The sequence below is a fragment of the Dunckerocampus dactyliophorus genome, chromosome 20 (genome assembly GCF_027744805.1).
Source record: "Dunckerocampus dactyliophorus isolate RoL2022-P2 chromosome 20, RoL_Ddac_1.1, whole genome shotgun sequence".
In the NCBI taxonomy this organism is placed as follows: Eukaryota; Metazoa; Chordata; class Actinopteri; order Syngnathiformes; family Syngnathidae; genus Dunckerocampus; species Dunckerocampus dactyliophorus.
In genome coordinates this window covers 31,727-103,815 of record NC_072838.1, presented here as the reverse complement: position 1 = coordinate 103,815, position 72,089 = coordinate 31,727, and the positions used below count along the sequence as shown (strand labels likewise).

The 72,089-nt window shown below is 46.1% G+C and overlaps 1 protein-coding gene across 4 annotated transcripts; it reads right to left on the bottom strand.

Annotated features, from left to right (window-relative positions):
- Positions 1–20,495: 20,495 nt before the first annotated feature.
- LOC129173460 (fibrocystin-L-like) lies at positions 20,496–67,111 on the bottom strand. Of its 4 annotated transcripts, none has more exons than XM_054764411.1 (75): positions 66,964–67,111; positions 66,808–66,885; positions 66,594–66,738; positions 66,418–66,526; positions 66,286–66,343; positions 66,122–66,215; positions 61,351–61,404; positions 61,202–61,275; positions 61,071–61,113; positions 60,934–61,004; positions 60,751–60,861; positions 59,117–59,224; positions 58,565–58,830; positions 58,389–58,480; positions 57,823–57,982; positions 57,616–57,751; positions 57,386–57,529; positions 57,149–57,303; positions 56,955–57,065; positions 56,735–56,881; positions 56,529–56,656; positions 56,289–56,452; positions 56,052–56,206; positions 54,081–54,213; positions 53,680–53,957; positions 53,319–53,424; positions 53,027–53,134; positions 52,805–52,969; positions 52,592–52,713; positions 52,370–52,517; positions 48,699–48,903; positions 48,447–48,589; positions 48,173–48,277; positions 47,792–47,980; positions 47,493–47,663; positions 46,682–46,887; positions 45,638–46,610; positions 45,311–45,559; positions 45,080–45,229; positions 44,367–44,541; positions 39,389–39,545; positions 39,166–39,322; positions 38,883–39,092; positions 38,589–38,718; positions 38,270–38,511; positions 38,048–38,184; positions 36,937–37,966; positions 36,667–36,858; positions 34,105–34,256; positions 33,870–34,029; positions 33,624–33,795; positions 33,459–33,547; positions 29,188–29,351; positions 28,937–29,066; positions 28,746–28,864; positions 28,547–28,676; positions 28,303–28,476; positions 26,934–27,037; positions 26,736–26,856; positions 26,549–26,670; positions 26,399–26,489; positions 26,179–26,327; positions 25,991–26,113; positions 25,807–25,918; positions 23,536–23,652; positions 23,293–23,458; positions 22,989–23,221; positions 22,756–22,920; positions 22,531–22,688; positions 22,323–22,458; positions 21,921–22,259; positions 21,698–21,849; positions 21,480–21,626; positions 20,944–21,097; positions 20,496–20,882 (listed from the first exon to the last, which is right to left on the bottom strand). In XM_054764411.1, exons 1-75 carry the CDS (start codon positions 67,016–67,018, stop codon positions 20,662–20,664), a joined length of 12,639 nt encoding a protein of 4,212 aa, XP_054620386.1. In that variant the 5' UTR covers positions 67,019–67,111; the 3' UTR covers positions 20,496–20,661. The 4 variants fall into 4 exon arrangements, with proteins under 4 accessions (XP_054620386.1, XP_054620387.1, XP_054620388.1 ...); XM_054764412.1 differs by having other exon boundaries at positions 52,370–52,502; XM_054764413.1 differs by lacking the exons at positions 53,680–53,957; positions 54,081–54,213.
- Positions 67,112–72,089: the final 4,978 nt, after the last annotated feature.

Sequence of the window (72,089 nt, the reverse complement as noted above, 5' to 3'; positions counted from 1 at the left end):
ACAAGGGCGGGGGGATTTATCCTTTTTCTCAACGAAAAAAAATCCGGCTGCTAACGGAGACGTGGAGGGGCAAATGAGGCTGGCAGTGAGGGAAGTGGATATGTATTGTTCAAGCACCTCCCTCTCGGGCTTGAAGACATTGTATAACCGGGAAGACGGGAACGGAGCACCGGGAAGAAGGTCGATGGTGCAATCATATGGACAGTGAGGTGGGAGTGACTGGGCTTTCTCAGTACTGAACACCTCCCGGAGGTCGTGGTAGACAGAAAGTACGGAGGAGAGGTCAATTTTTTCCGGGGGAACTATCTGAGTAGACGGAGTCCGTGGAGAAGCGGATTTAAGGCAGTGGGTATGACAAAAAACACTCCAGTTAACAATAGCGGATCTAGTCCAATCAATGTGAGGATTGTGTTTTAGCAGCCAGGTAAGCCCAAGCACAATGGGTGCAGCACGGGAAGGAATGACCAGGAAATGCATAGACTCACAGTGGTTACCAGACAGACGGAGCAAAAGCGGAATAGTTTGGTGTGTGACGGTTGCTAGGTGACACCCATCAAGAGAACGCACAGCCTTAGATTCAGGAAGCTTAACCACAGGAATGTGAAATTGTTTGACAAAAACTGCATCAACAAAACTATCGTCTGCCCCGGAGTCAATTAAAGTCTTAATATCTACTTGTTTAGACAACCAGGAGAGTGTACCTGGGAGTTGTAGTCTTCCCGCCGGGTCAAATGATGACGTCATTACGGAGGGCGTGCCCGTGGAAGCGCGTGGAGGGCTGGAGCGTGAGTCTTGAGAGCGTGGGCTGTCGGGGCGGACGGGAAAGCGGGAGATGGGATGACCTGCCTGGCCGCAGTAGATGCATAGATGCAGTTGCTTGCGTCGGTTCCTCTCTGCAGGAGTGAGTCGGCGCCCTCCCAGCTGCATTGGTTGGTCTAGTTTCAGCGCCGGGGGAAACTCCGTGTAAGCTGGCGGCCGTGACGGAGTGGGCGGCGCCCTGAGATTGCCTTAGCTGCCGCTGGGAATGGCGTGCTCCTTGTCCACTTTCTCAATGCGAATGGCTAAGGTGATGAGGTCGTCAAGGTGTGTAGGAGACTCCAGCGGGACCATTTGGTCCTTGATGGGGTCGGAGAGACCCATGAAGAAGGCGTCCAGCAGGGCCGAGGCGTTCCAGTCGCTCTGTGCCGCCAGCGCGCGGAACTCTATGGAGTAGTCAGCAGCGTTGCGGCGTCCCTGACACAGCCGCAGAAGAGAACGCGCCGCGTCACGACCCGGAGGAGAACGCTGAAACACTTGCTCCATGGCCTTGGCGAAGGCGGAATAGGAGGAACAGAGAGGTGATTGGCGGCTCCATTCCACCGTGGCCCACGCTCCGGCACTTCCAGTCAAGTGGGACATGACAAAAGCAACTCGTGCCCGCTCGGAGCGGAAGGCGGCTGCCTGGAGTTCAAAATGAAGCTCACATTGGGTGAGGAAGGGTCGTATCTCACCGGAGTCGCCGGAGAACCTTTCGGGCTTGGATATGATTGGACCCAAGGCAGGTAAGTCCGACGTGGGTAGTGAGTACGCGGGAGTCTCATGACTTGCTGGAAGCGTGGTGGTGGTGGTGTGGTGCTGCAAAGCCGATACCAGCGCGCCAAGCTGTGCTTCCAGTCCCTGCATACTTGCGTCCTGAGGGTCGGCAAGGCTCTTGACGCACGCACCCAAAGTGCTCAATTGCTCCGCCTGTTTACCCAGGCGTTGCGCCTGGTGGCGTAATGTCAATTTAATGGGCTCAGGCTCCGCGGGGTCCATAGCTTGGCTGGTTCTTTCTGTTACGTTCCAGAGATGGTTTGGACCCCAGATGCAGAGACAGAGAGCTTGGACTACAATTAGAGTCTTTTAATGGCACAGCGAAAAAATCCAAGAACAAAAAGCGATGGTGTAGAGCACAAAGTAGAACTGAGAGAGACACCATGAAAAAACTTAACCTAACAGGGACGAGCTGGAGAACAGGGAAAAGGCTGGGCTGAAACTAAGACAAAATAACTAGAGTAGAAAAAGGCAGTCCAAAGGTTGAGTACAAGTCCACATGCGTGTAGCGAGTAGGAGCTTGGACAAAGAACCAGCGTCCTCCAGCTGTAGGCAGTCAACTAAAGTAGAGGAAGTAATTAGCCACAGGTGTGCCCAGCCGTCCCGTCTCCAGCCTGCTCCTGGGTAACTGCAAAAACATAGAGAAAACAGGCCAGGAGAAGGCAGGGGGGCAGCAAACAACATGTGTAGGCCAAGAAGGCCAGGCACGAAACGTGACAACTCTCATGATACGGTTTATTAACAATCACACAACAATCACTGTGTTTATTAACAATTTATTTAACAATCATGCTAGCTGTCACTTGTTCTACTGTAACTTTCCAGTTCAAATCAACAATGCACAGCAATTAATTTCTTAAAACAGCAGAGGGAGCAGTTGACTCATTTTCCATATTATCATAGACAATTTGGGCCCTGTTTTTCACATGCTTCACATACATGTTTAAACTTACTCACCATTTAATACCACGAGAAATATACACTACATAAATAGTACAATTACCAGACCATAGGGGAGATATACTTTCAGAATACATGATTAAACTTACTCACAATTTAATACCACAGGAAATATACACTACATAAATAGTACAATTACCAGACCACACGGGAGTTATAATTTCAGAATACATGTTTAAACTTACTCACAATTTAATGCCACGAGAAATATACACTACATAAATAGTACAAATACCAGACCATCAGTTCACCACACCCTCCAAAATGACATCACCTTATATGAGCAAAGCGGCCCCCTATGTATATATATATATATATATATATATATATATATATATATACTGCTCAAAAAAATTCGAGGAACACTTCAAAAACACATCAGATCTAAACTGGGGGAAAAATGATTTTGAATATCTTTCCTGATAATAAGTGGGTGATGTATTAGTAACAAAATGATGCCACAGAATTTGATAGAAATGAAAATGATCACCCTATAAAGGGGGGAAATCGAAGACACCCCAAAAATGAAAGTCAAAAAATGATGCAGCACACTGGTCCATTTGGCTAAATTGTCGTTGTAGCAACTCAAAATGATTGTCAGTAGTTTGTGTGGCCCCCACGTGCTTGTACGCATGCCTGACAACTACGGATGGTGTCCTGGGGGATCTCCTCCCAGATCTGGATCAGGGCATCAATGAGCTCCTGGACAGTCTGAGGAGCAACCTGGCAGCACCGGATGGACCTAAATATAATGTCCCAGAGGTGTTCTATTGGGTTTAGGTCAGGTGAACGTGGGGGCCAGTCAATGGTATCAATTCCTTCATCCTCCAGGAACTACCTGCATACACTAGCCACATGAGGTCGGGCATTGTCATGGACCAGGTGGAACCCAGGTCCCACTGCACCAGCATAGGTTCTGACAATGGGTCCAAGGATTTCATCCCGATACCTAATAGCAGTCAGGGTGCCATTATCTAACCTGTAGAGGTCTGTGCGTCCTTCCAGGGATATGCCTCCCCAGACCATCACTGACCCACCACCAAACCGGTCATGCTGAATGATGTTGCAGGCAGCATAACGTTCTCCACGGCATCTCCAGACCCTTTCACGTCTGTCGCATGTGCTCAGGTTGAACTTGCTCTCATCAGTGAAGAGCACAGGGCACCAGTGGTGTAGTTGCCAATTCTGGTGGTCTAAGGCAAATGCCAATCGAGCTCTACGGTGCTGGGCAGTGAGCATAGGGCCCACTACAGGACGTCGGGCCCTCAGGCCACCCTCATGGAGCCTGTTTCTGATTGTTTGGTCAGAAACATTCACACCAGTGGCCTGCTGGAGGTCATTTTGTAGGGCTCTAGCAGTACTCATACTGTTCCTCCTTGCACAAAGGAGCAGATACCTATCCTGTTGAGGGTTGAAGGACCTTCTACGGCCCTGTCCAGCTCTCCTGGAGTAACTACCTGTCTCCTGGAATCTCCTCCATGCGACCAGGTACCTCAGTGATGCCCTGGTCCAGATCTGGGAGGAGATCCCCAAGACACCATCCGTAGTCTCATTAGGAGCATGCCCCGGCGTTGTCAGGCATGCGTACAAGCATGTGGGGGCCACACAAACTACTGAGAATCATTTTGAGTTGCTACAATGACATTTTGGCAAAATGGACCAGTCTGCTGCATCATTTTTTCACTTTCATTTTTGGGGTTTCTTTGATTTCCCCCCTCTATAGGGTGATCATTTTCATTTCTATCAAATTCTGTGGCATCATTTTGTTACTAATACATCACCCACTTATTATCAGGAAAGATATTCAAGATCATTTTTCCCCCAGTTTAGATCTGATGTGTTTTCGAAGTGTTCCTTTAATTTTTTTGAGCAGTGTATATACACATCATCAATCAATTTTTGACAGTTAGTTTTCATCTATTATTTTTACCGATTAAATTTATATGACGTAATCACATTTTGACTAAAGGTGGGTACTCCATTCTCTCTGATCAGAGCTGAGAAAAGCCACTCTCATCACTGAGGATGCCACACACCCCCTGCACCACTCCTTCACTCTGCTGCCGTCAGGCAGACGATACAGAACCCCACTGGCCCGCAAAAACATCTACAAGAAATCCTTTATTCCAGTTGCAGTAACTATCTTAAACAGCGCCCGGTAGCACTGTTATTCTTGTATCGTAGTATTTTTTTGTTTGCGACTGATGTTTTTGTTGTGTGTTTTATATTGTACTTCATTGTGAGTGAATTTTTATAAGCCGTGTTGGAAGACAAATTTCTGTTCTGTAGAACAGACAATAAAGTTCTATTCTATTCTATTCTATTCTATTCTATTCTATTCTAAAGCGTCAAGTCCGTGCAAGCAACAGAGAGACTAACAGAGTACACTTGGTGACGCCTTCTGGCTTCACGCTCTCATTAGCTGATTATCGGGGCACTGGCTACACTGAAAAAAATGATTATGAGCTGTCATAGGCATTATAAGATTATTTGTGGTGTGCTGTGTACTGCGATACTGCCCTCTCCTGTGCTCCTTGTTGCAGTACACCCCTCACACCATCATGAGGAGCTGATTGGCAACACCTGGAGCTGATTGCCTGTTCTGCTCTTAAGATGCAAGCTCCCCAGCCAGTGTTGCTAGATCGTTGACTCTTATTCCTCGACCCAGGCACCTTTGCTACTTGTTACACTTGCCTAGCCTTTTGCTACCTTTTTCCTGCTTGGACACTCCAGCAGCGTAAGCATCCTGCTAGTCTTTTCCTGCTGGATTACTCAGCAGTGTTTTCTGTTACAAGCTCTACTCTTTTGGTAGCTGTTTTGTTACATTTGCCTTTTCCCGTGTGCCATCCGGGTCTCCCTTAGTTTTTACATTCTTGTTTGTACTTTTTGCCTGTGTTGTACCTTATTCCAAACCCAAAAAATAGAAAAAACTGTTTTTCCAATCTCACGTCGTCTCACGCATCTTGGGTTCCAACCTGCAGCTCACTCCGTTCCTGACATTATTATTACTACTTTTTTACCTAATTACAGATATTTACAATTTCTATTGATCAAAATTAATAAAATCAGCGAGAATCTTTATAGAAGGAGATGAATTTGATTAAAACATTAAACCAATGAGACTGGGTTTCATAAAGGTTCAGGCAGTATACTGAAAAAAAGATTATGTGCCGTCATCGGCATTATAAATCATTATTAATAATCTTTACCAACTACAGATATTTACACATTTTAATTATAAAAATGAATAAAATCAGCATGTTTCATTCTAGTATGAGATAAATTTGATTAAACCACATAAAACCAATGAGACTGGGTTTTACAAAGGTTCGGACAGTAGGTGGCAGCATTCAGCTTGAGCGTTATATTGTTCTACTCAAGTAAAACCAAAGAAGAAGAGGCTGAGCGGGAATCTTTTCACCACAAGGCGCTGATGCAGTGAATTGGTCCACCATACTGCTGGAGTTTGGTAAGAGTTTTCTTCTTCACATGTCATTCTGTTATTTTTTCACAATATTCAACAATGAGTGATGATATTTCGTGCAAGGTTGGTCTTCACTGTTCAGTGTTCAGCTTTGCTGCGTTCTAGTTTTAATTGACCGCCATTTTTATTTCCGTGTTTACTGAACCTAAGCTACGATAAGTAAACTACTTTCTGTGTAGAGAGACGCAGTTTACGTTTCGTTTGTCATTTGTCATTCATTATTTTTGACAATACAGAACGGTAAGTGCCTGCTGCTTATAATAATAATCCGGCGACTTGTCTATGATTTGATTCAGAACATTTAGTTCTGAATCTCGCATCTGTCTAAAGCAGGAAAATGTAGATAATTAGTGGCTTGCTGGAGGTTTCCACAGGCTGTGCAGATTTCTGCCTAAATACATCAAATATCGGCGCTTTATTGAATATATATTAGTATTATTTACTAAAACACATAATAATGAATTGCAGCACTTCCTGTGTTTCAAATCAAGAGCTCAGACGGGAGGATATTGTTTTGAAGAGACCTTGTTTTCACATAATACTTTTATTTTGAAGTTGTGTCCGAGGAAGTTGTTCGATAAGTAGGGTCACGTACAAAGCGCTTATTCAAATCTCCACCAAACGTTTATTGAATAAAAGTTGTCCATAACTACGTTGGCTGCAGGTGAGCAGTGTATGCTATAAGCTTGTTTTAGCTCTTTCCTTCCTCTCCATTCAGCTGTCGGCTCCTATCTCTGCTCAGGGGGTGTTTGTGTACGTAGTTAGCACACCTCTAATGATGTAAACAAGATCTTTTGCTGAAAGAAAAAAAACCCAGACACTATTACATCAATCAAAAATGTCGCTAATAACTAATACTATAACATTCAAGATTCAAGAGAGTTTTATTGTCATGTGCATGGTAAAACAGCAGTAATACCACGAGCTAACTACGTACGAAAGCTGCCAAATAAGTTTTTAATTTGTTTTGTCATTTTTTGTAAACGTACAGCCCAAAAGTACTCAAGTACACTAGGTCCCCAACTTTCGAACACCCGACTAGCGAACACAAGCCGACTGGTTTATATTTAATTTTATTTTACCTTGTAGTGCGTAGGAATCAATATACAAGTATATACTGCTACTGTACATGCTTGACCAGTAGAGGGCACTGTGACACTGCTAATGGGACCAAGAGGCAGCCTTAGCACTAGAACTACCAAGAAGGGGCCAATTTGGCCCCTGCCCTAGAAATACCAGAGAGGGGCCAAAATGGTCCAGATTTCACATGTAAATGCAGTCGTTACCTGTGGAGTGTGGCGGAATGTGGGTCAAACTGAGGGGGAAAACGGGTCTCCTCGCTGGCCTTCTGGGCTCCAACATGGGAGTGTGCCAGCTCACTTGCTAGCTCCACCAGGAAGTCGACCCGTCTCTCCTTCACGCCAGTGCATGCCTCGTATAGGATGTGAGCATTCAGCGCTGCAATGTCCAGCATGTTGTAAAACACGGCGACAGGCCAGCGCCGTGTTCCTGTGCGCACACTGTATTCCTGCACCATCTGGTCCATCACATCGACTACACATTTTATGGCATTGTAGTCTGTCACTGTATTTGGCTTCTTCTTGCCAGTATCGCCAGTCTCCACAATGCTATGCATGCTGCTGAGGATCCACACAATCTTCTTTCGCTTTGGGGCATACACTCCTCAGTGCTGCACCAGATGTAGAAAACACCTCAGTGCTGTATTGCTGACGGTCCAAAGCCTGCTTGGCTGATCCAGGCATCTCCCGGCGAACCTTATTTATTGTGCCGAGGAGGGTGGTCTTCCGTCGGAGGAGTTGTTTGGCGAGTGCCAGAGACGTGAAGAAATGATCTGTTGTTACCGTTCTCCCTTTGTCCAAAAACGGCTTCATCACCTTCATCACCATCATTCTTCTCCCAATCTCACTTAAAAATCTCATGCAGGAAGGAGGTGGTTTGGAAGTGCCATGACTGTGCAGTATAGCGGACAGAGGCTGTATTTGCAGTATATGGTGCATTTGCGTGTTTTCTATATTTCATATTTCATTCAGTTTTCCTTCGTCTTGAACTGAAACACAAGTCTTTGAAAGCGTCTGTGTAGGCTCTCAGTCGTACAGGAGTTGTCCAACAAGGGAAAGGCTTCTTGAGACGTCATCTGTACTTCTGTGAAGAAGGTGTCGGACGTTTCGCTCCTCATTCGAAGAGCTTCGTCAGCGAACTAGAACTAGTGCTAGACTAGAACTAGACGTCTCAAGAAGCCTTTCCCTCGTAAGTCTTTGAAAGCATTCCACAGTTGCCACACCTTCCCTCTCAGTTTGAGCCACATTCCGCCTATTGTTTTGATGCACGGGTAACGACTGCATTTACATATGAAAACTGACTGGTGAGGAGAAGGTGTGGCAACTGTGGAATGCTTTCAAAGACTTGTGTTTCAGTTCAAGACGAAGTAAAACTCAATGAAATATGAAAAATAGAAAACATGCAAATGCACCATAAATGACAGGAAGAAATGAAAAACATGTGTCAACCTCTTACGTCAGTTTTACATTTGATACTGATTCAGTGTTATATTTTCTACAAGCAGCACATACGTAACAAACAACTCCTCCGACGGAAGACCACCCTCCTCGGCACAATAAATAAGGTTTGCCGGGAGATGCCTGGATCAGCCAAGCAGACTTTGGACCGTCAGCAATACAACACTGAGGTGTTTACTACATCTGGTGCAGCACTGACAGTGTATGCCCCAAAGCGGAAGAAGATTGTGTGCATCCCCAGCAGCATGCATATCATGCCAGTATGCGCTGCGCTGACTGTTACAAATACACTTGTGGCAGGTGCAGGAAGTAGGTGGTTTGGAAGTGCCATGACTGTGCAGTATGGAGGACAGAGGCTGTATTTGCAGTATATGGTGCATTTGCGTGTTTTCTATATTTCATAGTTGTGACTTCAAAGCTGAGAACCCTTGTTTGAATCCTGTGCATCATAAATAAATGACAGGAAGAAATGAAAAACATGTGTCAACCTCTTACTTCAGTTTTACATTTTATACTGATTCAGTGTTATATTTTCTACAAGCAGCACATACGTACATACTATGTTATAACAAATATTGTTTGCATACACACACACTGTAAATCGTAATTTTGTCCTTTATTTGTGTTAATATATAATTGTCAGTCAAATTAGCAGCAGTTTTTCCAAAGTATTGATATAACACATTTTATTAATTGAAAATCTCAAAATTACTCAAAATAGAAGTAATCAAATCTACAATTTTAATGATATCTGAAATATCAATTGATTTGACTAAGTGTGTAATTCTGGGTGTGGACAAATTTACGAAACAAAGTAAAAAAAATTTTTTACAAAAAGCTACAATTACAGCAAAATCTACAAAATACAAAAAAGAAATACAACAAATACAAAGGGCTAAAATAATGACAATTTTACACAAAGAAATTACAAAAAAACTTTGAAATATTTTATTTTTCATACAGTTAAATGGTAAAACAACACGCACTAATAAAATGTGCAAACCCTCCCAACTCTCATGCAAAAAGATACTTTACATTCCAACAAAGCTTTCTCTTCTGAAAATTTTACTTCGTCTTGAACTGAAACACAAGTCTTTGAAAGCATTCCACAGTTGCCACACCTTCCGCTTCAGTTTGAGCCACACTCCACAGGTAACGACAGCATTTACATATGAAAACTGACTGGTGAGGACTATCAACTTGTTAATCCAAATGCACAGGGCCATTTTGGCCCTCTCTGGTATTTCTAGGGTGGGAAGGTTGAGGCCGGTAGTTCTAATGTTAGAGCTAATGAGACTAACAGACACTGGGCAGAGAAAGCTTCCGGTAAAGCTAGGAAAGCTACCTCTTTTAGAAGAGTCTAACCACCACCACCGTTTGTCCTTTTTTCAATATCTCCTCCTCTACCACCTCTACCACAATGACGTATCCTCGACCACACCTCTTCAAAGGTAAATAACATTTACCATTACGTATTATATCATTTTTATTATTGTTTTTTTCATTAATTATCCTGGTTTAATATTACTCCTACATCCAAAATCATATTTACATACATACACATATACTGTATATGTATACACGTACATGTAGTACCTATATCATTGGTAATATTAATTTTGATTCGACTTAAGAATGATTTGACTTAAGAACGGTCGTCTGGAACCAATTGTGTTCGTTAGTTGGGGACGTAGTGTATAGGTTAGGCAATGTGTATATCTTATTTGCCTGTATTGACTAGTTAGGGTTAGGGTTAGGGTTAGGGTTAGGGGATAACTATTGAGAACCACTGATTTACTAAAAAAAAAAAAAAAGCACACAAATACTATATACAAATTTGTCTTTTCATTGTATCCATTAGGTTAATGCAGAGTTTATGCAGATAAATGTAATGCCTCTTGAATCATGGTTCATCTCCCAGTTGGACAAGCACACAGATAACCTGATGAAGGTATTCCGCAACAAGGGGGGAGTTGCAGGAAAGAAGATCTGTCAGATAATGTCATTGACAACTAAGGTTTGTACTCTGGAGGTTTTTCAGTTAAAAGGTAGAAGTGTCACTTATACTTAATTTATGAACTAAATCTGTTTTTCACTGCAGACAGATGACATACACGTTAAGCGAGAGTGCATCTTGAAATGCCTGTGTCTCCACCTGAATGAGGACATCAAGCCACTTGTCAAGAAATACTCGGTGAGTAAATATATGAGCATATAGAAACATAACTTATTTGAGAAAATATGTCTGCTGTCGTTTGAAATTAATGCAGTATCTTGGAAATACTCAGAAAATAATTGGGGAAAAAAACAATTCAGCCCATTTCTTCTTCTGAATGACATAGTGCTATGATGGAGTTAGTTATGGGATTGATATTACTGTGGTGTGCTGTGTACTGCGATACTGCACTCTCCTGTGCTCTTGTTGCAGTACACCCTTCACACCATCACGAGGAGCTGATTGGCAACACCTGGAGGCAATTACCTGAACTGCTTTTAAGATGCAAGCTCTCCAGCCAGTGTTGCCAGATTGTTGACTCACACTCCTCGACCCAGGCTTCTCTGCTACCATTCACTACTGCTTGCTACTAGTACTTCTAGTCCTGCTTGTTGCTATGTTTCCCTGCTTGGACACTCCAGCAGCGTAAGCATTTTGCTAATTATTTCCTGCTTGACTATTGAGCAGTGTTTTCTGTTCTAGCTCTGCTCTTTTGGTAGCTCCTTTTGTTACACCTGCCTTTTTTCCTGTGTACCATCCGGGTCTCTCTCTTGTTAGATTCCTTTGTTGTACTTTTCTTCTGTGTTGTACTTTTTGCCTTTTTGAGTTTTGGAATAAACTGTTTTCCAATCTCACGTTGTCTCACGCACATTGGGATCCAACCTGCGGCTCACTCCGTTCCTGACAGAACGATCTGGCCAATGATATGGATCCCGCGGAGTTCGACCGTTTCCGCTCAGCTCTCTCGCACCAGGGTGCGCTCGTAGGTGAACACTCACGCTCCCTGCGAGAGATTATGGAAGCGCTCGCTTCTATGTCCACCAACCTTCAATCCTTGCACCTACGTATGGAGCAAGTACTTGCCGCCAGCGGTGCCAGAAGCACCAGCCCCTCCTCCGACGTTGCCGCTACCAGCGAGTCCCAGTCCTCACGCTCTCCCCCTGCTTCACGTAGAGAGCCGAACATTCCACCACCACCTCGCTTCTCAGGTAACGAGGCCTTGTGCGAACAATTTATTCATCGGTGCACTCTGGTGTTTGACCAGCAACCCCATACATACGGCTCAGACTCAGCCAAAGTGGCATTTATTATGAGCTTACTGGTCGATAAAACAGCAGCATGGGCTATCGCCCTAAGTAGATCCAACTCAGCAATACGCACCTCCCTAGCTCTTTTTTTGGTCGAGTTACGCAAAGTTTTTGAGCATCCCGTGGGGGACCCTGAGGCTGGCAGCCGTCTCCTGGACCTCAGACAAGGCAACCAGTCTGTCGCTACTTTCTCTGTAAAATTCCACGTACTAGCGGCAGAGAGCGGTTATAACGATGCTGCCCTCCGTGGCATATTCCGCAAGGGGCTTCAGAGCCGTGTCATGGACGAGATTACTGTTCGGACCAGGACCCCCCTTTTTGAGGGACACCCCCACAGCAACACGGACTCAGGCTGGGAATCCTCATCCACCGACGAACCCGTGCAGCTTGGGGGACGATGTCTTTCGTCGGCTGAACTTTCCCGCCGGCGGCGCCTGCCCCTCTGCCTGTACTGTGCCGGAAATAATCACCAACTGTTGAGATGCCCAGACAGGCCTAGACACCGTCCCGGATCACCCACGGGCTCAGAAAGCTCCGACATGCCAGTATCACCGCAGGATCGACCTCTCGGCGGGGATCGATTCAGACCGTCTACCTGTGAGTATGCGGCGAGGGAGCCGTCCAATAAGACAGCTCCCTCAGGCCAACGACGACTCCAATTGGCTGGGACCATAACGGGGCAGGGAATACACATTCTGCTAATTATTTCCTGCTTGACTATTCAACAGTGTTTTCTGTTCTAGCTCTGCTCTTTTGGTAGCTCCTTTTGTTACACCTGCCTTTTTTCCCGTGTACCATCCGGGTCTCTCTTAGTTGTTAGATTCCTTTGTTGTACTTTTCTTCTGTGTTGTACTTTTTGCCTTTTTGAGTTTTGGAATAAACTGTTTTCCAATCTCACGTCGTCTTACGCACATTGGGATCCAATCTGCGGCTCACTCCATTCCTGACAATCACACTGACATTACACATGGATACAGCAATGTCTTCTTGCTCTGTTCACTCTGATGCTGATGTTTCAGCTCCAAGCCCTTGTTCTTTGTGGGGGTGGGTGAGTGACAGTAAACTACCAGCTGTTTGGTGAGCAAGTGAGTGGTCAAAAGGAATGATTCAGATTAATTTTGAGATAATTATCTCATTAATTCAGTTTTTTTTTCAAATTAAAGGGATAGCTGGGATTTTTTGACACCCCCATCAGCAGTGTAAGTGCATCAACAGCAACTTACCCCCCACTTTGTCCCGTGAGCGGATTTCTGTTCGGACTTCAGTGATGAGGAACGTAGTTCTGGTTAGTTGGTGGGGTCACTTAAAGAGTTTGGCTTCTCAAAACAATATGCGTTCAAAAGAGTAATACATTTGCATCACAAAAATGCTTCCTCCAAAAAATCAGATCTCGCAATCCCTCGGCATTACTCTCCCATCGTATCTCTAGCACCCAGACGCTTTATTCATTATATCTGGCGATTTCAACCACTGTAACCTCAGGACTGTCCTCCCCAAATATTACCAGCATGTGAACTTTCCCACAAGGGAAAATAACATCCTGGACCAAGTCTACAGCAACAAGAAAGGTGCTTTGAAGGCTGTTCCAAGACCCCACTTTGGAAAGGCTGACCACATCTCTATATTCCTTTATCCAACATACAGACAACTTCTCAAAAAAGCTCCCCCTGTAAGTATAGCAGTTAAAGTGTGGAATGAAGAAACTGATCAAGTACTTCAGGACTGCTTTGGCTGCACAAACTGGGATGTGTTTAAAACTGCAGCGGGGAGGGAAGATTGTACTGTTGATTTGGATGAATATGCTTCTGCTGTTACTGGCTACATTAGCACATGCATAGAGACTGTTACCACCACCAAGTATTACAGAAAATACCCTAACCAAAAACAGTGCATGAACTGTGATGTAAGGGCTAAGCTACGTGCTCGTTCGACTGCATTTGTCATGGGCACCGCTGATGACTACAAAAAGGCCAGATATGACCTGAGGAGGTCCATACGGGAGGCCAAAAGACAGTACAGACAGAAGCTGGAGGGCTACTATTCCACCTCAGACCCTCGGCGCATGTGGGCGGGGCTCCAGCACATCACAGACTATCGACAGCGGAGTAGCGTAGCCATGTCCAGCCAAACCACACTTCCAGATGAGCTGAACGAGTTCTATGCCCGCTTTGACTCCCAAACTCCTGATGAGCAGAGAGGGTGGCTGGACTTGGGGAGCACACAGGACTCACCTCTCATGGTGACATCAGCTGATGTGCGCAGGGTTCTAAACAAAACAAACCCACGAAAAGCAGCAGGCCCAGACAACATCTCAGGACGTGCACTTTGGGTTTGCTCATCAGAGCTAGCTGATGTGCTTGCTGACATATTTAACCTGTCGCTTGCACAAGCATCTGTACCGACCTGCTTTAAGTCCACGACCATAGTGCCCGTACCCAAGAAGAGCAACGTGACCTGCTTGAATGACTATCGCCCTATAGCACTCACTCCTATTGTTATGAAGTGCTTTGAAAGAATAGTCATGACCCACATCAAAAAGAGCATCCCGGCGGCAACTGTGGACCCTCTACAGTTTGCATATCGCCAGAACCGGTCCACGGATGATGCAGTCAACACTGCCATCCACACAGCCCACACCTACAGGGCCAGGACACATACGTCAGAATGCTATTTATAGACTATAGCTCTGCTTTTAATACAGTCAGCCCCCACAAACTCACAAATAAGCTCCTCACACTTGGCCTGTAACTGGGTGTTTAACTTTCTCACAGGCAGACCCCAGTCAGAGTCCACAATCGCACATCCAGCTCAAGAATTGTGAGCACTGGGACCCCACAGGGGTGTGTGCTGAGTCCGCTCCTCTACACGCTCTTCACCTACGATTGCGTGGCCTCCCAGAACAACACGAGCATCATTAAATTTGCGGATGACACTACAGTCATCGGACTGATCACTGGTGGTGTTGAAACATCATACAGAAGAGAGGTGGCGGACCTCATAGCTTGGTGTCGTAATAACAATCTCCTTCTCAATACAGATAAGACTAAAGAGATGATCATTGACCCAAGAACAAGGGAAAAGGAGTCGCATAGACCCCTGTTTATTGATGAGACTGAGGTGGAGAGGGTGAAAACCTTCAAGTTCCTTGGCACACACATCAGCGAGGACCTCACCTGGTCTCACAACACCCAACAAATTATGAAGAAGTCCCAAAGGAGACTGTACTTCCTGAGAAGACTGAGGAAATTTGGCATGTCCACCACAATCCTGAGTTGCTTCTACAGATGCACTATGGAAAGTGTCCTTACCGCCTCCATCACTGTTTGGTACGGTAACTGTACAACACGTGATAGGAAGGCACTCCAGCGGGTGATCAAGACCTCACAGAACATTGTTGGGGCAGCCCTCCCCTCACTGCAAGACATTTATAAAACCAGAGTCCTACGAAGAACACACAACCTCATCAAGGACAGCACACATCCACAACACTCATTATTCACACTCCTACCGTCAGGCAGACGCTACAGGAGTTTGAAGTCCAGGACCACAAGGCTGGCAAACAGCTTTTACCCACAGGCCATCAGGCTTCTCAACGAAGCACTCACACACACCGCACGCAACACACGCACACACTCATAGCACTTTATTTATTTATTTATTTATTTATTTATTTATTTGTTTGTTTGTTTGTTTGTTTGTTTGTATTATTTATTTGTATTATTTACTTGTATTAATGTCTCTTCTGTTGTTGTTGCTTAATTTATTGGTATACATGTTTATGTGTTTATGTTTCTTATGTTCTTATTCTTTCTTGTGTTTTCTTTCTTTTCGTGGGAGAATGAACAGAATAAGATTTTCATTGCATGGTATAACTGCTGTTTTACCATGCACATGACAATAAAACTCTCTTGAATCTTGAATCTCTGCGAGTCCGTTGTTGTGTATGTGTTCCACAGCGGTTGAGGACCGCTACGTCACATCCCTGCATGTCAAAACTGTGGAACACATACATCACCGAAATCTGACCAGAACTGGGCTCATGGGACGAAGTGGGCGTAAGTCGCTGTTGATGCACTGCACTGCTGGTGGGGATGTCATAAAACTTCATGGCAAAGAATCCCAACAATCCCTTTAATGCAATATTCTATGATATTACGATCAGTATATATTACTGAAAACATGCCAAGAAAAAAATGATTCTCATGTGTTTTGATTTTGAAGTCAATCTGAATAAGTTTCCCTGGAGGCATCTTGACTCTTAATATGACCAAATACTGTTTAACTTGTTTTTTTCTGTGCTGGTCTCCCTTAGAGCATCAACATAGATGACATGGAGAGGGATCTTCCTCTGACAATCATGGAGGTCTACGTGGTCAGAAAAGAAAATGCAGAACCTGAAGAAGATCCAGAGGGTGTGGGAGTGCTGATTGAAGGGGTGGAGGTCCTTGCTGGCCTACCAAGTATCACTTGTGGATGTGCCATGCTGTTTGGATTGATCTAGACTTCAAAAGACTTTAGGATGGTTATATTCTTGGTGTGTTTTCAGTCATAAAAAAGTTATTGTAATACAGAGAATGTTGCATTATTTGAAGGGAAAACAATCTTCTTGTCACGACTGGTGGTAGCTGTCGGAGACTTGACCCCCGGTATGCAGAGAGGAGGCGCGAAGTGCAAAAATAAAAGTAATTTTATTGCACAGGTGCAGGGAATCACAAAAGGACAAAACCAAAAGCGACAGAGGAGAAGCTCTGTGGTAAAAATATAAAAGTAATATAAACAGGTAAGTTTAGGTGACAGCGCCGGTAAGGCAACGAGGTCCAATGACAATGAACTGAATCTTTTAACTGCCGCTAATGAACATTGACCGCAGCTGTGCGGCCACCAGGCGTGGAGCGGCTGTCCCATCCACCACGCCGGAAGCACCGCTCTCCAGAATAAGGGCGCAGGACAGGAAGTACTCGCTCCTGTCCTGCGTAACATGACACTTCTGAATGAATGAGAGAATTTTCTCAAAATTGAGATGAATCCCATTTTGACCACTCACTTGCTCACTACAGCTGGTAGTTTACTGTCCCTCACACATCCCTGCAAAGAACAAGGGATCTGAGCTGAAGCATCAGCATCCAGTGAAGTCATAACAATTTGTGGGGAAATTGTAAACAAAATGTATTTTTCACACTCCAGTCACCTTTCTTAGTTCATGTTTTCAGAAGGGATGGTTTTTATTGAAGATTTATCTGCATCGGGAATATCATTCTTGGCATGTTGGATATTCACATCATATTTGATGCATTTTAAAATAGGTTTTCCCAAGATGTCCTCATGTTACCTGAAGGAAAATTGTCTTGGCTATGAACAGTTAAACATGTTTTTTTCATTTATTCAAACACTGTCAATTTCTTTAAACTGTTTGTTAAAACCAACAAATTGGTTTTAATTGAAAATGTGTACCTTTCTCTGATATAATACATGTGACCAAATAGATGAAAGGTAAATAATTGTAATGTGTACATCAGCATTTTTAAACTATTCATCATTTGTCTTAAATGTAGTTTTAAGTGTTACATAAACCTACATTAACAGCATTACATAAACTTTATTAACAATGTTACATTAACCTTATTGACAACATTACATGCAGCGTCTGTGTAGGCTCTCAGTCGTACAGGAGCTGTCCAACGAGGGAAAGGCTTTTTGAGACGTCATCTGTACTTCTGTGAAGAAAGTGTCGGACGTTTCGCTCCTCATCCAAAGAGCTTCGTCAGCGAACTAACAAGTGCTGGTAGCCTCGGCCTTAAATACAGTAAGAGTGGGCGAAATTGGTGTGCCAACACCCTCCTCCTATTGGTTCCTTACACTAAGACTGGGCGGAGTTGTGGTCTAATCCTCTCCTGCTATTAGCACCACCGATCAAAGGGGAGTGTACGTGGCTCCCTTTAGTTGGGTATGAACGACTCTGATACTGGCTCTTTAGCATCGATTGTTCTGGCTCGGCCCTGGCTCCACCTCATTTGCAAGACTAAGAGCTGTGGGTTTTGGACTCAGTAACCTGCTAAACACCAGGTCCAAATTAAACCTCAAACCATCATTCTGATTCAATGATGGGTTCTGTTGTTTGACAAAAATAGCTTCCTTTACTCCTCTTTCAAACCATCTGTTTTCTTTGGCCAAAATCTTTACCTCGCTGTCCTCAAAAGAGTGATTGGTAGCTTTAAGGTGTAGATGTACTGCTGATTGAGGCCCACTAGAATTGTCCCTGCGATGTTGATAAAGCCTTTTTTGGAGCATTTGCTTAGTTTCCCCAATGTAGTGCTCTTTGCATTCCTCATCTTTACAGTGGATGGAATAGACCACATTGCTCTGTTTTTGGTTTGGAGCCTTGTCTTTAGGATGCACTAGTTTTTTTTTGCTTTACATTCGGAAAACTTAATTCAATTGGATGGAAATTTGTCATGTAACTGAAATACGTAAATCTGAGTAAATAGGCCAAATTTTTTTTCAGCGTACGCTGTCATCTCATTGGCTGATTTTCGGGGCACCGCCTATGCTCTTATCTCATTGGCTGATTTATCCAGCGCGTGTGTGAGCTCCCTTCCTCATCGAAGTCGCCCTTAAACTAGTTCGCACGCATTGAAATCTCTTGTTAATTTGTTTACTTTTCTTTGTGTTAAAATTATTGTAGTCATGGGCCCTAAACCAAGTGTAAGTGATAAGAAAAAGGGGAAAAGTTGTCGATCGAAAGAAAGCAGGAAGTTATCCACAAATTCTGACACTTCATGCTCTCATTGGCTGATTATCGGGGCACCGCCTACGCTCTCATCTCATTGGCTGATTATTGAAGCACCGCCTACGCTCTCATCTCATTGGCTGACTAATCTAGTGCGTCGGTGTGTTTATGAGAGACATGCTGCTCCCTTTCTCATCGTAGTTGCCCTTAAACTGGTTCGCACGCATTGAAATCTCTTTTTAATTTGTTTACTTTTCTTTGTGTTAAAATTACCGGAGTCATGGGCCCTAAACCAAGTGTAAGTGAGAAGAAACAAAGGGAAAAGTTGTTGATCGAAACAAAGCAGGAAATGATTCAGAAGCATGAAGGTGGTATGAAATTAAGTGATGTTGCTAGACTATGCGGCCGTTCCCCATCGACCATTGTACCTTATTTACCTTATTTTATATTGGAATGTTACTCTACTGTGTTCATGCTGTTTTCTTATATTTTTCCACCATATTTGGTGGACTTTGAATATTTTGAAGGCCCAAAGGTGTGATTTTGGGAAGATCTTGGAAGGGATTAGGTTATTTACATGTATTTTACGCTTCGTATAACATAAAATCCCTATAACATAAAGGTTCTTGGAACGGATTATTTACGTTGTGGGGCGTCTACTGTATTCTCCATCTGTGAATGGCTTCCCATATCACGTGCAGCCCAGTGGTGATCTTCTGGCTAAATCAGGCGACTTTCCAGACCCTCTTGGTGACTTATTTTCTCAAAAATAAGCGACAAATGCAAAGACTTCTCCTGACGTCGCTGGGAGATTCTTCTGGTGTTTGGAGATGTGAAAGCGAAAGCACATATTGCGGTGACTGCACAGTCAGCAGCAGCAGCACACTATCTCTCTCCTGGAGTCACCACCTCGGCGATTAGCGTGTCACGGGCTCCCAACACGTGGCTACAGCATGCTTCTAGTTATAAAACATATTTCTATGCTCTTGTTAAATTGATTTATTTTACTACGCCATAACTTGCTTCAGGCTCAACTCAAAACTCCCTCACCTTTTTTCTCTCCCTCGCAGTGACTCAGACTCACCACATCCACTAGCCTGGGTCCCCCTCTCTTGCAGTCTAGATGCGTTCACGTCAGATGCATCGGATATTTTACATTCTTTTCGAAAATGTACATGACCTTACTTCGGTGTTGAAAAAAATCACTGCGAAGGGAGCCGCATCAAGGAGGCTGAAGAGCCGCATGCGGCTACGGAGCCCCGGGTTGCTGACCCCTGGTCTAGCAGAACACTCTCCATTTCAAAACAAAGCACATTATTGATGGCGTTCATGTTGCACGATTGCGCACTAGATTATGTAGGGTGGCCACAGGGTGGCGCCACTGAGTGCCAAACAAAAATGGATGCTGAGAATAAATAAAAATCCATCCATACATTTTCTATACCGCTTCTCCTCTTTAGGGTCGCGGGGGCATGCTGGAGCCTATCCCAGCTGACTTGGGACGACAGGCGGGGTACACGCTGGACTGGTGTCCAGCCAATGGCAGGGCACATATAGACAACCACTCACATTCATACCTATGGACAATTTAGAGTCTCCAATGAAGCTAACATGCATGTTTTTGGAATGTGGGAGGAAACCGGAATACCCAGAAAACCCCCACACACACACGGGGAGAACATGCAAACTCCACACAAAAATGCCCACGGGAGAATTGAACCCCTAAATAAAAATCATTAACGAATTTATTTGAAAGCACAAATAGAAAAAATACAAGACATCATAAGAAATGGCCAAGAAATAGATTAAAATCGTAAAAAATGACTTAAAAGTGACATAAGTGCAAAAAAAATTACCAGGAGAAAAGCACAACACTGGATTAAAATCATAAATTAATTTATTTAAAGCAGAAAAAAGCAAACAAAAACCTTCATAAAAAGAAAAGCAAGGAACTGGAAACTGAATGGATAAAAAAAAATCATTCAAATCATTTATTTAAAAGAGAAAAAAGCCACCCCCCCCACCCCCATAATAGGAAGAAAAGCACATTTTCTATAGAATATCTGATCTCATTGTTTCTAGCAGATGGGGATGTCTTCAGAGCAGCAGGCCACAGCCAAGATGACGCTGACCATGCAAAGGCTGCCGGGTGTCACCGGGATGCCGGACCCAAAGATGCTGTCATCCGGAACGGTCGGCAGGGTGGCGTTGGTGGGGGAGGGCGGTGTATCCCTGATGGAGAAAGACTGCGACATAGCGCGCCACTCATTCAGCGTGAAGACCATCGTCAGGTTCTCGCCTGTAGGAGAGAAGGGGTGTGGGTTACTGGGGGTCACTTTTGGCGAGGGGGGGTGACCTACCACTGCGGAGGATGGACAGGTCGGTGAAGTTGGCCCAGCAGCCGCTAAACAAGATGGTGGTGTTTCCCTCCAGGCCGTCCATGTCGTTGTCGTCGGAGTCCTTCAGGCCGGCCCTGACCGAGAGGGTGGTCACGCCCACCGAGACGCAGTCGCCCTAGAGACAGCAGCAGAGGTCAGCTAAGGTCACGCCTGATAGGCTGGCTCGGGTCATGAAGACGGCAAAACATAGGACATTTTTCAGTTTTTGTGGTTAATGTGATTTTATTGTTTATTTTTATTATTTTATTTCTGTGTTTATTTCTATCAATGTATTCATTCATTTTCATGTATTTTCAGTAGAATTTTATCTTTACATATTTTTTTAACCTGACATTCAAGTGTTGTGTTGTACCGTGCCTTTTCCAGAAACAACTTTCTTCAGACGACTGATTGGCTAAAATGTGCAATAAGGCGCCAGAGTGCCACCTGTTGCTCTGGCATGCAAATACAATACATTTTTCTTATTCCATGTTTTCTCGTGGACATGAGGTCTTCACCTGCTCATTCACCGCCATGAGACTGGGCTGCTGGTGCAGTAGACCCACATACTGGCCCGCTACAGGCTCCTTCATCAGCAACAGGTTCTCCACACTGGACACGTAGCTCACCTCAGGCTCCTCTCTCGTCACCTCAGCGGTTGCCACCTGGAATTCCATCAAGAAAAGTTGTGGGACATTGAAGCACCCAAGCAGAAGCTGCCGTGATCCAGCCTTACTTCATTCCATCCAGGGTCCGAGGAAGGAGGCGGGGGCGCCACGATGCCCATCGAGGACACGTTGAAGCCGATGGACTGGCCGAGGTGGCCGGAGACCGCTGCCCGACCCAGATCATTTGCGATGTTCCGCAACAACTGGAAGTCCTCCTCGTCTGAGAAGACACGGGAAGGATCGTAAGTGATCCTGCAATCCAGGTCCTAAACAAATTCCGCCCCCGCTCACCGTCGGTGTTGTTGTTGACCTGCTGGACCGGCGGGTTCTTGATCTCCACCTCCACTGTCAAACCCGTGGATCTCTTCCTGCGCCGCGAGTCCTCCCGGACGACTTTGGTGACCCGGATCATGTCCGAGGGCACCTTGAGGAACATGGCCAGGTTCTGGACCAGGTTGTCCCCAAAGAACTCATCATTGGTCATGGCCGGCAGCTCAAATGAGATGAAGAGGACTGGTGCGGTTCGGATCTCAACCGGTGTGGATCCTCTCACCAAGACTTTCAACATCTTGGAGGTCTGGTCGAAGAAGTTGGCGCCCATGATGGCGTTCAGCGCCGGGACGTATTGACCTGGAATCCAAAGATCTACGCTTTCAGCAGTGTCCTTTGGTTTCTTAGTAAGACAGTCTGCACCTTCAAAGGTGGGTTTGCTGAGGGTGTAGTCGCTGTTGTCAGCGTTCCACTTGGCGTTGATGGGTGCGATCAGTTGGTGGTCCACGTACACGTCCAACCTCTGCGGCATGGAGTAGAAAACAGACACCAGGACGCTCTGCGGGAAAAGCAAAGAGACTGAGATGAATCCACCTGGGAAGGAAGGAAGGAAGTGTGGACGACTTCTGACCTCAGATGGCTCAGCGTTGAGCATCATGAGGCGGAGCTTCTGAGGACTGACGCCAGTGAAGAAGATGTCAAAGGCGTGGTTGGTGGCCACGATGCTGTGGAAGAGGGACACCCTCCTTTGGCAGGTGTAGCCGGAACACCAACCCTGGTCCTGCGGGCCTAGGAACGCCAACATAACAGCATGAGACGCTTACTTTGACTAATTTGGATCGGGACGAGGTTCTACCGTTGATTAGGTCCACATAGCCTTGACCCAGCACAGCCACTGGGGAGAGACGTCTGGTCTCTGTGTCCGCATCCAGACTCTCGATGACTAGCATCCTGTAGTTGAGTCCGAAACATTTGTAGGACTGCCAGGTGCTCACATAAGTGCAATTTTCCCGGATCACACCTGAGGACAAAGTCGGTAAAAGTCAGTCTGGACTGCAACGTAGTCCTCTGGCCTCCTGACTTGTTTACCTTTGTGTGGGGCAATCTGCTCCACTGGGATGCGGCTCCCATTGTGGAACGTCAGCATGACTTTGGGGATGCGGTAGTCGCCCAGCCCCCTGCGAGGATCCCCTCCCCACTCGAATTCGGACTGCGGAATGACGGCCCCCACGGAACCCAGGAAGGAGCCGTCCAAGTCCTTCAGAAAGCTCTTCTTCTTGCCATCGCAGTCCATGTCCACGCAGTCGGCCGGGTTGACTTTGCTAGAGCACAAAGGACATTTGGGCATTAGAAAGAAATAGCGCTATCTGTTCCCAAACGTCGTGTTCTTTACCCCAAGTCAGCCCGGTGGATGAACACTTTGGCCTCCTTGGTGCTGTCGATGATCTTCAGGCCCCAAACCTGCACTGGGTGCTGCAAGTCCTCGTTCAAGGGGTTGGTGAGGAACATCACGTTACTCTCACCCGAGCAGACGTTTCTGAAGCCGACAAATGTGGAATCTGGATAGGGGATTGTGGGGGAGTTTTATCGTGTTCAACTCCTCTCTCTAATGTCCAGCATCAGGTTCTGAACTCACCGACCACTTTCATCAGGCCCTTGATGGCGTTGTAGTTGTTGTTGGTGTGATGCGGTTTTTTGGGAGCCGTGTTGTGCCCAGATCCAAACGTCGGCCAGCAGATCCCAGATCTGCCTCCTGGAGGGAGCAGACAAACACCACAGGCCACGTTCAGAAGCAGAACACATGTCTCCATTCCATTAACCGCATTCACTGCTGTGGCTGTAGGCAACCTCACGATGTATTAGTTTTGGTGAACCCCACAAGGTGGCAGTTTGAAGTCGTCACGAGCGGTCAGCACACAGCAGCTTTGTCTAGCATTGCGTGCGCTTTAAAATACTCAGCTGTTGGTGTGAAAGTTGCATGTGTTACTCGTGTCGTACTGTTGTTCGCGATCAACTTATCAGCACTAATAATGCTGACTTACTGCTGTTACAACACTGGTTCTTTTGCTGCTGTGCTGTAGAATATTTTGAATATGTGTCTCATCAGCATGTTGATATGTGAGGTGGAATGGATGATCTCAGCAAAGGAGAAGTGCTCACTATCACACATTTAGGCACATTTGTCAACAATATTGGACAGAAATGTGATATTTACATCTTTGAGTTCATTTCATAAAAAATGGGAGCATTGCGTTTATATTTTTGTTGAAATGCTCTTAAATTTACATGTTTCGCCAGGAAATAGCAAGCTCAAAAGAAGACAGCTTTTTTATGTGGAACAACTGACAGTTTGTGTGGATCTTGTGAATGATTGTGACTGAGCTAGGACTCAGTAATTAAAGTCTACACACGACTGCTTCATTGATTGAAAAACGAAACTTTTTCGTGCATGAAGCTTCTACTTGAGTTGGTAATTTGGCCGCTATGTGCAGTCAGATATTGACCAAGGGAGACAAAATGGGTGGCCGCTGGCCGCGTTGGACAGGTGACTGCTATACACAGGGTCTATAACATGTAAATTTGCTGCGGGGGATTTTTCAGTGGCTGCTATAGGCAGGTGGCCGTTCTATAAAGGTGGCCGCTAAGACAGGTTTGACTGTATATACGTATACAGTATATATATATGTATATATATATGTATATAAATATATATATATATATATATATATATATATATATATATATATATTTATATACACACACACACACACACACTTGGTTCTCTACTTACAAACATCCGACTTGCGAACATTCGGAGATCCGAACGCAAGCTGACTGGTCTATATTTTCATGTATTTTGTCGAAAATTGCGATATTTTGTCATTTGAATTTGTTAGAAAATGGTGCTCTACAGTGCTACCGTATCATCTACGAGGAGAAGAAAAGGAAGACCATCCAAACTTCCATTGAAAGCTTCTTCAAGCGTAGATCTGCTACTTCTGCACCGTCGTCACCAAGTGACTCGCCACCAATGCCGACACCTTCGTCTGCACCCTCGTCGCCAATTCCTTCCACCTCAGTAGTTTCCCCTGAACTACCTCTTTAGAAGAGTCTAACTATGACGATGATTTGTACTTTTTTCAATAACTCCTCCTCCACCAACGACGTATGCTCGACCACTCCTCTTCAAATGTAAATAACATTTATCATTACGTATTATTATATCATTTTTATTATTGTTTTTTTCATTAATTATCCTGGTTTAATATTACTACTACATCCAAACTCATATCTACATACATACACAAATACTGTATATGTATACACGTACATGTAGTACCTATATCATTGGTAATATTACCTTTTGTTCGACTTAAGAACAAATCGACTTGCAAATGGTCGTCTGGAACCAATTGTGTTCGTTAGGAACCTAGTGTATATATACATCTATATATGTATATATATATATATATATATATATATATATATATATATATATATATATATATATATATATATATATATATATATATAAGTTAAGGAATATATATAAGTTAAGGAAATTAAAAAACACTACTGAATGTACAAAACTACAGTGAAATATATAAAAGCATAAAACAATATTGTGCCTTTTCAGGTTGCTCCTAAGGGCTATTACAGCATTGGTTCTGTTTCTGTTGTGTTGTGAAATATTCTTGTTAAAAAATGACCATGTGGTACTTTACACTTTCTAATGCATTCCAAATTATTATTCAAGTTATAAAATTAGTTCTTATCTTTTAGTATTCACTTCCTCTATTGCCTCCATAAGCTTGTGTCTTACGCCCTTATATGACTCCCTACAAGCACTACATTCTCTTCAGGACTTTCTTGTGGTGATATATTAATGCGTTGAAGATTTGCCTACCATTGACAGGTCGGGGGGCTCGGTGGTCTTGGGTGATGGCGATGTTAAAGTCGCTGGTCGCCAGCGTGTCAGAGCAGTTGAAGTTGGGGCTGCTCCCCACGAGCAAGACATTCTGGGAAAAGAAAGCAGAGCAGCAGACGTTAAAAAGATGGTGAGCGGAGGCAAAGAGGGTGTAGTGTCTCACCTCCACGTGGACCCACTTATCATCGTAGGCGTGGCTGAGAGAGGGCGGGCCAAAGATGAGAGGCATGATGCCCATGCCGTTGTCCACCAGGGTCACATTGGCCACCATGATGTTCATGAAGCTCTGCAATGGGACGTGACACGTTTGACTCCAATGTCTAAAGAGGTGTGTAAAACTGATTTTCACACCTGGAAGTAGACACCATAGTCAAAGTTTTTCCAGAGGAAGAAGCTCCTGATAAGGGAGCACCCGGGCAGGCCGTCTTTGTTCATGTAGACTCCAAAAAGGCCGCCGTGAGCCTCGTTGTGAGCCCACTCCTCCTTGTCATTCGAGAAACCTGCACCAGTTTTTGTGTTAGGGCTTCTTAAGCTGAGGGCCGCATACATAAAAATGAAAGGATGGGCTCACCTGGACACTGCTCGCCATCGATGCGGTATGCGACGCGCTCGTAGCCCGCCACAATGTTATGCTGCAGGACGACGTCTACTCCCTCACTGACCTGACAGAAACAAACAAGTCATTAGTGGAAAGTCTGCTTTCAAAACATGTGAGATGTACCTCGACGGCCGCAGTCCAGTCGTAGTTGAAGGGCTCCTCCCTGTCCTGGTAGGATCCGGGCCACAAGCTCAGGGTGACCAGGTTTCTCCTCAGGATGTTGGCCCTGCCCCAAACTCTGATTCCTGCAAAAGCCTTCGCGTTAACACCTGTTAAGAATGGCTTGACATGAAAACAAATGTAGGCTTACCCTCGCCCACCGTGTGGTGGATGACGTTGTCGTCAATGGCGATGCCCTCCGTTCCGAACACGCCGATGGCTGGAGAGAAGCCGCTGTGGAAAGCACAGCCCTGAATGTATGACTCATTGCCCTGCCGAGAAACACAACATTCATTCCTCCCCCTCAATAGTCAGCATTATTATGTCTGTGGGGTGCAATGTTTCTCACCTGTCCCAGGTTGAGGAAGGAAACAGAATATCTTGGGTCATATTCCTCGTTCCAGCCTTCCTGACCCGAGTGGTAGAACTCCACATTCCTGATTTGAGCTTTGCCTTCAGGAACAAAAACAAAACAATCACATTTGTCTTTAATAAAATGACCACTACTTAGCGTTACATTGTTGTATGTTTCCCACAGATCTGGACCTATCCCAGCTGCATTGTCCAGCTGCCTCCCGGCAGATACTGAGATGTTCCCAGGCCAGCAGGGAGACATAGTCTCTCCAACATGTCCTGGGTCTTCCCCCGAGGCCTCCTACCGGTCGGATGTGCCCTGAACGCCTCCCCAGGGAGGCGTCCAGAAGGCGTTCCAAATGCGCAAGCTATCTGATCTGGCTCCTCTCAATGCTCTCAATACTGTTGACATCGACATCCACCTCCTTCAATTGTAGGAAGATAGCAATCTGTTGCTTCTTTGAGGGAACATCTTGACTTGGGTGTGATTTGGAACCCTGTGAGGACCACATCATTCATTCGTGCAATCTGATCCATCTCGTCAATTAAGTTTTTCATTTGCTCCTCAAGGGTGGTGCGAAAGGCAGCATTATCCTTCAATAGTGCCTTGATGTCATCCTGTAGAATGTTGATATCATTGCACAATACTCTATTTTCTTCCGTGGGGTCTTTAGCGTCCTTAAGATCAGTACATGAGGTGGCTTCCATAAGGTTTATAGCCTCCTTGAGAGCAGTGCGCAAGGCAGCATTATCTTCCAATAATGCCCTGATATCATCCTGCAGAACCCGGACATCCTTGAATAATGCTGTATTTTCTTTACGGTTAAGAGCAGAGCGCAAGGCAGCATTGTCATTACACAGTTCCTTAATATCGTCCTGCAGAGCCTTGATATCTTCCATTGGGTATTTAACCTTCTTAAGAGCAGCACTCAAGTCTGCATTTTCATCTTGCAACTTCTTGACTTCTTTTCTTAGTTTTTTTGATAGCCTTGCTCTGTGCTCTATTTTCTTTCATAATGTTTGTGATAGACTTACTCTGTGCTCTATTTTCTTCCATAATGTTTGTGATAGACTTGCTAATTTCTTCCATAATGTTTGTGACACCATTGTGACTTCATAGAGGTTGTTGTAATCACGTTTAACTTCTATTTTCAGAAACGATATAGCCTTCCTTGCAGCTGTATATGAAGCAGAATGTTTCTCTGCCATTGAATGCAGATTCTCAATTGCTTGCATTGTTTGTGGTAGAGTAATGTCTCTACTCTCGAAGCAACTGTTTAAGTTTTCTGTTATCTTATTAAAAGCATTTTTCAAATCCAAGGTTCCAAATTAAGGATGAAAGCTAGATTTTGCACCACACGCACCTTTATAGCTGATTCCGTCTACGAAGAAGGTTCCGACCAGTAGTCTGGCACCAAACGATTCCTCCATCATGCCACCGTACTCCTGGCCGATGATCTTGATGTTTCTGCTCAGGAGTCCAACATCTGCCGCCAGCGTGTAGGAGAGCAGTGTTCCTGAGACGGCATGAGTCTCACCTGGGTGACAACAACGTGAAGAGTCATCGACATGTCTGGCGCCGCTCCGGTTCACCTTTGCCGAACTGACCGATGTGAGTGTGGGTCAGAGATCGGCTCAGGGTCAGCACGCGGCGGTCGGCGGACACGTCGGCGATCTCCCGCTTCTCGGTCTCCCACGCGCTGTAGCCGGTGGTGGAGACGACCACCTCGTCTCCCACCTAGCAAACATCACGGTGACGTAACGGTGCTGGAAGAAGAAGGTCCAAATGAATTAGAGCCGGACATACCTTCCAGTCGACGGCCTCCGATAGAGTCAATGTACTGGACCCGGCGTCGGCGGTGGCTGCCAGTTTGGTATGGTACACGTCATGCGGCTGTCCGTAGAGCTCCAGGGTGCCAAACACACCTGAAGGGGAGGAATTTTGTATCCTCAGCATCCTTCAGTAGCTTCACTCAGAGGCTTCTTTAAAAATCTCACCCAGGACTTTGGATCCCTGGTTGGGTCCATTTGGTAGAAGCCAGTCAGGGGTGTGATGGTCCCCCCTCAGTCTGATGTGAAGTTCCCCATTGAAAGGCTTGTCCTCCCATCCAGCCACCAGCCTGCCGCCCTGAAACGCAACATCAAGACTGAATGTGAAGCAGGGGAGAACTTCTAGCCTTCTCTGCTAGCTATTAGAAAGAAGGCACTCTCCAGGGTAGCACTGGAAACTAAGCTTTGTGTGCTGAGACCTGGACGGAGATGTAGACCGCATCTATGACAATGGTGTGGTTCTGAGGTGCCGACTGAGCTGGTCGGCTGGACGAGCTGTTTGAGGGTTCCGGGATCTCCAGAACGCCATTTATTGTCAGCTTGTTGAGGGGAGGTGTGTCACTGTCCAAGACCACCCACTTTCCTGAGGAGACACATGCGCTGATGATAGATATGAAGATAATACTACTTATTGTAGGCCTGCATGACAAGATACAGTATTGCAACACTTGTGACCATGTTAGCACTATTTGACTCATGTCAGGTTCATACATTATGTTATAACTAGGGATGTCAAAGTTAACGAGATAATAACCAGTTAACAGATACTCATTTTTTTGAGGCGCGATTAATGTGCGCACGTCCTGTTTGACCCTCGGCCCGCGATGGTGAGGAAACGCAGCGGCGTGGCAGCTGATGTGACGTCAGAAAAGGGAACAAATATTGATGAGAAATGGAGAAAGAAAAGAGTATAGTAGGGTAAAGTAAAGGGTAAAGTAGTACTTTCTGTGCATTGTGGGAGACGATGCCTTGCAAAGTTAAATGGTGCCTTCAAGGATGGTGGAAGTTTCTATGAGGTAACTATGGACCAAATGCGATTAAAAAAAGTCCACCACCATAGTGCCCGTACCCAAGAAGAGCAACGTGACCTGCTTAAATGACTATCGCCCTATAGCACTCACTTCTATTGTTATGAAGTGCTTTGAAAGACTAGTCATGACCCACATCAAAAAGAGCATCCCGGCGGCAACTGTGGACCCTCTACAGTTTGCATATCGCCAGAACCGGTCCACGGATGATGCAGTCAACACTGCCATCCACACAGCCCTTTCTCACCTACAGGGCCAGGACACATACGTCAGAATGCTATTTATAGACTATAGCTCTGCTTTTAATACAGTCAGCCCCCACAAACTCACTAATAAGCTCCTCACACTTGGCCTGTCTCCCTCCCTCTGTAACTGGGTGTTTAACTTTCTCACAGGCAGACCCCAGTCAGTCAGAGTCCACAACCGCACATCCAGCTCTAGAATTGTGAGCACTGGGACCCCACAGGGGTGTGTGCTGAGTCCACTCCTCTACACGCTCTTCACCTACGATTGCGTGGCCTCCCAGAACAACACCAGCATCATTAAATTTGCGGATGACACTACAGTCATCGGACTGATCACTGGTGGTGTTGAAACATCATACAGAAGAGAGGTGGCGGACCTCATAGCTTGGTGTCGTGATAACAATCTCCTTCTCAATACAGATAAGACTAAAGAGATGATCATCGACCCAAGAACAAGGGAAAAGGAGCCACATAGACCCCTGTTTATTGATGAGACTGAGGTGGAGAGGGTGAAAACCTTCAAGTTCCTTGGCACACACATCAGCGAGGACCTCACCTGGTCTCACAACACCCAACAAATTCTGAAGAAGTCCCAAAGGAGACTGTACTTCCTGAGAAGACTGAGGAAATTTGGCATGTCCACCACAATCCTGAGTTGCTTCTACAGATGCACTATCGAAAGTGTCCTTACCGCCTCCATCACTGTTTGGTACGGTAACTGTACAACACGTGACAGGAAGGCACTCCAGCGGGTGATCAAGACCTCACAGAACATTGTTGGGGCAGCCCTCCCCTCACTGCAAGACATTTATAAATCTAGAGTCCTACGAAGAACACACAACCTCATCAAGGACAGCACACATCCACAACACTCATTATTCACACTCCTACCATCAGGCAGACGCTACAGGAGTTTGAAGTCCAGGACCACAAGGCTGGCAAACAGCTTTTACCCACAGGCCATCAGGCTTCTCAACGAAGCACTCGCACACGCCGCACGCACACACTCATAGCACTTTATTTATTTATTTATTTATTTATTTGTTTGTTTGTTTGTATTATTTGCTTGTATTAATGTCTCTTCTGTTGTTGTTGCTTAATTTATTGGTATATATGTTTATGTGTTTATGTTTCTTATGTTCTTATTCTTTCATTTGTTTTATTTCTTTTCTTGGGAGAATGAACAGAATAAGATTTTCATTGCATGGTATAACTGCTGTTTTACTATGCACATGACAATAAAACTCTCTTGTATCTTGTATCTTGTATCTTGTATTAATTGCGATTAAATATTTGAATCGATTGACATCCCCAATTATAACACTATTCTTCATGATGTCTTGCCAGGTGCTAGCATGCTAACTCTTAGCATTGTTAGCAATTTAGCCACTATCCTGTTTCAAAATTGTATATACCTACATAGAATGAAGTAAACTTCCTATAGAACTGACGTTGGACTTTGTAGCTTGGTGCTAGCATGATAACTGTTAGCATTATTGGCAGTTTTGCCATTATCCTCATTAGAAATTGTTTATATCTACATAGAATTGAAGTAAAATCACTATAGAACTGCCTTAGTACTTTCGGCACTATCTAGGAAGGTGTCAGCATATTAACTCTCAGCATTGTTAGCAATTTAACCATTATACTCTTTTGAAATTGTATACTCTGATGTACTTGTAGAATGTAAGTAAAATCACTATAGCCTTAGTACTTTCTGCGCTAAGTGCTAGCATGCTCGTTCTTAGCATTGTTAGCAGTTTAGCTGCCTCTTTTTAACTCGCATATACCTACATAGAATGATGTAAACTTACTATAGAACTGCCTTTGTACTTTCTAGCTAGGTGTTAGCATTGCGGTTATTTCAGTCATGTAAACATGTAAATATTTACATGGCATGATAGTAATATAGAAGTACATGGCAACTTTCTGTAATCTTAGTGCCATCTTTTTAGTGATTTTAGCTGTTACTTCCATATTAACCCTTTAAGCACCAAAGTTGCAAAATTGCGACAAGCAACGCTGCTGAATTCAACAATCCATTTGTGCAAATATGATGCTTCGTGTAGTTACTGTTTTACGCCAGGAGATGCCAGACATCTGTAACTTCAATCTGAGCAACATTTGTGGGTTTGTTCATTTGTAAAGCTTAAAAGTTTATTGAGTGTGCGTGGCAGCATGACAGCTCGCCATGACAGTCCACATGCGGCACATACCGGAGCTGATGCTTTGCAGGAGCGGACATGGTGTGTGCAGCAGGGGTGGTCAAAACACTGCTAAAGGTGAAAAAGGGGGCTAGCAGAAATGTAAAAAAACGTGGAAAGTGCACTGCTAATAGCGGCGGAGGCAGCAGTGGTGATGTCAATGGCTGTGTTTGCATGAGAGATGAGGAAGAGTATTACAAGTGGATCAGAGATTTTGATGAGCCTGGCGGGTATCGTGGAGACAGATCTGACCATTTCTGAGCCTGGTGACGCCATAATATGCAAATTAGATGAGTACTTTTTTCTTCCCATCACAAACTTTGGGTCATACTGATGACTTTTCTCATTTACAGTATGCCTTTATCTCGAACTATTTCAAGCTACACTGCGTCACAATGAGCTCCAGCTAAAGAGAAGTTTTATGACACCCCCATTAGCAGTGTAGTACCGTATCAGATCTGTGATGAGGAACGTAGAGAGTTTGGCCTCTAAAACGATATGCATTCAAAAGGGTAATGTATTTGCATTACAAAAATACCTCCTCAAAAAAAAAATCATACCTTAGAAATCACTTTGTGTTGCATTTGTCCCACACCTTTTGGGGGTCCCAAAACCTCCCGAAAGGCACTGTCCCCTGTCCATTCTTGCGTATGTGATGAAGATGCCCGCATCTACTTCCGCGATGGAGCATGACGGCCATCTTGTTTACGTGTGTGTTCCACAGCGAAAGGAGACGCGAGCATCTTCATCACATATACAAGAATGGAGAGGCAACAGTGTGCAGGGATACGGCGGGAGACAAACCATTTGTGAGGTCTGATTTTTTTGAGGAGGCATTTTTATGAGGCATATGTATTACTCTTTTGAACGCATATTTAACGCATATAAGACAAACTCTTTATTTAAATCACCTAGCAACTAAGCAGAACTACATTCCTCGTCACAGATCTCCCACCAGAACCGGACTCACGGGACCAATTGGCGGTGTAAGTCACTGCTAATTTACTACAATGCTGCTACAACTTCATGTCAAAACATCCGAACTATCCCTTTAAGATTCTATGGTTATCGGCACAGTTTCCTTCTTTTGCATCTCTGGTGCCCCCTAGTGGCAGGGTTGCGTTGCTGTTATGATGCGTGATGGTTGCGTAGTACAATACAGGTTACATCATGTCAATGATTACACTATAATAGGTTAGTTCACTGACGTTACCTGATGGGACGACCACATCAGCCCCATCTGCTGGCACACTGAAGTTGTTTTCAGCAGAAGTAGCCCAGAAGGAGGCATTGGACCACAGGCTAAAAAGAACAACAATAATCCCTTCAGAAACTAACGTCTGAAGAATATTCCCAACAACAATTAAGTTTTTGGTACATGAAGTCGTCAGGCCGGCGACTGGGTAGCGGGGGGAGGGTGGCCGGCGGAGGCGCCGTGGGCGGAATACAGTCGGTGTAGAAGCAGCGGTAGACCTTGAAATTGACCTCTACGTCCAGCACGGACGGGTCCACACTGTTGCGACGCCGGCGCTGGCTCGTCTTCCCAGACACTGCAGTGGGTGAGGAGTGCCTTATGAACTATAAACCTTCACACAGAGACGCTACAAACAAAAAAAGGCCTCACCGATGTAAAAGAGGTTGTTAGTGCTGTTGTCAAAGTGCCAGTCGCCATTGCTGTTGGCACTGAAGCTCAGTGGCGATGATGAGCCATCCCTCTCGTCGATGATGCGGAACTTGTCCGGACTCTGCGTTAGGTTGTGGTTGATGATCACGTACTGATCCGCCTGCGTGCCAGAAAGGTGTCAGCGAACACGGTGCCATGATTGATGAACATGCAGGAAAGATGTTGGAAAAAGCACCTCAAAGCCGTAGAACTTTGCCTTGTAGCTGATGTTTGTTAAGTGGTCGGCGTTCTCAAAGTACCAGGTGTATGTGTCCCCTGAAGGCAGCATGGCCATCCAGCCCAACGGATGAGTCATTCTTTTCTTCAAATAGGGAACAGCGCTGGAGCCTTTAAAAACACACTATTATTTTTTTATGGCACTACATCTGCACAATGTTTGTTTTCATTTTAATTAGCATTGTCCATCCTTCCACTTTTTCATTTAAATGGCACCAATAGACTGCAATGCCGTAACCAGAAACCACGACTGGTGTGTAGTTCCTCAATCCCACCACTGATCAGCACGCTTTGTATGAGACTTTTAATGTTAATGACTTTTAAAGTTAAACAATATTGTCTGGTTTTTAGGTGAAGCTAACTCACGTGAAACAACTTAGTTTGTCAATGTGCCAGCACTGATGCCACATCCATGCTAATTATGTGTCAGCGTAGGTCTTGGAATGTAACTTTTTTTGTCATTTAAAATGTTTTATGTTGTCAGTGTTCCAGCATTGTGACCAAATTTGGAATCAGTGAGCAAAGAAGTTGTCACCAAACAACAAGGTAGGCCCAATCTGCATGTATTTCCTGATATTACGTACCTGTTCTTCGATTTGATTGGCAAAGTATGCAATTTCTGAATGGCAGACAAGATTAAACATAAACTTGTAAATCCAGCTCATGATTTCATTATGTGAGCAGGTCTGCCTCGCAGCGGGGCTGGGCAATGTAACCATATTTTTTAAATATCGATATTTCATACTTGTGTGCCTCCATTGCTGAGGCAGACGATCGGAGCTGTGGCCGCAAGGTGGTCAATGCCAGTCGTGGCGGCAAGCCCCGAACCCGATGGTGGACACCGGAGGTCAGGGCTGCCGTCAAGCATATCTGCCTATCGAGCATCGATGGCTTGTGGGACTCCTGAAGCAGCTGATAGGTACCGGCAGGCCAAGCAGCACAAGGCTTCGACGGTGGTCAAGGCAAAAACTCAGGTGTGGGAAGAGTTCGGTGAGGCCACGGAGCACGACTTTTGGTCGGCCTCAAAGATGTTCTGGCAAACCATCCGGTGCCTCAGAAAGGGGAAGCAGTGCCTGGTTTTCTGACCTTGACTGAGCAGCAGAGAAGAAGAGAAGCAGAGCCTGAGGACAGGAAGGTGGACAGTTCCATCACCGTGGCTGAGGTATCTGCGGTTGTCAAAACGCTCCCCAGTGGCAAAGCTCCGGGTGTGGACCAGTTTCACCCAGAATTCCTCAAGGCTCTGGATGTTGAGGGACAGTATTGGCTGACATGTCTGTTCAACATTGCGTGGAAATCGGGAACAGTACTTCTGGATTGGCAGACCGGGTGGTGGTCCCCCTTTTCAAGAAGGGTGAGCAGAGGGTGTGTTCCAACTATAGGGGGTTCACACTCCTCAGCCTCCCTGGGAAAGTCTATTCCAGGGTGCTGGAGAGAAGGGTACCACTGTTAGTCCAATCTCGGCTACAGGAGGTGTGCAATGTTGTTTTGGTCCTGGTCGTGGAACACTGGACCAGCTCTACACCCTTGAAAGGGTACTGGAGGGTACATGGGAATTTGCCCAACCCGTCTACATGTGCTTTGTGGACTTGGAAAAGGCATTAGACCGTGTCCCTCGCCGTGTCCTGTGGGGGGTGCTCCGGAAGTACGGGATTGGTGGCGCTACTACGCGCCATTGAAACTTCCTCTAGTCGTTCATATGATGCACACAGAGCAACCTTATGATCTGTCTCCTTTCTGCTCCGTTCTTCTCCATTCAGGCGCACTCGTATCTGTGAGTGTTAGGTGCTAATATTTTTCAGTTTTATTTATGTCCCCCCATGACAATTGGTATGCACCTGGAGGTACACCACTATGAGAACCTAGGCGGCATATAATTGTTAACACAAAATTCACTTCAGTGAGTCACTTACAAGAACTTGACTCAGTAAAATGAATCAAGTTTGCCATCACTGCCTCAAAGTCAAAAGTATTTTACTCACTGATACACGTCTCCTTTAACTCGTACACTTACTCAGCCCTGCTACCACTCGTAAAATTAAAAAAAGAAACCAGGCAACATGTCAGGGGAGCCTTGTTGCACTCGTGCGAGCTTAAGTGCATGAACTCCATGACAGGTAACTTGTGTGAATCAAGTACCCGATTCACAAATTGTCACGCATGTGTGAGTTTCTCCAGATGCGCTTTGTCAGTAAAAGGAAGTTTCCCATCACCAGTCAGGAGATTTGTATTTTAATATGCTTTTGTACCGGTTTCCATGTTCTCCCTGTGCTTGTGTGGGGTTTCTCCTGGTGGCCCGGCTTCCTCCCACATCCCACGAGCGTGTTGGACTAATTTTAGACATTAAATTGTCAATAGATGTGAATGTGGGTGCGAATGCTTGTTTGTCTATATGTGTCCTGTGATTGGCTGGTGACCAGTCCAGGATGTACCCTGCCTTTGCCCAAAGTCACCTGGGATAGTTTTGAGTTCACCTGCGACTCAAATGAAGACAAGGGGTGTAGAAAATGGATGGATTTTATACCATGCGAGTTGCTTAAGATTATATCCTTGGCATTCAGGGAGGATGGTGAGGGATTGTTGAGAGCCAAACGATGGAACTTCACGGTGTGGTCACACAAAGCGGCGGGGAAGCCCAGGCTCCACTCGGCGCTCTCGGAGCAGTGTGCCGGGTCAAGCAGTCCGGTCAGAGGCACCACTTTGTTGTCAGGGTTTCCTGAAGAGCAAAGTGGCAACGTCAATACAGTGAAGTGAAGAATAGCTTCAAACTTCACCTGAATGTCTTCTAGGGTACCAGTGAGGGAGCCGTCCGTGTCCACTAGTTCGACCTCGTGCTCCCACCTGAGGCCAGCCTTGTGGGCTGAGTTGAAGAACTGGATACCTTCAAACCTGACAGCCCAGCCACCGCAGCGATCCACACACTTTCCGTCGATTGAAGCCACCCCGATAGCTGCGCAGGTGCCACGATCAAAATTGATGAATTTGGTGCCCAAGACACTCATTCCGTCATCCAGTGGTGCGATGACGCCGCGGTGAGTGCAGAAGTTGTCTCCCAGCCCCAGGGCGTCCAAGTGGCCCACTATGGTGGAGTTAAACACGCCTGCTCCACCGTCTGGTCCGAACGAGGCGACCGTCGACTGTATGATGCGTTTGCATTCGATCCCGGCTTTCTGGTTGTTGACCATGACGAAGTTTGTGAACTGCACAGCGCCCACATTGACCCACTCAGCTCCTTTCTCACAGTTCCAGGTGGTGAGGGAACGGAAGACAGCAGGCTCGGGTGTCTTGGAGCGGCAGCCGCCCCCCTCCATCGGGAAGAAGTCTTGGAAGATCCAAAGACCGAACCAACCCTGAGAGTGCACCGTGTTGTTGAAGAACTCCCCGAGGGGAACCTTCTTTTGGCAGATGTTTGGGTCGTAGGACGGGCCGTCGGGGTGCTCGTGCATGCGGTACCAGAAGCCAAAGTGGGTGCCTCCGGCTGCAGTGTTGTGCCGAATTATGTTGTTGGGATTGGTGACCCAGTAGGCGGCGGGGGTGACGTCGTCGTTGAGCAGACTGGTGCTCTGCTTGACAAACACAGCCAGGTTGTACTGAAGGATGTTCTCCGTTTCGATACCGTCCTCGATGAAGAAGGCCCCCCCCATGATGTCATAGATGATGTTGTGCTCCACCAGCAGCCGGTGCGTGTTGTGGATGGTCACGGCCCTGTTGTACGTCTGATGTATGGAGCAACCACGCACATACGACTTGTACTGCAGGTCTCCCACCAGATGCCAGTGGATGGGGTAACGACCCAGCCTGAAGGCCTGTCCTGCATGGAAAATCTGCACCACGGACCCAAACCACGTCAGCTTTTAACAGCAAAATGACTCACTCACCCTGCCTGTTACATTTAAGTTACTTACTTCAACATATGACAGCCTGGCCATGGCAAGATTCTCATTGGGTACAGGTGGATGGACCATGATGCAAGCGCCAAACTCATCACTTCCGGTCTCCTCTCCAAACCTTCCCTGGAAGCATGTTTGTGTAGCGAATTCTCCTGCAGCACACAGGCAGAAGACACCACAGTGATCATTGTCATGTTATTACAAGATTATTGTAGCAAGATAAAAGTGCAATGATACCTGGGTTAAAACCATCTGGGCAGGCCTCAACTTTCTCCTGCCACTCTACATGCCGGGAGCCTCGCACCATGACGTTCCTGGTCAGGAGACCCACCTCTGCCCGGGCTTCGAAAGGCGTGCCGTCCGGCAGGGTAACAGCCACCGCAAGGTGAGAGTACTCGAGGGCTTTGGTTAGGGTGATGGTCATGCCATCTGCTGACACGCTTGCAATGATCCTCACTTCGTTTTCTCTCTGGCTGAGCCTAGAAGATGACCACTTTTGAGATGAAATCGCTCATAACTTGCAAAAAGGCCCCAGGAAGTGAGACAGCTATTCTACCTGTGGCCGGTGGATGCAATGACTATTTCATCTCCCACTGCCCACATCACCGACTTCATCAGGGTCAGCGTGAAGGATCCGCTTTCTGCCGTCTGAGCCAGGTGGGTCCAGATGACAGGAACTGGTTTACCTGGAGAGGACAAAGAATGGACATTGACCGGGGAAGTAAGATGGAGAGGAGTGACGGACTCAGGACCAATACCAAACCCACAATCTTAAATATGACACTTATAGCCGCCCCCAGACCTGCATGGGTGTGGATGTTAAAAACCATCCACTCTTTTGTTTTCCTACCATGCAGGTCCAGCGTGCCCTTTCTGACACCCAGTGTCTTGGTTCCATACACAGGAACTTCCTGAGACTGTAGATGTCCGTGAAGCGTGATGATGGCTTTGTGCTGGAACGGCATCTCCACCTGGCCAACCTGCAGCCATCCCCCATCAGTAATGAGGATGTTTTCTGCCTGCAGCTCTATGTCAGCCTCATCAAACACCAGAGAGCCTCCTGAATGCAAACACGCAGCGGGTTAGCATTTTAATAAGAGGCCCAGTGTGGATGGAGTCTTCTTTTTGTGCACCTTGAATAAGAAGCATTTTGAGCACGGGTGTGTTGGTGTCCAGCAGTATGGTCTGTCCTTTGGTGATAACAACAAACGAGCCCGTCTCTGGTGGAGACAGCCCGCCCCACGTGAACTTGGACGACCAGACGTCAATGTAGAAGAAACTTGTGTTGTCCTAAAGATAACAGTAAGGGATGAACACATTGACCTGTCAGGGCTTGAATGAGAGTCCAACAAGTACCATCTTGGCGATGCCCTGGTCTCTGATGCTGACTCGGATTTTGGTCTCCTGAGATTGCGGCTGGGCATTGGTGACGCACTCGATGTGTGTGTCGTTGGCGGACTGGACGTCGCACACGGAGCCTGCGATGGTCACGTTCACCTCGCTCAAGTCCGTGCTGAAACACAGGAAGTTGACATTCACTCAAGGTGGAAAGAGAACACACAACATCGAGTAAGTAGACAAAATGTATACAGGAGGTTCTCAGTTTACCTCGTGCTACCACGTTGCGTGCTTGCGAACTCACTCCCATAAGTTATTTAACAGCTTAATTTTGGTCCGTAAACACACCTTACGCACTGAGGAAGAATAACATCGCCTTTTAGTTCACTTTTTTGCACCACTTGACCACGGCGTTAAAGATAAAGATCACTGACTGCTAATGAATGCTGGAGGCGTCATGGATTCCGTGCACTGTTACAAGGAGATCTGGGAGAAGAGGAGGTTATCGTCCTACAAAAGCCTGGGACAATATTTTCAGAAGGTAGGACAACCAGAGGGATAAGATATGTTAAGACATGCCTTTGTTTGTCCCAAAGGGGAAATTTGTCCTGACTTCAATTCAAACTCAGCTTCTGTCACCTTTTATTACTACTAGTCAGTGGCTGCAATGTTAAGTCCTCAATCTACTGAGTACAAGAAAAGACATCTGTACTGCACTAAATAGAACAGGGGTCACCACAACGGTGCCCACAGGTACCAGGTCGTCAATAAGGACCACATGAGTCGCCTGCCAGCCTGTTCTAAAAATAGATCAAATATCACCAGTGAGTTGCATAAAATTTTTTTGGGTTGCTATTGAGGTTGAAATCACACTTACAGAAAAACTGGAAAAGACAATATCTAAAAAAACACTTTAAAAAATTGTACAAAAGACTGTTTTAGTAGTGGCTCTTCTCTTTTGTTCCTTTAAGTCAGCGGTTCACAAATAGTGCGGTGGGCCCCCTGAGGGAAGGCATAGTGAACTGTCAGGGGGAGGTGACAGGCAGAGTAGTACTTTCAGTGTTAGTGCAGACCTGCCAACATGTACAAATTTATCTTACACTACGTGCAATTTGACTCCTGAATACGCTTGTATGCTTCACTGCTCTCCGTTTTGTTGCATTTTCCTGCTTTCAGTTTCAAGTTCAGAGTACAGATAAATACATAGATACCAGTTTCTCAATAGTATTTCCCTTGGGGGACAGAAAATAATTGAGAACTACTCCTTTAACTTAACATGTAATTAAACGTAGCTCCGAATTATGACACTAGATGGGCACCTGAATGCACCAGCCGCGCAGCTTTCACAGTTTTTGTTGCAACACGGACTTTGCTTTTTAACGTTCAACTAACAGTGTGCGTCTCTCAACATGAATAACCTGGTTATTTCTCATTCGTTCAATGCTAGACGCTGTTCGCACCGTGTTGTGATATTGTATTGTGTTGTGTGCCTTAAACAAACAAACATTGCTGAAGAAGTAAGGCATCCATCTGGATGTAGACATTCCCTTCTTTGGACTGCACTCGCCTGGACAAAATTGCTGTCTTGACCCGACACCCTGAATTATTGCTGCCCAGCGTTAAACACAATTACAGCCCTCATTGCAAAAATCCATCCATCTATCCATTTTCTGTGCCGCTTACCCTCATTATATGGTGGAACCTATCCCAGCTGACTTCGGGCGATCATTACAAAAATCTTTAATATAAATGAACTCTGGCCTAGTAAAGTTCAAAGGTCAGTGTTGTGTGCATGACCAAAACGTAGCGTTTGTGGAGATCATGCAAACATGGTGGAAACAAGCTAGTGGGCGCAACAAAAATGAGTAGATGAATGACCCCCAAAAAGATGGCAGAAAAAGAAAGAAAAGATCTATTTTTCATGATGAATGGGAGGAAGCGCACAACGTGGAGAGACATTTCCCAACTTGTCACACAAGCTACCATGCTAACAACTCACAGGGCAGGGCACTATGAGCAAGGAAGCTGTGCAAACAGCAGTCTTTTTTCACAAGACCGGACAAAGCTTAGAAAAGCAACCAAAGCCTCTTTTAGAGCTACGCAAAAGAAAAAGAAGGCCTTTTCAGACAGGAGGTTGTCAAAGAAGCAATGATGCTAATGGCTAAAACTGTACTTGAAAACGAAAAATATGAAACTGATGCAATCTCCACTCTCTGAGGTGTTCAACTGTAATGGTAAGAAGAGGGATTTATTATTTGTACAATGATGGTGCAAAGTAATTCAGGATTTGTGATAAAAATGTTAGTGGCAAGTGAAAATGGGATTTCCTATAACTGTTGTAGAAGTGATCATTTGAAAAAAAAACACTTGCACTAAGAGAAAATCTAGAAATAAATTGTGGCATATTGATATTTATCTGTTTCTTCAATCGTTGTTGTTATTTATTGTGAGAAATCATGAACATGATCAGTGACTCACTGCAAGTCTGTGAAGGCATCTAAACTGCGTTCTGACTGCTGATTGGATGAGCAAGGGAAGGGGAGGTAGGCTAGTTGGTGAGTCTCACTGGAGAGAAAAAAGTTGACCGAGTTTGGAGTTGAGTTTGAAGCAAGTTACTGAAGGGTAAAATAAAAATATAGGATTTTTATAACGAGAAGTGCGCTGTAGCTATGTGTTGGGAGCCCGTGACACGCTAATCGCAGAGGTGATGACTCCGGGAGAGGCGGATAGTGTGCTGCGGGAGCTGACGGTGTCACCCCACCTGTGACTGCTGTGAGGCGGGGCACAACAATACGTTTCACTTTTACGTCTCCAAATACCAGTCCCTACATTTGTCGCCATTCCCTTTATAAGAATAGCATCTATTCTTCGAATTAAAAAAGAAACAAGAAATGATTGAGAAAATGAATGGCTCCCTCTGCAAAGACGGTCAAGGACAGGCTCAATTGAATGGTTATTGATGGCAATTCAGCACAGGCATAAATGCTAGAGAGCAAACAACACATGCAAAAATGTGATCTCTGATGAGCTTTTTTTATGTTAAAGTTGTCTACATTTTGTTTTCATTTTAAACAAATATTTACAACTTAAAAAGGCATTTAAATGATTTCAGAGTAAGCATACATGTGCTTGCTGCAATTTTTATTTGTTGAATTTTGTTGCTGTAACATTTAAAAAAGATTACAGCTTTGACATGTTTATAAGCTGTGTAATGTTTTGCGGCTCCAGACAATTTTTTTTGTAATGGAAGAGGAGGCAAAATGGCTCTTTTGATGCTAAAGGTTGCCAACCCCTGCCACAGATGAATGTCATGAATTCTTCATAATAACATATACAGTAGTTAAAGGTAAATTGAGCAAATTGGCTATTTCAGAAGCTCTATCAAACTGGCAGCCCTTCGCAACCCAGGAAGTAGCTCTCAGTTTCAAAAAGGTTGGTGACCCATGAAATAGAATACAGTCTTGCCTCTCTACAACGCGTTTCACTTTACGCGCGCTCCCTATTTCAGTTACTTTTTTGTGTGCAATTTTTTACAGTGTAAAAAAGGGAGAACCCGCATTGTCTTCTGCGTTCCGATTGGCTAAGGGACTGTAGCCCATCAATCGATCTCCTCCATGCCATGTGTCCTGTACAGCAGTGGTCCCCAACCCCGGGCCCATTGTGCATGTGCGAACTTTCTCTCTACTGCTGCTGTATTTTTACCATTGTTCTTTCACCTCATATTTGGTCTGAAATGGTGATATTAAGTGGGAATGCATAAAGGTAAGTTTTGATGAATTATTGATTGCTAATGTGCACATTTGTCTCAATTCATGCTAGCGCACTGCCTTGTACTGCACAAACAAGGCATTACATCAAACAGCCATGTAATCATCTCTCTGGAAAAACTTGGCTGGAACTTGAACTGGTGGCTGGTGGGTTGGCATTCATTTTGTGCTTTTAATTTGATGTTATTCATGTCTTAGCTTTACACAATAATACATAATACATAATAAATAAGAGAAATTAATCGCTATAATGTACGATCCCCCCCCAGTCCGCGGGAGACTTGTGGGAACACAAGCCTTTCCGTGGGTCAGAAAGGTTGGGGACCACTGCTGTACAGTACAGAATGCGTTCAGCTTGCCTAATTCACATAATTGTTCGATCACTAGCAGTGTGGCTGTTCAGTGCTGTATGTTTTCTCCCCGACAAAACCCACAATGTCGGCTAAACGCTCTGCACCGACAAAAACACCTCTAGCTGCAGGGCACCATTACAGAATAATTATGGAATAAATGAATCTTCGGTTCGTACTATGAAGAAGGAGGAAAATAACATACGGACGAAAGCAGCAATACATTTGAACAAGGATGCAAAAAGGGCTTTAACTGTCTGCAGCAAGACCATGGAGAGGCTGCCTTTGCAGATGGTGGCAGAGGCAAACATGAGCAAATTTAAAGTCATCATGGGGGAATGGGGATATAAGCCTGAACAAGTTTTTAATATGGATGAGACAGGCTTATTTTGGAAACACTACATCGCTGATTTAGCCTGTTGACCAAGAAGCGTGATCCACGCTTTTAAGGCCCTCTATGAGCGAAATATATATTTTCTCATGTCTGAGACAAGTGTATAAAGTGTGTGGTGAGGGGTTTTACAGCCTCAAAACATATATAAGAAAAGAAAAAAACATATCCTGTAAACTAAAAAACATACTTTCAATGAAAAAAAAAAACATATATAATGAACAAAAAATCTTGTAAACAAAAAAACATGCACTGTAAATGAAAAAAATTAATTATAATAAATGAAAAAGCTTATGGTGTAAACAAAAAATATATAATGAACAAAAAATATAAAATATGAAAAAAACAACAACTTCTACTCCATGGATTTCACTTAACACTGGTATTTTTTGGAACCTAACCCCCGTGTTAGACGAGGGAACGCTGCATTTTGTTTATGGCCTGTGGCAGGCCATTGTGGTATGTGGGGACTGTCCCAAAGCCTGCACCTGAAACCGGAGCCGCTGATGGTGAGACGGGTGCCGCCGGCCGTGCCTCCCCGCCGTGGCAACACCTCGGTGATCGCAGGTGTGAGCTGAGACTTGTACGTGAAGCCGTCTGACACGTTGACAGCATCCAGCTGGTTGATTACAGCCACTGTGCAGCTCACCTCTGAGTCGGAGCCTGAGCATGTACAGGACGCCCACATGCACGCACATACAAACAGACAAAAACACACCACAGTGGGATGAGAAGAATGGTCACGTCTCATCATCCATGACATCTTATTGTCTTATTTTGACATGGCTGTCAGTGTAAAGGCAGACGACATTCCAGTTGGCGGATGGAGTCCATTACAGAGTTTCGACAGACAGCTTTGTCTTAAAAAAAACACCAATGAAACCAGCAAGTACACATTCTTTGCTAAGATGAGTGAGTAAAAGCATCTTGAACATCAATGGATGAGCTGCTGAGTGGAAAGATAGTTCAATAAGGCATGGCAGGCAGGAGACTTGCCCGAACAGCAACCACAACAAGTCTCCCTGTATTGTGTTGACCCTATCAGTGAGGTATTATAACGTTAGTGGTGTTTTGGTCGCTTAGAAACAAAAAACTACAAGCACATTGTGAAATGAATGCCTCTCGGACCGGGTGAGTCCAAACTGAGCATTATCTTCGTAAAGTGTAAACTTGTTTGTGCACCTAAAATATGCGGTCGTACCGTTGTTGAATGGAGACATGCAGTGGAGCTCCGTCGACGTAGATGCATCCTTATCAAGTTCACATTCCTCATCACAGACCAACACAATGGAGTTGAGCGGGTCGAACCCAGAACCCTGGATGGTCAGCTGGGCACCACCGCCAAAACTACCTAGGGGCGGAAAAGAAGACCAAGTTAGAGAAATCAAACAAAATCCATTCATATTTTCATCCTGCATCAAGATGCGCTTACCCTCGTTGGGCTGCACACCGTGGAGCGTCAGCTCGTAAGTGAACGTGACGTCAGACTGTGCGTAACCCTTGACCTGGTGGTGAACCATGACCATGTACTCCCCGCCAGGGTTGTCCCCAGCGGTGCACTCCACCTGGTTGTCTGTGACCGTGAGCACTGCGCAGCTCACGTTGTTCATCATGACGGTCACCTGCTGGCTGTCGATGCCAAACCCGGAACCGCTCAGTGTGATCGCTGAACCGCTCGGCCCTGAGATAACAGGGATGGTCAGGACAGTCAAGCAGGTTTTGACAGATGAATCCTCAAGACAAGGAGAACTATGCTTACCAGTGGAGGGACTGATGGTGCTGACGGTTGGGGTGTAGCCTGTAGAGAAGGTGAAGTTGAGGGGAGGATACTCCACGGACAGGACATGAATGGTAACGACTACCAGGCCCTTGCTGTGAGGAGGCGTCCGGCAGCTCAGTTGACCGGGCATCACCTCCTCGATCTCGCACTGTTCACCATCGACCGTCACGCTGGTGTTTCCTGGAAGGAAGCCATTCCCAGTGAAGAGGAGAGAGGTACCCCCCACCAGGCTCCCCTCAGTGGGGCTCAGGACAGCGTGAGCCTGACTGGTCATAGTGACATCACCGGATGCCAAGCCTTTACTCCGCACAATCACATGAATGACATGGGCGCCAGCAGGGAGAGCATCAATCTTCACCGTGATGGCATCATCAGTCACGTTGGTGACTTCCAGCTCCATGTGGCCGGCAAAAACCGCCACATCCTCTGAGTCGGTGCCAAACCCTGTCCCTGAGATGGTGACATTGCTGACATCGCTGATGCTGTCCGGAGAAATGAGGGTCACACTTGGAGTCACGGAAGACGAGTACAGGAAGGAGCAGTTGGAATGACAGGAACTCTGGATGCTCCCCGCCTGGAAGGCGACATCACCAGTGTGCGGCTGGGAGGGTGCGGTGTCACAGACCACGTGGGTGTAACTGATGGAGACAATATTACACGGTTCCCCGGCAGCAGTCACTTCTCCCTCGGAAAAACCAGAACCGTGGATGGAGAGCCTGGTGTGGCCGGTGGGGCTGCCTTCAGGGGGCGACACTGAGTCGATTATAGGCAAAACTACGAAGCGGCGGGCCAGCTCCTGTGCCACAGCAATGATGGCGCTGCCTAAGTTGTTAACTTTAACGTTGACAGGTAGAGCGACGCCAATGGGGAGACTGTTGTTGGAGCTCAGCTGGCAGTAGATCTCCGTCTGGGAGCTGTTGATCACCTGGCAGGGCTCATCCGACACCGTCACCTGCACAGCACAGCAGCATGTCAACCTCAAGGAAGATACTTCACAGGAGAGTCAAAAGCATGCGGACAAACCTCGAGGGCGCAGCTGACATTGCTGAAACCATCCCCTTGGATGTGGATGTGCTGGTGGTACGAGCCCTGGTTGGGCCAGATGGAGTGGACTGTGGGGGTAAAGCAGGAAGAGGTGCTGAAGGAAAGGCTGTCTGATGACACTTCTGTCTGAGAGCACTCTGGTGTGGCCACACACTCGCGGTTAGACCTGGAGACGTGACGTGACACTATGGGAGGAGACAGAGAACAACCAGACTGCTTGTTGTTTAGTTGAGCCTGTGGACATCATTTATGCATCATGTTTTACTGACTTCCTTTTACGGCCCACTGGACTGTTCAGGTTGTCTGAGAAGGCGTTTCATCAGGTCATGCTCTAAGACTAGATAGAACAACTCTAGTCTAAGGGGATGGTGCAGGATCCAAAGTATTTATCCTCTAAAGGTAGCGGCATCCTCAGACAAGAAACCACAGTCATTAAGGTGCAACAGAGTGGGGCCTCTGCCAGCCAATGTTTTGGGTGGAGTCACCATTTGTTCACGTTCCATTCAGATGCAACGACGATCATGGGAGCACCAAAGTGTCTGTGTCGAGTTTATTTGTTATAGACTAAATTACTGAAAGGACAGCATTGTATGTGGGAGATAGGTGGTGGCGTAGACTAGAGAATAGAGCTGACTAGAGCTGTCCTATCCAGCCTGTCAGCATGAACTAAGAGGTGAAATGCCTTCTAAGACAACCTAAACAGTTCAGTTGTGATCCATTCAATGCCCTGAATGAGTATATTTGCGGACATAATTGATACGTTGAACAAATAAAACTGGTGTCTTCATACCCCCCCTCACGTGTCTGGCTTCCACGCCTTCAATACTGACGGATATCTTGTTGTCGCTTTTGTCCAGCAGAGGTTGGACTCTCACAACACCCTGCAACTTTTTGTCCCCGTCAATGTAACCGCTGCTGTAGTAATACACACCGGGGATGGTGAAACGGTAACTGAAAAAGCCTGCAGGGTGGGGGAGACACAGCAAATAGGTCACATCCTTAAAGTACAGTTTAGCGTGTGCATGAGACATTTACTGAGTGCTATCACGTTAAGCGAATGATCCACTCAAATGTGTTTTTTCTCTCTACCTTCCCCAGGCTTGGGCTCTCCGCTGGAGAAGAGCGTGTTGTCATCTGTGGTGCCACTGGGGCTGGAAATGTGGAAGACGGCATAACGGAAACTGTTCTTGAAGGCAGGAGGCTCCCACCTCCACATGACGGTGTCTCCCACAGCCACCGTGATGGAAGCGGGATTCCAGGCATATCCCCGACCGTGAACTGTGCGACACAGAGGCATGAAGTGTTAGTAACACAGCATTTTTTGGTCATATTTCTATACTGGCATAATTATAGGAAACAATGGCTTTCTTAGTGACAGCTCCCTTGCTCGAAGCAGTTTTCTGTAAGTGAATCCAGTCGGTGTTGAGATTCCACATGACATGTGAACAAAGGAGCGAAACGCAAACCTACTGTGGTGGACTCCTTGGTTGGTGACAAAGTGGGTGCTCTCCTGTGACTGCAGCACGCACCGCAGCTCGTTCTCAGAGGCCGCATTCACCTTGCATTCAGATTCTCCTGTCACACAAAAAACACGCATGGGTGAGATCATGTGAAACGTGACACTGTCACTCTTCAGCTTGGAGATTGTTTCATAACTGAGGCGTCCACCAATGTTAGTGCAGGATTTGAAAGCACATAAACATAAGTAGGTTTCCTTGACTTTGTCGGTGCTCGTGTTGCTTACCAACAAAGACTGTGTTGTCTGAGATGTTTGGGCTGAAACCAGATCCAGTGATAGTCAGGTCGGTTCCTCCCAGCAGAGAACCCGTCGTGGGGGAGATGGCGTGAATTTCCAAGATGTATTTGATGGTGGCGTTCACGTCGTTGCTGTGGAACAATCCAAAATACAAATGAATCTTTTGTCTGGCTGGTGTTTAAGACTGCCAGTTAGCATTTTTCAGTCCATACCAAGATGTTTCATACCAACCAATCGTACCTGGTCTGGGGGTATCCAATGTTTCCGACCTGGACGTCCACCTTGTGCAGGCCGGGTGGCAGGACGGGGAGGACACAGGTGATGTTTGTGGATGTCCACTCCTTGGTTACACACTCCCTGCTGCCCACGTACACGACACTCTCAATGTCCTGCTCACCCAGGTTTGACCCCAGGACAGTGAGAAGGCGGTGTCCTGAGGAAAGACCTGAAGAGGAGCATGAAGTTTCATGATGAGGACAATGCTGGAGCTCATGTCACTCACATATAATTAACGCTTGTCAGCGAAAGAATCTCCAGTTTTTTCACGGCGTAACCGCCACCATTGTGTGGACGAGCGTGAGGTGCTCGTTGTAGAAACATGCTCGGCAACATTACACAACACACAAAACAACAATGAGATGAAGCATGACAGACAAGAAAGAGTTACGGCACTCATCCTCTAAGATTTGGACAATAGCTGAGTCCTGCGTGCGACAACACAAGAGGTATAATTATCTGTTGTGTGTGGAAATATGAGCGATAATTAGCATGTTTGGGAGGAATGACAACAGCCTGCAGAGACACATTCTAAGCAGACTAAATGCTTTTAATGTGAGCAAGGCCTTTGATTGACGCCACCTCCTCCTGTATGCTGCGACTGTACACTTCAACTTTAGTTTCCATCTAAAGCTCTCTTTTAACATACGTTTTAATGTGCAGCACAAGATCCTTGCTATAGTCAGTGGATCCCCACACTTTGCGATTCAGCATTTAGAACACTGCAAATTCGCTGACTTTGTGTTCAAAAATATTTTTAACAATTATTATTTCATTTTTTTCTCAGAAAATGGTCCTCATTAGTGTCATAGGTGAGCTGGGGCCTATCCCAGCCGGCTTTGGGTTTGAGGTGGGGTACGTCCTGGACTGGCCGACATGCCCCCCAACTATAAATTCAATTGTTAATTGTGTCACCTTTAATAAGCGGGGAGTGGTTATCATCCATCTGTCCATTTTCTATACCGCTTGTCCTCATTAAGGTCTTGGGTAAGTCGGAGCCTATCCCAGCTGGCTTTGGGTTTGAGGTGGGCTACATCCTGGAATAGCCGACATACTGTACTAACCATGAGGCCAACGTGCCCCCTAACTATAAATGTAATTGTTAATGGTTTCACCTTTAATCAGCGGGGAGCAGTCATCAAGACAACTAAAAAGCTAATAATGACAATATAAAATAAATCAGATTTTAACATTCATTTTCAGAAACTTTTTTATTTAACCAAGTCAAAAAAACAATGCAGGGCTGCACGGTGGTCTAGTGATTAGTATGTTGACCACACAGTAACAGTCAGGAGATGGGAAGACCTGGGTTGGACTAACCCTAACCCTTGGGCATTTCTGTGTGGAGTTTGCATGTTCTCCCCGTGTGTGGGGGGGTTTTCTCCGGGTACTCTGGTTTCCTCCCACATTCCAAAAACATGTATGTTAGCTTCATTGGAGACTCTAAATTGTCCATAGGTATGAATGTGATTGGTTGTCTATATGTGCCCTGCCATTGGCTGGCGACCAGTCCAGGGTGTACCCCGCCTGTTGCCCGAAATCAGCTGGGATAGGCTCCAGCATGCCCCCGCGACCCTAATGAGGAGAAGCGGCACAGAAAATGGATGGATGGAAAAAACAATGCAGGTGCGTTTTGAAATGTTTATTGTCCCTCAAATCGACGCTCAAAGATATGATACATTATATATACTGTATTTTTGACAGCAAATAAACCATTCTTTCATTAATTTTCAATGCAGCTTAAGCCTCATTAGGGTCGCGGGGGATGCTGGAGCCTGTCCCAGCTGACTTTTGGTGAGAGACGGACTTTGGACTGGTCGCCAGCCAATCGCAGGGCAATAAACCACTGTTATGTTTTTATACTGCATTTAATAACAATAACAATAATATTGTGAGGATTCTGTGCGCCGCTCTGTCTCCTCTCTCTCTCTGCTCTCTGTTGCAGCGCGCCTCCCACACCACGGTCCAAATTTGGCACACCTGCAGCTAATTGAGGGAAGCCCTTCTTAAGCAGCAAGGCCCCGCCGCAAGGTGCCAGATTGTTGCGTTCCTGCACCTCATCACAGGCACCTTCCTGCTGCATGCCCTCCTTCCTTCCAGCAGACGTTCCAGCCTTCTTGCGGCTCCACCTGGTTGGCCCCTCACGTTATGCGTGCAGTGTGTATTCTTTTGTTGCTGCCTGCCTGCTGCCTTTTTCCGCAGTACTCCTTTGTTCTCTTAGACTAGGTATAGTGTTGCCGTTCTACCTCCATCCTTTTTCTCGGTAGCTCCCTGTTTTATGGTAGGATTTTTTCCCTGTGACTTCCTCCGGGTGATTTTCTGTTACTCTGTCCTTGGTTGTACCTTTTTGCTCCCTTCATTTTTGCATCTTCTACAATAAAGTATTGTTTACCTGCCCTCGGCTCTCCTTTGATACTTATAATCAAAGAAAAACAATATATAATAAAAAAAAATTGTACACATATTTAAAGACACATCCTTGTGTTTTTATTAATTATTGGTATCAATATTTTATCTTTTTCTACTTACATTATTCCTTTTTGCTCTGTTTTTCTACTTTTGCTGTTTTTTTTATTTATTTCATTTATGCAATGGGCCACGTTCCAGGGATGGCCCCTGTGCCACACTTTGGACACCCATGCGTGTTTGCCACGAAGGCAAGTGTGTCCAAGCTCTGCAGTCTTGGCGATGTTGGTGAGGGGCTGGGTTGCATTATGGAGTTTTTTTTTTACCACTTTACCACACCAAGACGTGCATTGCAAGGCGTTCACTCCCGCTCCCCTGCTCGGCGGTTTCTTCGCCTTTGTATTGAATTACAGAATAAATGCATAATGCAACAAACACTTAAATGTGCACCCTTACTTGCTAAATATATTGCTACATGTCAACATGGATCGCTTCTATGTAAGAGGTGTGTTATGAAACGGAACCAGTGCTTGAAGTTGGCGCTGAGCCGACTGCAGTGAGAGCCAATAGAAGAGCTCGGTGATTAAGGGCGCAGACAAGTCCCAACATCTACGTGGGTTGATCTGACAAATCTTTAAGTAAAGTTGATGAAATGTAGAATTATTCTGACTTCTGCTTGGACATCAATCAAAGAGTAGCGAGCAAGTGTTTAACTCCCATGGAAAAACAGCCAGACGTCACCCGCGCTGCGAACACCAAGGTAGGTTGGATTGCCTAAAGGTGTGCCTAAAGCACTTCACGTACGCTGCCACTTCCATATTACTGTATTAGCCATAGTTCACAGTCTGATTGGCTTCTGGCCACCTTGTTCCTGCGATACAGCGTTTCTCCAAACGTGAAATCTCATCACGTTTTAGTCTTGCGAGATACTCCTAGCATTTTTGGATTCCACTTGAACTCACCTGCTCTTGGAGTACATTGGTCTACATTTCTAATGACATAAAAAACTAGAAATCACAACGAGCTTAATCTTCCTGACAAACAAAGCATTCTTTCAAGTCTTCCATTTCAACAATATTGTTGTCATAAAAGCCGTCGATTGGGGACAGATGTGTTGTTTGTACTGTGAGTGTGTGTGTGTTTACTGTCATGCGTCTGCCTAACAGGATGTATGTGACCTTTAAGAACATAACTCTGACAGCCCTGACGCAGCAGTCTGAGAGGCTCACCAACGATGGGGGTCGTCAGGGGCCTCAGGTCAGAGATCTGAGGTGTCAGGGCCAGGTCGTAGGTGAAGGTGTCGCTTGCCGTCTTGCTCATGTCGCCCACGCTGACTGTCATCGCGTGCGAGCCTGCACTACCCTGCAACAACACATACTGTACACTGACTACTTTTATGTACAGAATCCTACTGAATTGTCCTAACAGTGCCCAGTGGGACTGGAACTCACTGCAGGCGTTCTGCATTTCAGCTCCGTGTGACTCGCTTGGACCACCTTGCACGCCAGGCCCCCCACTGTCACGCTGGCATCCCTGCTGAAGCCAAAGCCTGTCACTGTCAAAAGTGTTCCTCCTGGGACACACAAGACACAACAGGTAAGTCAGTGAAGGTTATCCAGCACCTCTGTGTGTTTTTTATCATGACTATTATTGTGATGCTCCACCTGCAACACTTCCAGACGCGGGGGAGAAAGAGGAGACGATGAGCTCGTAGGTGAAGTTGAGGACGCTGCCGCCTGCAAAGCGTGGACAACCCATCAGGGGGAAGTTGATCCACACAGGGACGGTGCCGGCGCTGGCGCTGCCCAGTCTGCACACCTGACTGTCAGCTGCAACAAACACCCTTTCAGTTTCATTAAGTTTGCTGTTTTTACTTGCCAACTCACCTGACACCTCTTCAACGACACACTCGGCCCCTCCCACCATGATGGAGGCGTTTTTGTCGCTGAAGCCAGAACCAGTAACAGTTAAAAGGGTCCCCAGTCCGATGGATCCTGGTAAAGTTTGAAGAATGAATATGAAAAACCACCTGCAATTTTTCATATATTTTGGCCACTCTGGGGCCTTGAGCCTGCCACCCTCCAAGACTCAAACAGTCTATCCAGATTTTGAACCACAATAGTCCTGTGGTTGACCCTGATGGATGTACTAGAGCCTGATAGTGGATGAACAAATCACCTTGAGAAGGACTGATTCCGCTCACCACGGGGGTCTTCTCCTCTGACCACTCAAAGCCACAGTCTCCAGAACACTTTGACGGAATGCCATTGATGTAAACTTCCACCTGTGAACGTGTTATTACAGTCGTCATGGAAAAGGTTCAATTTTGTAAAGAAAAAGCCCTGGGAAGGCATCATTCATCAGATTAGGAGGGAGCAGCCAGTAATCCTGTAGCATGCTAATGTGAATTTAAGATCACCTGGAGGCACGAAACACACCTGAGACACAAATTGAACTCGCTCTACCACATTTCTAGATAGATACTGTATATATATAACACACAATCTGCCGACACCGATCCAGAGAGAAGAGGTAGTACCTGTGGTTTGGTTTCCCAAACACGCAAGAAGTCTCCTGTCAAGCTCCGCATCAGCTGCCCTCCCTTCGTCCTCTCGTGGGCCCAGACAACCACGTCCTTGCCAACGACCAAAGAACCGTTGAGCTGCAGCAAAGGCTGGTCTCCCGGCTGCGTTAGCCACTCCACCTTCCACTTGGGCTGTCTGCAGGTTCCTATATACTTAACATCGACCAGGCCCATCCCGGCGATTCCCTCCAGGGCGTACTTTAGGTCCTCCTGACTGATGTCCACAGACACACCTGAGAAGCACAAGTGGTCAACAAGCTGCTTCAAAGCACCAGACGCATTGCCTTGTATCGGCACAGTTTCAGTGAAACCGCAAAGTGGGATTGTTCCCAGAAGGTCTGTAGTGTCTGGGCTACCTTCAATACACTGCTCGTGCATTTCCACAGCAAAGGTGCCCGTCAGTGGCGGGGTGGCTCTGTGAGTGCGAGTGACCGTGATGATGGCGCCGCCTTCCTGAAACACGGCCATGTCCCCACTAGTGTTGATCCTCTTCAGTGAAAAACACAGTAAAAAGCCTTGAGCAAAACAAACCCACGAAAAGCAGCAGGCCCAGACAACATCTCAGGATATGCACTTCAGGTTTGCTCATCAGAGCTAGCTGATGTGCTTGCTGACATATTTAACCTGTCGCTTGCACAAGCATCTGTACCGACCTGCTTTAAGTCCACCACCATAGTGGCCGTACCCAAGAAGAGCAACGTGACCTGCTTGAATGACTATCGCCCTATAGCACTCACTCCTATTGTAATGAAGTTCTTTGAAAGAACAGTCATGACCCACATCAAAAAGAGTATCCCGGCAACTGTGGACCCTCTACAGTTTGCATATTGCCAGAACCGGTCCACGGATGATGCAGTCAACACTGCCATCCACACAGCCCTTTCTCACCTACAGGGCCCTGGACACATATGTCAGAATGCTATTTATAAACTATAGTTCTGCTTTTAACACAGTCAGCCCCCACAAACTCACAAATAAGCTCCTCACACTTGGCCTGTCACCTTCCCTCTGTAACTGGGTGTTTAACTTTCTAACAGGCAGACCCCAGTCAGTCAGAGTCCACAATCGCACATCCAGCTCAAGAATTGTGAGCACTGGGACCCCACAGGGGTGTGTGCTGAGTCCGCTCCTCTACACACTCTTCACCTATGATTGCGTGGCCTCCCAGAACAACACCAGCATCATTAAATTTGCGGATGACATTAAAGTCATCGGACTGATCACTGGTGGTGTTGAAACATCATACAGAAGAGAGGTGGCGGACCGCATAGCTTGGTGTCGTGATAACAATCTCCTTCTCAATACAGATAAGACTAAAGAGATGATCATCGACCCAAGAACAAGGGAAAAGGAGTCACATAGACCCCTGTTTATTGATGAGACTGAGGTGGAGAGGGTGAAAACCTTCAAGTTCCTTGGCACACATATCAGCAAGGACCTCACCTGGTCTCACAACACCCAACAAATTATGAAGAAGTCCCAAAGGAGACTGTACTTCCTGAGAAGACTGAGGAAATTTGGCATGTCCACCAAAATCCTGAGTTGCTTCTACAGATGCACCATTGAAAGTGTTCTTACCGCCTCCATTACTGTTTGGTACAGTAACTGTACAACACGTGATAGGAAGGCACTCCAGCGGGTGATCAAGACCTCACAGAACATTGTTGGGGCAGCCCTCCCCTCACTGCAAGACATTTATAAATCTAGAGTCCTACGCAGAACACACAACCTCATCAAGGACAGCACACATCCACAACACTCATTATTCACACTCCTACCGTCAGGCAGACGCTACAGGAGTTTGAAGTCCAGGACCACAAGGCTGGCAAACAGCTTTTACCCACAGGCCATCAGGCTTCTCAACGAAGCACTCACACACGTCGCAGAACAGAATAAGAATTTCATTGCATAGTATAACTGCCTGTTTTACTATGCATATGACAATAAAACTCTTGAATCTTGAATCTTGAATCTTGAGTGACACTGAGAGAGCCCAATCATGGCATGGATAATCCAGTGTTAAATAGAGTTTTAAAAGCACAGCAGTCATTTATTGTTTAAATGTATTTGTCCCTACCATGCCTTCGTGTCATAGTTTGTATGTAGTATAAGCTCTTATTCCTCTCGTGTTAGCGTTTCTTTTATGAGGCCTACTGCATTTGCCTTCAAACCTAAACACACTCTCCTCCCTTTCTGAAATCTAATCCTTGCATTCAAACAAAGACTGCAGATTCAACCCAGCAGTAGAGTGATCTGAATGAACTGATTATTGGCTTATCTTCCAGATGTTTGTCACAATGGTAGGTGGAGTTCTGTCGATGAGTTACCTGCAGGAAGCTGACGCCGATGAGGGGAAACCCGAAGGCGCAGTCCACCGGTGTGGCTGTGATCTCATAGCTGTGATTTTTGGTTATGACAGAGATTTCCTTGAACGCATGACCTGTGCTCTCAAATGGCAGCGGCCTCCTCTTGACAAGAACAGCTACGGGAAAACCCAAGCAACAGAGTAGTGTCAGTTTAAGTCTTGAAGTCAGCCAAAATGGAACTGCACTCCAGCTGCACACCGTGTTCCTCCACCGTGGTGGGATTCTTGCCGATGTGGACGGCGTCCACGTAGAAATCTTCCCCTGAGTTGCCTTTGTAGAGGTAAACTTCCAGGAGAGTGTGTTCACTTCCAATGTGGGCAGTCTGCAGAGACGTCTGCAGGTCCACACACTTGTAACTCCATCTGCATCAGGCAACTCATCAAAGTCATCATCTCTAGTGCGGATGAAGTAAATTTCCCCGCTGATTGTTTTACTGACTTGTGGCCTTTTGTGAAGACGGTGCTGATCTTTTCTGTCTTTGCCATAAGTTGGCCTTCATCTTCATCTTTATAAGTCAACTTTAGCCCAATTTCATCTTTTAAGATGCCCTTATGTGCAAAGCAGAGCTGGAAAGGAAACGGAAGAATGAGATTGAGAAAACTGTCTGTTCCAAACAGCGTTTTACTTCCATCTTTGTGTATTACCGTCGGATATTGCTTTAGGGAGATACCCCTGTACTCTGCACCAGACTGTGTCTTGTAACTTTCCCTGAAAAGAACCTCTGCATTTTTCAGCGACCACAATCCACAGAAAGCAATGTTTTTCACCGGCGTCCCTTTGATGCCATCAAACTGCTCAATGCAAGAATGTTTTTTTTAGGGTGATTGTGTTTGTGTTTGTGACAGTATGGGCTTCCTCACTGACCATGGAGTTGTCATCTTCATAGTCCTTGAAGAACTTCACATCCCGGCCTTCCTCGGTGAGAATCTCCTCAGGACACTTTGCTTTCATCATGTCCTCCAGGGCCGACTGGACCTGGTCTCAGTCACACAAGAAGGCCGTTAGGTTTCAGAGCAGCTCTTGTTCGGCTTGGAGCGTGAGTGTATTTCAGAACCGACCTCTGAGCTGCTGGCATTGTAGTGAAGGGGCTTTGTGGGTATGCCCCCCCAGCTCAAGGTGAAAGTTGCCATGTTGCTCACGCCTTTGGTCACCTCGGTGACGGTGATGTTGGTGTCCAGGCCGAGGCTTTCGTAGCGGAGAGGCTTGAAATCGCCTGCAGTCCAAAAGAAGACGACGTTTTGCTGCACTGCATCAGTGGAAATTTGAGGAAGACCCTTTTGTTTTGAGCGTCTCACCTCTGTCAGAATCAAAAGTGACTGTGAAATGAACTCCGTCACTGTCCTCGTCTTTGCTAACTTGGACCGAGTCAGGTTTGATGGACCACAGATTGTTCAAGGCTCTCTCCAGCACATCTGCTGTGGCACTCACAGGGATTGGGCCTGAAAGGATTTTTTCATCTTTGACTCAATAACAAGACCGTGGGCGCTAGTGTCATATCTTAAACCGTCCAACATGTCCACATTACCGGTGCAGGCGTCTTCGTAGAGCAGGCTGAAGTAGGTGCTTCCACACTGAAGGCCCACACAGAGTCTACTAATGCTCACCTTCTGCACCTCTTTAACTCCACTAACGGTGTCGGGCCATGCCTCCAGGGTAACCACCTGGAAGATGCAACCAACATGTCTTGGACTCATAAAAGTCCACTAGTTGGAGCAGACCAGCCTCCACCTACCTGCTCTTCATCAAACGCCTCATAGTCCACCACAATGTTCTGGATCTCGTTGACAGCATCGTCTGTCTGCTCTTCTGTAAACGGGCTCTCGGGTCGGAACATGGCCATGTTGATTCCGGCTAGACCGCCATATTCTTGATGCAGAAGTTCAATGTAGTAGCTTCAGGAAACACGATGTTAATATAAATACAGGTGGTTCTCGGGTGTCACTCATGAATGAGTTTTTTGCACTTTTTTATGTCTCCTGAGTGTAAAGTAGTCTCGTCTGGTGGATGCGCCAAGGAAAATGAAAGCCATCACCATGGAAGTCACCCACCAATATTGGCCGCACTTTTGGTCTTAACCGCATGTTAAAGGATCTGCTCCTATGAAAGTATGAAAGTAATATCTAAGCAGCACAGTTGGATGTATTCTTTTTCATTTATGTTCTTTGTGTGTTCTGTGTACAGTGTAGTTCAGGTACAAGATCTGAGTTACACCAAAACATCACGGTCTAGGAACGGAACATGTTGGTAACCCGAGGACCGCCGGTAGACTGAACATTTAGAATCGGTCTCTGTACTCACGCTTTTCCTTTCTCTAGAGTCATGACTTCAGACTTCTGTGATGCAAGTTTAGTGTAGTCTGATACATAGTGTGGCTGGTAGGCCACTTTGACCTAAAGGGAGGTTGGTGAAGCAGGTGTTTAGAGTGAAAAATATTTTTCTTGAGAAATAATTGTGTAGATTGTACGTTGCCATGCCTTGTCTTTCAGGCGACTGGAGTTGCTGAAGTACAGCTCACATCTGTCGTCACAGTTGAGGTAAATTGTGTAGTTGCCGCTGGCCGGCGGCACAAAGAAGCCTCTGGTTCTGGTGCTCAGGTCGTGCAATTCATGAGGGAAGTTGTGCGGCATGGAGTCGATCCACTGCGCCCAGTATCCGTCTTTGCTCTTGTCGTAGCTTTGTATGTCAGTCAGGTCTGCAGGTCTGGTGTTGTTCCACAGCTCCATCTTTAAGCCTCTGCCACCTGGTTTGGACGTGAATGAGAATCTGTATCATTTTGAGCATGTTCCACCTGCTGCTTTTCAAACGGTTGAGTCCTCTTGAAGTGGAATGCAGAGGGAACTCCTTGCCTGATGTGTGACGTGCAGAGCCACATATCTGCTTATCTCACTGACACAAAGAACTGATGAGTCACACTAAGTTACTTTTAAATAACGTATGTTTGAAATACTTGAAAAACGGGATGGAGCCATGGTTTCGAGCGCATGCAAGAGGATGACCTGGAGATAAGCGTTGGAACAATTCCTCACCTGGGTAGATTGTGGTCTCTGTGCTGTTGTCGTTGTACATCATCTGCTGCTTGCCCGTCATGCACGTGATCTTGTTGTCGTGCACACTCTTGATTTGGCACGGCAGCCCTATAGTTTGTGGAATGTTAGCGCTGTTATTAACAGACAATGGATCACCACGTTTAAGAGCAAGCATCCTTTTTCCAAGCACTCGTAAGCCACCGTTTACTATCAACTTAATGGTACACGTATTTCTAATGAGATTTTTCGGTATGGAACATTTGGTACACATTAAGGAAGTGTGCCTTGCTTCAGGCACAGCCAATTATTCATTGGAGAATTAGCTGCTAGCGAGGCATTGTGCCATTTTGTGGTGCAACTGTCTCCTTTTCATTTGTCTTCCTCCCAGATCCCATGGCCCTGGCTGGAGGCGGAGCTGCTGAACTTGATTACACACGCTTCCTACTTAAGCTGACTGCGGACATCTGGGAAACGACGGATTATTGCCAGATACTCCAGGACACACCTGCGTTGCAACTCTTGTCCTTGTATATTCTATGTTCTTTAGCGTTCAGCAGCACCAGCCTTCAGCCGGCACTTAGTTTCAGTTCTTTCCTGGTATACCTGTTTGTTGGGACCAGCGCCTTATGTTCACTTGCTCTACTTGGAATAAATTCAGTAAAGACTCTTACCTGCCTCCTGCCTCTGCGTTCGGGGTTTCAGGCCCTCACTATAGCCCAAGCGTGACAGTATATGAGACATCGAAAACCTGTTTACTACCTTGTATATACACTTTTTAACATGATTAGAGCCATCTAGACATAAAACAACATCCCTATAGTTACCTTTACACCTATATTACCCAATATAGTAGACATAATCGGAGAAACTAAGACATATAAGACATAGAACACCTGTTTACCACCTTCTAAATACTTTTGAAACATTATTAGAGCCACCTAGACCTGAAATAACACCCAATAGCCACTTTTTTCTCCTATTACCCATATAGTATACATAATAATAATATAAATAATATAATAATTATATTATATATTATAATAATATAAATATAAATAAAATAATAAGAGGAAATAAAACATAAGATACAGAAAACCTGTTTACCACCTTCTAAATACACTTTTTAAACATGATTAGAGCCCTCTAGACATGAAATAACACCCCTATAGTCACCTTTACATCACATGCTCTCCCAGTTTGTGCATGCATGGGTTTTCTCCGGGTACTCCGGTTTCCTCCCACATTCCAAAAACATGCATGTTAGCTTCATTGGAGACTCTAAATTGTCCACAGGTATGAATGCGAGTGTGAATGGTTGTCTACATGTGCCCTACGATTGGCTGGCGACCAGTCCAGGGTGTACCCTGCCTATCGCCCGAAGTCAGCTGGGATAGGCTCCAGCATACTTCCGTGACCCTAATGAGGATAAGCGGCATAGAAAATGGATGGATAGATAGTACTTGTCACTTGTTCCACAACAGTCTGTACAATGACTCAGCAGTTTTCTATGGTAGTAAAGTGTGTTGGCGTTGACAAGGATTATCACCATGGCGTGATGATGTTTGCTGTGAATGTCCGCATCGTCGGAGGGGACAAGGAATTTTATTGTTTTTGTTTTTGTTGCTGCCAGTTACCTCCCACCGTGACACGCGCCGGGTGATCGGTCTCGTCGAAGTAGAGTCCGTGCACGGTCAGCAGGGTTCCGCCCATGACGCTGCCCTTGGATGGCGTTATCCCGGTGACCTCTGAACCAGCAGAGCAGCACATTTAGTCAAATGTAAACGGCATCGAGGAGGTGACGCTCATGTTATCTTCACCTGCAAAGGTCTGGAACATGTGGAGCTTCCCCAGGGAAGACACCCTGTAGAGCAGCTTCTCTGATAAACTCCTAAACGGGATGAAGATGTTACATTTGTAACATGTGTAACAAGAAACCATTACAACACATCCTCACCTGCCATAGTTGGCATCCAGGATGTAGCTCACGTTGTGATGTCCTGTAGGAATTCAATCTAATAATCCAATATGTTTGCTAAAAACATGAAATACACGTTCAGTACATTGTTACATTTGATATGCGCTCACCAACGTAAGTGCTGGTCATTCTGCAGCTCATATATCCCCAGACTGAACTTTCCGAATCCAGCTTCAGCTCGTATCTTCAGAAACATGTAACAGACTTTAAAAACTTATTGCATACATTGAAGCTTTTAGACGTTTGACCTTATACTCACAGTTCATCAGATTCAGGTTTGAGCATCTCACACGGCATCCCCCCCATGTATGACCTGCATCAAGGATGACTCGTATTCTTAAGGACATTCTCTTAAAAGTATTTATCATTCTAAGACGGGGGTGTACACATTCTTTCCACCCAGGGCAGCTTTCAAAATAGGTGAAGTTTTGTACGATACAGTGGACACGGCCAATTCATCACAGCCCCGCAAATTTGCAGATTTTTTCATTTTCTTTTTTTTTCTCCAAAAATAGGCTTTTTTCCTGCAAAAACCACATGCCAGTCACCCGACCCATGTGATAATAGTCACATGCAAAGCATACATGTACTGTAATACTGTTACATGAAACTAATGTTAGAACATAATCTATAAAATATTCAATATCAACACAATATATACAATTATATATATAATTATATATATACAATTATATATTATATACAGTATATACGTATATATACATATATACAGTATATATACGTATATACCGTATATACATATATGAAGTTTGTAACTACTATACTAAATAATGATTAGTATTTCACATTCACACTCAAAGTAGCTGATATCATTCACAAATAATTCACAAATCAATTCCAAATGGCAATAAAGATAATGTCACTTAATTCCTCAATAGTTGTGCACATAACCTGAGTAGCAGTAATATGTTAGCGTTCATTAGACACACGTGTTACATCCAGTTAGCATTTGCTATCAAACATTATGATTATGTAAAAGACAATGTAGCTGAGTCATGGCAACATATTCAAACGGTTTCAGCAATAGGCACAATTTCCAATTCATCATGAAATAATAGTTTAAGAACGGAAAGTGTAGAAAAACACACATTTCTCTTCTGGAGTTCAGGACGTGAAGCAAAGCCATCAAACAATTCACTTCTTTTTCTACATAACTAGCCTCTACAAGCCCACACATAACTTTTGTTATAGATATAAGCATCTTATCGCTGACTTAGTTTATTCATAATCACAACAATCAAGACGAAAGCTGCATCTCTGTGGGTCGCTTGAGACGTGACGTTCACCATTGCCGCGGGGGAGGAAGAGCCAATCGGGAGGGAAGCTTAATGTCAGCTGACTGATGTCATAAGACATTTATGAAGTGACGTTTATGCGATTGACCCAAACTACCTTTGTGATGGACCGGTAGCTCAGGATCGATGTAACGCAGTGGTCCCCAACCCCCGGGCCGCGGCCCGGTACCGGGACGTGGGTCATTTGGTACCGGGCCGCGGTACTTTTTTTCACAGAAAGAAAAAATCATTTCCATTATTTCATTTTTTTTTTATTTTGAAAAGTGGCCGGATTCTCTCTGTTACATCCGCCTCTCTTGACGCATGTCCATTGTGAGTGTGCGAACTTTCTCTCTACTGCTGCTGTATTTTTACCATTTTTCTTTCACCTCATATTTGGTCTGAAATGCTGATACTACGTGGGAATGCATAAAGGTAAGTTTTTGACTTATTGAGTGCTAATGTGCACATTTGTCTCAATTCATGCTAGCACACTGCCTTGTACTGCACAAACAAAGCATTACATGAAACAGCCATGTAATCATCTCTCTGGAAAAACTTGGCTGGAACTTGAACTGGTGGCTGGTGGGTCGGCATTCATTTTGTGCTTTTAATTTGATGTTATTCATGTCTTAGTTTTACAGAATAATACATAATAAATAAGATAAATTAGATCGCTATAATGTACGATCCCCCCGCCCCGGTCAACGGGAGATTTGTGGGAACACAAGCCAGTTCGTGGGTCAAAAAAGGTTGGGGACCACTGATGTAACGGGCACTCCTGGCTTAGATGATAGCACCTTTTGTTTGGACCCAACCCATTTTTCATGTTTATTCAACAAATTTTATAAATAGCACTGAATGTCTCCACTCAGTTCAAGATTTAGTAGGATAGGTCTCACACGTCTCGACTGTATTTAAAGGCAAAATCAACATGAAAAGCAGAGCGCAATCTAAGGGTGGAAGAACAATGGGCCTCATTCACGAAACGTTCTTACGCACAAATGTGTTCTTAAAGCCTTCTTACGAATATTTTTGGCATTCACGAAACATGTTCTTAACTCACAGTTCTTAGATCTAAGAACAAATTCGACGAATGCTCAGGAGGACTCTTACGCACAAGCAAAGCTTGCACTTTCAATGCGCAATCGCCCTCATGATGGATTTTGCAACCTGATCCCAAAAAATGTAGTGCAAATAAAATATCCCAACAATTATTTATCATCAAAACAACTAAAATATATTCCATCGATAAATATATATTCAAATCCTAATTCATCAAAAAAAAGTACCTGGCTGGACGTGAGCTGCGCAGAGAGAGAATGTATTTTTTTAAATTTTTTTTTTTTACCCCTGTCCTGTCCAGCCTTTAAAGCAGATAGAATTGTAGATCTAAATGCCGTCAAGTGCTCAACAGATTTACTCTGCCAGAGAGAAGTGTGATATACACTTCCCCTGTTATACAAAATTTATTTGACTTTGATGCTTGTTATAAAGCAAATTTGGAGCGACCGGACCGGAGCAGGAGGGGACAGAGAAGAAGAGAAAAGGAAACGGGGGGGGGGATGAGAGGGGGACAAAAAAAAGAGAGACAAGAGACAACGACAACAGTAGCAACAATGCATGGAGCACCATTGCAGGAAACATAAATGCCGTTTCCATGGAGAAACGCACCACCGCAGAGGTTAAAAAGAAGTGTTTTGACTTAAAATAGACTAAAAAAAAAAGATTACACTGCACCGGAGGGATCTGGAGGAAACGGGAGGTGGGCCATCAATCAGAAACCAAACCATTTCGGAAACTCAAGAAAATATTTACACAATCATGATGGAAAAATAAAGTCAAAATACATAGTTTGTGTGTGACAATTCATTTTTTCTTGGTTTCATTTGATTAGACGCTGCCTAATTAATACAGCAGCCCCGTGCTCTGGCTCAAGATGTGGCTGGGGGCGCGTGTTGTTATCTGGGGGTGCTACGTGCGCAATAGGCACACCACGTTTCATTGCGATGTTATTCTGATGATCCTGCACACCTGCAAAAACAGAGAGGGAAGTCTGAAGCCTGAAGCGGGACATCAAATATTCGTCGCTTTCAGCAAATAAATCTAATGGTCCCTTTACATTCTCTCTCTGCGCAGCTCACGTCCAGCCAGCTACTTTTTTTTTTTTTGATGAATTGGGATTTGAATATATATTTATCGATGGAGTATATTTTAGTTGTTTTGATGATAAATAATTGTTGGGATACTTTATTTGCACTACATTTTTTGGGATCAGGTTGCAAAATCCATCATGAGGGCGATTGCGCATTGAAAGTGCAAGCTTTGCTTGTGCGTAAGAGTCCTCCTGAGCGTTCGTAGAATTTGTTCTTAGATCTAAGAACTGTGAAAAAAGTTCCATTTGTTCTCATCTGTCTGTAGGACATTCTCCAAGAAGCTGTGTGGCTTGTCAACATGTAGTCTGGCAAAGTCCAGTCTGGCTTTTTTATGACTTGTTTTCAACAGTGGTGTCCTCCTTGATCTTCTCCCATTAAGTCCACTGTGGCTCAAACAACGACGGATGGTGGGATCTGACACTGATGTTCTTTGAGCTTTAAGTTCACTTTTAATCTCTTTAGAAGTTTTTCTGGGTTCTTTTGTTACCATTTGTATTATCCGTCTCTTTGATTTGTCATCAATTTTCCTCCTGCTGCCACATCCAGAGAGGTTGGCTACAGTCCCATGGATCTTACATTTCTGAATAATATGTGCAACTGTTGTCACAGGAACATCAAGCTGCTTGGAGATGGCCTTATAGCCTTTACCTTTAACATCCTTGTCCATCATTTTCTTTCTAATCTCCTGAGACAGTTTTTTCTTTGCTTCCTCTGGTCCATGTTGAGTGTGGTACACACCATGTCACCAAACAGCACAGTGACTGACTGTAGTCCTATCTATAGGCCCACTGAAGGTTGTAGACACCTGTTAGTGGACACACTTTGAATTAACATGTCCCTTTGGTCACATTATTTTCAGTCTTTTCTAGGGTACCATAATTTTTATCCAGGCCTGTTTCATGAGTTTGTTTTTTTCAATATTTCTGTTGAAGCATGGTTGAAAAGTAAAGTTTGATGTTCATTGGTTACATATCATAGAATTTTTATCTATTACTACTTTTGTCAGATTCAAGTTATTTCTGTGACCATTGTGAGTTTTTCTTTCATTGAACGGAGGGTACCAACAATTTTGTCCACGTGTGTATGTATACACGTACATGTAGTGCCTATATAATTGATAATATAAAATTTTTTTGACTTAACAAATCAACTTGTGAATGGCCGTCTGGAACCAATTGTGTTCCTTGGTTGGGGACGTAGTCTATTCTATGAAAATGGCATATTATGATGCTATTCTTGCAAAATTACTTTTTCTTGCTAGATTACAGGATTTTTTTGTCCTAATATTTTGGTTTTATTCTTCTATAAATTTGCTGCTGATTTTTCCTTTTCATGAGCTCCGGGCCAATAAAAAAAAAAAAACAGCTGTGGGCCGGAAATGGATCTCGGGCTGCTCTTTGGACACCCCTGCGCTAAAAGAATTGCTCGTGACTTTAGCAACAGTCCCACTCTTCATGGTGAACAACAGTGCAGTGGCCACACCAGAAGATGCAAAGCGCTCATGAGCGAGAAGAAGAGGAAGGCCAGACTTGGAATATGCCAGAAAGTCTCCGTTGTTTTTGCTAAATTCTGGTCTTACCTGAGAAATCTGAGGTTCCTTCCGTTTGAGCTCAGCGCGGTGTTGCTTCCGTAGACGTCGGTATAGATACGTCCTCGTAACGTCACCAGGGTCTCTGTGGAGGCCATTTAGAAGTTCACACCCAGGGCATGCAACGGTTCCGTGTCCAGCTTTTGGGAGCTTACCTGGAGGGCCGCTGACCGGACTCAGGGACGTGATGGTGGGTGTCCTGTACCATCTGGTCTGTGGGGAGTTACAGTGAGATGTTTAAAAAGCTAAAAAACAAAACCAAACATGGTGGCTTGATTGGGAGTTACATAGAAGCTGCAGTGGTATGGCTTGTGTGCACCATTGCAGATGTTTTCATCGCTAACAGGAACCCCGTCCACACTGACATGGACCACATACTGATCGCTGGGCATGGGTCTGGCAAGGAGACACGGAACTCGGTCAAGTGACTTGAAGTGAAGGCTTTAAAAGCTACCGGCAGCACCTGGTGTAGCACAAGATCTGGGTGCCGTGCGTGGAGTCTCTCTCCACATCGCAGGGGACGGACAAAGTGTCCGACACCAGCGTCACATGGTTGCCGAACATGTCGTCCATGGGATTCAGCTGGAACTGTCGCTCCTGAGCGAAACCTTTTCCGGACCATAAACGTCGACATCACAGATGAAGGCCAAATGCTCGTAATTTGGGGCTTCACTTACCGTCTCCTGTGAGGGTGAGACGCGTTGCTCCAGCGGTGCTGCCGTCACGTGGAGACACGAAGCTGAGGCGTTGAGCATCTGGAACATGATCGTAGTTAGACGGGACACCATACAGCACGTGGGCTTGCTGGTGCTCATTTGTGATCATCTACTCACAGCTGCAGCAGCCAAGCATGAGGAGCAGAGCCGCCAGTCGGAGCATCGCCTGCATCCTCACCTTTGTCACGTTTTCCCAGCAGGAAAGAAGAAACAGTATAAGACTTTCAAAGAATACCCTTCAGAAGCCACTCACTCAAAAGGAAACTAGATGCTTGCTGTGGTGTGGGGAGGGCACCTGCTCTTTATAAAGCTACTCTCACCTGGAAGGTGGGCGGGGACTGGAGTCCCACCCAGATGCTCAGACCACTCTTGAAGGCAAACAGACTTGTCTGTGGTGGCGAGTGTCACTGAAACATGAACCGTCACTCATTGTGTTCAGCTATTAATAGCACAAAGGGCTTTTCTTCCAAATACTACAATTAAAACATTCCAGCTCTTAACGTGTACAGTACATGCCACTGGCGTACCTCACCAACGCAAGTGGCTTCTTTCACTTTATTGTGTGAAGAGTGCTCATCTGCCAACCTCATGATTTGATTTCTACACACATTTCCAATTTCAGTTCAGCTTCAGCATTTACCCATTTGTACATCAAACTAGTGCTCACACCCCGAAGACCAAAAATAACACTTAAAAAAAAACCTACCGGATGGACACTTTCAGTTGTCTTAGCATTCACACGAGGAGTCTGTCATGTGGCTAAAGGTAAGAACATATGCGTAACTCAAGTATGCATAACATACTTGAGTTACGCATAACGTCACGTAACTCAAGTATTCCATCCGTCTCATGGGTTATTTTCACGATCTGCTAGTAATTTGTCTTCTAAAACAGGGGTGTCCAAAGTGTGGCCCAGGGACCATTTTCAGCCTGTGGCCGTTTTTTATTGACGGATTCTGAAAATACAATTTTACGAGAAAAGTAAAAAACCAACAACAAAAATGGAAATATCTGCAGTCATCTCAAGAATAACGTCAAAATATTAATATAATTAAAAGTGGTACTGTGTAATTCTACATAAATAATGTAGTTGTCATGAGTTAGAGTGCTGCTCTGCTGCCATCTTATGGTCTCTTGTTGCAGCGCACCTGCCCACCTTGGGGAGGAGCTCAGACACACCTGTTTTCAATCTTCGTTGGACTACTTTTTTTTTTTTTTTTTTTTTTTTGGGGGGGGGGGGGGGGGGGGAGATGAGAGGGGGACAAAAAAAAAAGAGAGACAAGAGACAAGGACAACAGCAGCAACAACAACAATTGTGACAACAAGAACAGAACAACAGAAACATACAGAACGATACCAGCAAATAAATGTCTGTGACAACTACTGTATAAAGACGAACAAGGACATAAGGACAAAACAATATCAACAACCACAATGACAATGCTGTCAATGACAATCACACATAATAGCAGTCATGAAATGATGGACTATGACAGTGATCACAATGACAATACAGCATTGAAACAGTCACACATAACAGCAGTCATGAAATGATGAACTATGATAGTGATCACATTGACAATACCGCATTGAAACAGTCACACATAATAGTAGTAATGAAATGATGATCCATGATAGTGAACAGAATGATAATTACTGTAATGCACATCATTGTAAAAAAAAACTATCGTCATACTGCTGATATCACCGTCGCTGTAATACAACCAACAACATAATAACACCCTGCTTAACTCAGTGAGTAATGTGGGGAAGTACGTATGTACTGTGAGTGTGCATATGTACGTGTGTACAGGTATCTCTGTATGTGGGGAAGACTTCATATATATAAAGGTGCAAGAATGTGTGGGCGTGTAATTGTCACTGAGAATGCATGAAAGGAAAGGGGCCGCCTTCCACCTCCCAGAGAGCCCCGCCCCAAATAACCAGGCCGAGCCCCCGCCGCCAGAAGGCCACCAGGCCCACAGGGGCATGCAGCACAAAGATCAGTGCCCCAAGAGCCAGCCCAGAGAGCCCTCACCCCCGGGAAGACCATCAAGGGGCCGAAGAGAGGTAATCCCAGCCGGGCCGGAGGACAGCCAACCCCTGAGACCAGCGAGAGATCACACCCCACAAAGGCAGAAGAGTACCGGGGGCCACAAACCGGCAGGCTCAGAGACGCCTCCACAACCGGAAAGAAGCCCGCCTGCGCCGGAAGCGCCAATTCCCGCCCACCGCCACCCCCACCCCCAGGGAGCGGAGCCCGGCCCGCCCCACCCCGCCCCGGGCCAACCCCCGCCCGACCCTCGACACAGGGCCGCCCCGCCAAGGGATGCAGGAGGCACACCCTCCACCCACTCGGCGGAGGCACGGGCGGCAGAGATGTATCACCCAGCACCCGACCCCACGGAGCAAACCACTGTATGCCATCTGTAATAGTGAAAATAAATAACTAAAATAAATAAATAAATAAAACTACACACACGCACGCACATACACACTCCTACGCACCCACACGCACGCACATACACACCCCTACGCCCCCACGCGTACGCACATACACACTCCTACGCACTCAAGCGCGCACACACACGCACGCACACGCACGCACACACGCAAGCGCACACACACATGCACGTACACACAGTGGTCGACTGCCCGACACCCGGAAGCCTCACCCTATCCCCCGTTGGTAACCCAAGGAGCAGTGGAGCCGGGGACCCCGGGGTTCCAGACATACAATCCAGAACCCGGGGAGCAGGAAGACACCAGGCCACACCCTCCCAATGGTAGGACGCCGCCAGCAAGGCAGACAGGGGAGCCAGCGAGGAGGAAAGCGGGAAACTGAGCAGGCGGGAGGGAAAACGGGCGAGCAGCCAGGCGAACCACCACACAGCGCCAACCGACACCCGCGGGCCAGCAAACCCTGAAGAGGGAGCGGGAGCACCGCACCCCAAGCCGCAGGGAGGCCAAGCACTAGAGCCGAGAAGGCGAGACCAGCAGCAGACCAGCCGACGGACCCCACAAACCACCAGAAGCCAGACCAGCCACATGCCACCAGAGCCGACAGCGCACCACTCGTGCACCGGAGCCCCACCCCCGACAAGCCCGCAGACAGACCGGGGGAGGCGAGGACACAGACAGCAGCTCGGCAGAGCACAAAGCGCAACGGCGATAAACGACCAAGCGCCCGGCAGAGCACAACCTCCCCCAGCGGGGCCGGCCCCAGGGCACCCGCCCCCTGACCCCCACCCCGCCACCCAGGCCCACAGTACCCGCAAGCATGACCAAGCCCCAACCCACCAGCTGGCCCGGTGCCCCAGCAGCCGCCACAGCGCAGCAACCACCAGCCCCCGCGGCGGCACACGGGCCACCCGCAGCACTGGCACCACCCGCCGAACCCGCCCCAAGAGCGCAGAGGCGCCCGCAGCACATGTCAGTCCAGAGGAAGCACCGCAAGCCGCCCCCTCCGGCGCAGGCCCCGGCATCAACAGGCCCCATAGGGCCACCCCAGGGAAGGGCAGGTGAACCAGACAAAGGCACCCCACAGGCCAGGCCGCCCCGGGCGAGCCACCGCGATGGCCAGGCCCCCGGCCACACCACCGACCGTGGCGGGCAGGCGCCGCGGTGCACGAGGCACCCCAATCCAGCCCGCACCACCCGTGTATGTGATAAGGTGTGATTGTGTCGATTATGCAATTAAAAAAATAATAAATAAATAAAATAAAATAAAAGAGGACAGCTACGAAAAGCTGGTCTCTGTGTCCCTGAGGGGTGTATCTGTGTGCATGTATATGGGGTGTATGTGGATGATAGCTAATGATGCAATTAAAATCGGGGGACAGCTGCCGCTCGGAGGGCCCCTCACCTGACCAGCCCCCCCAAACCCTAAGTGTCTACTCTGCGATTAAAATTAGGGGGCAACAGGTCAGTGGCACGGCAGGACCAAAGGAGCCCCGCAAGGCAGCTTCCCTCCCCAACCACGCCCGACTGTAGGCCACCCCCCAAAGTCCTATATATATGTGAGGTGGTGCAGTGACACAGGAAGGACGGGGGCCCCACACCCCAACGCTGCCCAAACCGAGCGGGGGGGGGGGCAAGGACACATGACCGACCGGCCACCCACCACAGCCCAGGCTCGGGCGAGCCACAGGCCGCAGGACACACCACAGGCCCTACCCGGCCCACCAGGATGCCCAGTCCGGCCCACCCAACCCCCCAGAGGCGATACCCCCAGCGCCCCCCAACACCGGAGCCCCACCGGAGGTAGCGTCCACAGCGCCACCCCCAAACCGCCAAACACCACGGACCAGCCACACGCCCCAAGGCAGAGCCGACCGCCACCAGGACAGCGAGAACCACGCCCACGCGCCCCCCGCATACCACCACGGCCAGCAAGGGAGCAACACCACGACGACCACAAGAGCACCGGACACCACATAGAGCGGAGCACGGCCACACCCTCGAAGCACGCAAGCCAGAGGCGCCAGGGAGGGACAGAGAAGCAAGCACCGCACGACAGGCCCACGAGAGGAGTGGCCCCCCGCCCGGCACCCAAGCAGATGCCCCCGCCCGCCCCGCCCCCCGCCACGCTGCAGACCGGCCACCACCCCACCCCCTGCCCATCCACCAACACGCCAAGGGAGAAACCCCGGAGGGAGGGAGACAACCGCCGGCCAGGAAGCAGAGACCAGCCAGACACCAGCAGGCAGCAGGGACCGCCCGCCAGCCCCCCGTCAGCCCCACCCCCAAGCCCCCGGCCAAAGCCACCCCCCGACCGCCCCACCCCGGAGCAAGCATCCCCCGCCAATCCCGGCCAGCGCCACGCAGAAGGACACTACGCCGCCCGCCCCCACCCCATCACCCGACCCGGACCCCTCCCCACCCCCACCCACCAGCCCCCCCAGGCAGGCAGCCCAGCAAAGAAGACCCGGGACACCAAGCCCGCCCCCGCCCGCCCCCGAGGTACCAGGGCCACCCAGCGACCAGGACCACACCCCATGCCAGATGAACGAGACCCCCAGGGGCAGAGACAGATGCCCTCAACCCCCTGAGAGTCAGGTCAGGGAATTAATTATTGGTGCCCATATAGACTGAAATTCTGACATTTGTTCCTTAGATTCAGCAGACATTCTCTCCATAGCTATATGATCTAACAAAAGATTTTTGTAAAGAGCTATGTTCAGTTTCTTCCTTGATTTCCAATTGATGAGAATGGTTTTCTTGGCGATGCTTAATGCAGTGAT

Coding starts and splice junctions, on each gene's coding strand:
- LOC129173460 (XM_054764411.1), bottom strand. CDS start 67,018: ATGCAGGCGATGCTCCGACTGGCGGCTCTGCTCCTCATGCTTGGCTGC. Junction 59,225..60,750: donor GGCGCGTGTCACGGTGGGAG/GTAACTGGCAGC, acceptor CACAAACTATAG/GGCTGCCGTGCCAAATCAAG. Junction 46,611..46,681: donor ATGTCAGCTGCGCCCTCGAG/GTTTGTCCGCAT, acceptor TGTGCTGTGCAG/GTGACGGTGTCGGATGAGCC.